Raw genomic sequence first — 71,831 nt, 5'->3', positions numbered from 1 at the left:
GCCCCATGCACTACTGGGGGCTTTCTCTGCTGCAGTGATTTTAAAGCTAGTTTAAAACGAGAATGGAGAGCACAGATACATCTCAGCTCTCAAGAATGTTTTACAGCTTTACAGTATCAGTGAGATAGTCTCCATGTTCTACTGAATACCTCCAAGCATCCTAACACTAAGCTATCCCTGACGCTCGACTACATTCTACAATAAACCTTTTTAAATATCCTATTCGTTATTATTATTACTTCCTTCACTATTCATTATTATTAACTTACTTCCTTCACTATTCATTATTATCTTGCTTTCAACATGTTGGTTCAATAGTACTATGGTGGTACAACAACACGGTTTCTATATTGAAGTAGGTATAATGAAGGGCGGTTCCTGTGTTTGTGCTCTAACTGGTCGGATGAGCAGATTGTCACGATGGGATTGGCTACAGCTGGAGGAAGCCCCAACCAGTCTTAGTCTCTCAATGCTCAGACGGTCAAGGCAATGCATTCTGGAAAGTGCCAGGCAGTTGTGGCTGATTGAAGCCCCTCCCCCTTATTCTCCCATGATCCTTACTTCTGTCCCACTGTCACAGTGGTGACAGTCTGCATGGGCGTGGCCACCCAACACACAGGTTTTCAACCTGCAGTCCTGCGTCAGCCATGTTGGCTCCCTGGAAATTTCCACGGCCGTTTCTTAGCAACCGATGCCTCTCTGATGCCTTCAGAATGGTGTTTGTGTTGCCATGGAGACGACAAGGAGAACGACGACCATGGTCCATATTTACAGAAACTTACGAGGGAGGACCGACACAAAACCCAGAGAATGTGTGTGCGTTGTGTGTGTTGTGTGTGTTTCTGTCTGTGTTTGCATAATATGTAAGGTGTGTGTGTGTGTGTGTGTGTGTGTTTCTGTGTGTGTGCTACGCCAGGCTGTTATCCCTCAGGTCCTCCAGGATGTGGACCAGACTCTCCAGTCCCAGCACGTAGCCGCGGTCCGGCCCGTCGTGCACCGCCGTGTCGTCACGGAAACCCTTGAAGGTGGAGTGAGCGAAGTCTATCATACGCAGGTCTACCAGGGGGGCAGCGGCGTCGGGGCGGGGGGCAGGGGAGGATTGGCTGGGGGGGGGGGCTTCGGGACACGTTGCGGGGCAGGGGTGGCTTGTGGGAACGGCTTCGGGGCGCGGTGTAGAGCAGGGCTGGCTGGGCGGAGGGGCTTCGGGGCGCGGTGCAGTGGAGGTGTGGCTGGGCGGAGGGGCTTCGGGGCGCGGTGCAGTGGAGGTGTGGCTGGGCGGAGGGGCTTCGGGGCGCGGTGCAGTGGAGGTGTGGCTGGGCGGAGGGGCGTTACAGTTTGAGGCTGTGAGGGGGACTATCTGAGTAGGGGGAGGCAGCGAGGTTATCCCCTCTGTCGGTAATCTCATCCCTGGCCCCGCCCCCGGTTTTGTCGTCATGGAGATGTCCCCCTGACCGGAAGAGATCTGCGGTTGGCCGTGCTCTGGAGGTTGAGCCCGGGTGCCAATGTGTGGCTCTGGAGGAGGTTGGGGCCAGGGAGCACTGTTTGGGTCTGACGGAGGTGGAACCTTGAGGCCAATGTGTGGTTCTGGAGGAGGTTGGGGCCAGGGGCCACTCTGTGAGTCTGGAGGAGGTTGGGGCCAGGGGCCACTCTGTGAGCCTGGAGGAGGTTGGGGCCAGGGGCCACTCTGTGAGTCTGGAGGTGGTTGGGGCCAGGGGCCACTCTGTGAGTCTGGAGGAGGTTTGGGCCAGGGGCCACTCTGTGAGTCTGGAGGAGGTTGGGGCCAGGGGCCACTCTGTGAGTCTGGAGGAGGTTGGGGCCAGGGGCCACTCTGTGAGTCTGGAGGAGGTTGAGGCCAGGGGCCACGATGTGAGTCTGGAGGAGGTTGGGGCCAGGGGCCACTCTGTGAGTCTGGAGGAGGTTGAGGCCAGGGGCCACTCTGTGAGTCTGGAGGAGGTTGGGGCCAGGGGCCACTCTGTGAGTCTGGAGGAGGTTGGGGCCAGGGACCACTCTGTGAGTCTGGAGGAGGTTGGGGCCAGGGGCCACTCTGTGAGTCTGGAGGAGGTTGAGGCCAGGGGCCACGATGTGCGTCCGGGGGAGGTTGTGGAACCTTATGCTGCTCAGTGAGGGGCACTGCCGTGCCTTCGGCTTCCTAACAAGCAAAATCAATGATTTGTGAATTAGGTAACGATGCGATAACAAGTAATGATGAGAAATTAAAGGATAACTTTATAAAGGATCATTTGCAACCTGGAGCCTACTTTTCCCAATCATATTGGGTCTCAGGGACTAATGTGGACAACAATGTTTTTATTTGTCCCTATTGAAATGACAATAGGGATTTGTCCTGTAACAACGCAACGAGATTTCGGAGGGAGACTTCACTCTGAGAGATTTGGTTGGACACAATAACAAACAAACCGGATCAAACGACTGGGAAAGAAAAGTTGTATTTCTCTGTAGGGATCCTTTCCATAATGTAAGAATATAATCTGAGCCTGTCAGGTTGACATTTGCTACTCTTATGATGAGATATTAGTTAACAATGATATTTGTTAATAATAAGATATTAAGTTATGAGGATTTATTCCGTTATAATGAGATATTAACTAAGTATGAAATATTAAGTCAAGATGAGATATCTGTTAATGATGACATATCAAAGCCAGAGCAATTTGTTGAAATTCTCTGTAAATCCTGAAAGCAATCAATAAATCCAATGCTCTGACTGAAGTGAACAATCCGGTACCTGTCTTTTGCTAAAGCAAGCAAGCTAGTCATTGGTTTTGGGGAAATGGCTTTGGAGGGAGGCCTGAAGGGAGGGGTGAGGTTGTTTTGGTTGGTTCCTTTTAGAATCTAGCTCACTCTGGCTGGTTTCTCCAAAGTTGCCTACCCTGGCTTTAAGTACACTAAGTTATGTTAAGTAATGCTCAAGAAATATTATGTATCGATGAAATGTGAGTTGAAGATAAGATAAAGTAATGATGGCATATTAATGTTGTCGTTTTGTGGCTGTGGAGCAGGACTCACCTTCCCCTCGTAGATGATGAGCAGCGATGAGGAGTAGAAGCGGTAGGACGTCTGCCCCTCTAGCACCGCCTTCAGGCTGCCAAGCTTGCTGAGGATTGGTTCAAATAGGTCGCGCCTGAGGCCCAGTCCGTTGTGCATGTACTGGTAGAGGGCATGGCGGAAGCCCTCCATGGTCAGGCTGCGGCCGTAGTACTTGTTCCTGCACAGGTAGTGGCCCGTATCCACCTGGTACACCTGGAGACGGAGATATAGTGCTTTAGGGCGGCGGCAGGTAGTACATCCGCATAGCCACCAGGGGACAGAGATATAGTACTATAGGACTGTGGCACTAGGTAGTACCTGCACATAACCACCTGGTACACCAGGAGATAGACGTATAGTACTATAGGTCTGTGGTACTGCACATAGCCGTAGTAGTATAGTATGAGTTAGTGTGTGTACGTATCCACCTGGAGACAGAGATATAGTACAATGATAGTAGTACTATAGTATTAGGTAGTATTTGCATGCAATACAGCTGGACCTCGAGGCTGGTCGAGGTTATCATAATTAGTAGAAGTAGTACTATAGCAGTATTATCATTAGTAGCAGTAGTAGTACTGCAGTACTAGCTCGTACCTGCATGCCACAGAGCCGGACCCCAAGGCTGGCGGAGGTGCTCTGCTGACACTTCCTCATCTGTCGGGCAGCCTTCTCCTCTGAGGCGTCATCCCCGTGCTGCCGAGTCCCCATCTTCAGGTCCAGGATGCAGGGGTACAGGAAGTGGTGCACCACGTTCTCTAGCAGCAGGAACTCTGGGGAGCGCTGAGGAACAACCAGGTGGTCGTCGTGGCAACAGCAGGTCTTTGATACCAACACAGTGAGCTCTCCCATTACTCTTTTCTTGTTCCTGCTTCCATTGCTAAGCCCTCTGTATGGATGCTTTGGGCGATAAATGCTCTAAGAAATGTAGGTGTCTGTTTATAGAGATATTGTGCTTTGCAATCACTTAAATATGAGAAGAGACCTGATCAATGAATAGCTAAAGATTTAAACAAACACTAACTTCAAGAGATCATTAAGTTAAGCTTAGGTAGTGGTTACAGGTAAGGGTTATGTAGTGGTTCTACTGGAAAGGGGTAAGGCTTAGGGCTAGGTTATGGTTAGAGCTAAGGGCTAGGCGGTTCTACAGCCAGGATACTGTATAGCCGTCGGTCCTTGGACTGGGAGCGCATGCGGCTGAGCTGCTGCTTGTGGCAGCGCAGGCTCCAGGGGTTGTGGCTGATCTTCTCTGAGCCCAGGCCGCTGTTCCCGTCCAGCATCTGGAAGGGAACTTCAGAGTGGATGTGGAGCTCCAGCCTCGGGCTCTTGAGGTCCGCCAGGCTGGGAAGACAGGGAGACCTGATCAGATTAACCACCCCCTGGAGCTGGGCCAGGGCCAGGCAGCACAGACCCCACGTTTCAATGTTATATCAAACATGTTCAAATAAGAAAGAAAGCACTTAAATTGTAAAATAAATGCTAGTTCATATTGTTATATCTTGAAGAGTTGGGATCCAACCAGTGAGGTACACATGGATACTAAAACTCTCATACTAACGTATTCCAGCTATCATCCTCAAGCGAACACCCCCAATTTAACAACCTCAGGCATACATTACGCTCTAAAGCTAACGCCGGCAAGCAAGCATCCGCAAGCCAACATCCTTATGCCAACACCGTCCACCTAGCATCCTCATGCTCCTCATGCTCACTCCCTCAAGATAGCATCCTCAAGCTTGCATCCTCGGGTCTGAAGGCCTTTATGTCGTCCGTCCCCTCTCCCTGGGAGAGCCTGCAGGAGGAGCTACGGGACCTAATCACTCTGTGGATCTAAAAGTAAGTTAGACAAGCTAGCTTACTTAAGTACAAACTGCTGGAAACCGCACTGCCCTTTAATCTTATAGGACTAACCTGGTCCAATGAAATGAACCATAAAGTCGCTCAATGCACATGGGCCCTCACCTCTCGGTGGAGTCGCTCTCCAGCACCTCCCTCCGGTCTGCCCGCTCGTCCTTGTATTCGGCGGAGGAGGAGGAGCGGTGGAGGCTGCGGCGGGAGTGTTTCCTCCGGGGCTGCTCCCTCTCAGGGAACTCCCTCTCCTCGTGCTCCCCCGCCCCCTCTGAACAGCTCTCCACGTAGGGGTAGGCCACCAGGTTGATGTAGCCATCAGAGTCCCCTTCAAAACACACCAGCACCACGCCTGCAGCACAGCGGCGGTGACGATAGGAGCCGAACACGTTACTAGGGGGACACGTTTTTAATGGAACATGTCAGACTCATTAGTAGAATGTAGTCGGTTATGATGTACACACACCTTTGTATTCGGGGGTGAACTCTTTCATCTCGGGTGGAAGGGACTCGTAGAAGCGCTGCTCTCTGCTGATCAGAGGTTTACACACCGTGTGGTCGTCGTAGCGCATCATGCTGGTGTGACCGCCTACCTACACACACACAGACACACGCGCACACACACGGTTATGTTTGCGTGCAAAGATTTAGTTCATATCATTTTGTTTTAGAACTTATACCCCACCGTAGTTAAACACTTCTGGTTAACAAAGGGTTAAACACAGGGCAAAAAATCATGGTCTGTCTTGGATAAATTATGACCTTTTAAAATGGATGAAAGAGCAGCACCTTGCTTTTTTAAACTGCCATCAAAAAAAAAAAAAAACCAACACGACACGACTCTTTATGCTGGGATAAGGAATAAGGAAGAGAAGGAGATTATAAGGTCGAAGGAAACTTTTTTACAACAGCAACTAAAATGATATGGGGCACCACCTAGTGATGGTCCACCACTAGACCACCACTAGACAAAATGCTTGAATAGAACCTAAATCGAAACCTTATGGATAGAAAGCAGAGGCCTTCAAATCCCTTGTTTGTAGACTATGCGGCTGATACTACCCAGGGTTTCTCAGTTAACCAGGACAGAGTGTACTAAGCAACTATACTAAAACATTTCACAAGGTCAGAATTCATGAAAATCATCAGGTCTCGCAAACCTTTAAGAGCATAAGATGGGTTTGGGATGGAAACATCAGTGCTCTTACGCCTTGGTACATGGCACAAGCTAACCCAATTACTTCCATCATTCAATTCTGTACATCCCTTGGGCAGTTCCCAAATGCCTGGGAATCTGCTATTGTCACTCCAATCTTTGAATCTGCTGACCCACTTTCCATATGTATTTTTAGGCCAATCAGCATTCGCCCGACAGCATCGAAGGCTGACGAGAAAAGGGTAGCTGAGCAGATCATCTCCCTTCTCAGTAACAGCTGTGCGTCCCTCCACCCTGTGCAATTTGGCTTTGTCGCCAAACCCTCAACAAAGACAGCTTATTGTCTCTTTTCAGAGATACTCGATTTGGGTGATGCTTTAGGTTGTTTCTTGGTCAGAGGCACTGAAACTGTCAACCAAAAAGATCTTTGTGAGCCTTTCTAAGCCATCCAAATTGAACTGCTCTCATTGCGCAGGGAAATGTGTGGAATCATACGATACTAACCGGGCTAAATCGGTTCCCATAAATTATTATCCATCTAAGTCCAAGTGGCGACTGTTGAACAGCAAGGACCTATTCTTGGTCCACTCCTATTCAGTCTATAAATCAACGACTCTTATTTCGCGGACAACACCGTTTTATTTGTACATGGCAGAAGCGAAGCAGATGTTTTGGATAAGCTCACCAGTTCAAAGGCTTAGGTCACACATTCTTTAGACCTTCTAGTGAACCTCACATACTTGTAGATGGTGAGCAATTAGTTTGTGAGTGAATTCAAATATCTTGGGGTGGTAATTTAATTTTACCTCTATTTTAAGCCCAACCTTCTGATGATTTTCAGTCATCTGAACTGCTGTTTAACAAGCTGCTTGGATAATACTATATGACCTAAATATCATATTTTAGATGATACTATATTACCTATTTTACGATATATCATTGCCTATATTACCCATTTTTGATAATCTTGTATTACCTGATGGACAAAGGGCTCCAGGGAAACACCTCCTCTTGGTGCCAGAGCAGCCCCGCCCCCCAGTGAAGCCACGCCCCCGTGCAGCTTGGTCTCCATGTTGTTGGCCTGAGGGAGGCACATGGCTCCTGCACGTACTGCACCTCCTGTTGAGAGACAGGTAGCGTGAGCAGTTACACACACACACCCACAGATGCTAAACCCGAGCAACCTTGGGTGTTAGCTCTAGCAGACGTTGTTCAGATGCTATTTGTGAGTTACCCTGGGCATTAGCATTAGCAGACTCTGTTCAGATGCTAAAGGGACAATTTCCACCAGAACCGGCACGGAAGCGCCACGGCAGTAAAAACGGTCGCCGAAAATAATAGAATCATTATAGTCAATGTAGGCTATTCCACTGGATACGGTCACGGTTGTTAACGATACTTGCCTTGTATTAAATGGGTTATACTATTGATATGTAGTTGAATATCCTGAACTCGTCAATAATATTGTATGAATCATTCTAATCATAATAATTTTTACAATTCATATAGTCCTATTATAATTATGCACGTCTTGAGCCATCAGCCGGAACTTGCTCGTACCGCTTTCAGTGGGGATTGCAGTACGGGACACAGGCGCTTCGCTGCCATGCCGCTTCTGTGACGGTTCGGGTGGAAATTGGCCTTAAGTGTTAGCTACCCTGGGCGTTAGTTGAAGCAGACTGTGTTGAAGATTTTAGGTGTTGGCTACCAAGGCCATTAGCTCTGGCATACTGTGCTGTAATGCTAAGTTTTAGCTACCCTGGGCGTTAGCTCTGGTCCGCGGTGGGGGGGAGGGGGGGGAACACGGCACCACAGCCTGCTGGGAACGCACGCTGGCCCCGGGCGGAGGCGGAGCCAGCCCGACGGCCACCTCTCCCAGCCTTCTATCAAAGCGCGCCAATCCACTGCACGACAGCACGGGCGACAAATCACGATGGAAAGGTGGAGGATGGGAGTCGTTTACCAGGCTGAGTCTGGACTACCTAGAGAGAATAGATACACCTTGTTAAAATACCTTATCAAGCTACATTGAACCAGCATAATAAACAACCACATTAAACCATATTAACGCTACCATTTTTCACCAAAAAATAATGATATCCTTAAGTATAGAAAAGATTTATACTATTCAGGGTAAAACATTCGATTTACTGTAGTACAGAAAAAATATATATACCAAAATAAAAAAACATTTATTTATGCTAAACTGTAGAAACATTTTATAGACTTAAGTATAGAACATTTGTATGGGTAGACAAAATTAATGAACTTAAGTATAACAAAAACATTATAATATATAAAAGTTTTGATTTTTTTTGCTGTACTAATGTATAGAAAACATTTAATATACTAAACAAAAAATAATGTAGGTGCTAATGAATTGAAAAATGGCATAAGTATATTAAATATTTGTACCACAACAAAGTAGCTATGCTCACATTACATGATCTCCCAGGTGAAGACGAAATGATTTTCTATTTTCTATTTCACAGCACTTAATCCCAAAAATATTTAACTACAATGTAAACTAAAGTTACTATGAAAAAAATATTCAAAAACGAACCTATAGCTAAAAAGTAAACACCTGACATTATGAATATAATCTATATACCTACAATAAGTATTTTTAACAAAGAGAGCCAGAGGGACTAACAGCTAGTAGTGACTGTTTTCAGTAGCTACCTGAGTAGAAGTACGGAAACTGACCAATGAGAAGCGCTGAATGGATGTCACACCTGAGAATATAAGTTCAAGTCTTTCCTACCCATGACCATTCTCAACAACAACAAGCTAATCGTTAATCATGTTCTGTCAGACAGTCCTTGACCTCCCCAGCCAATCAGCTTAGAGTAGTTCTGATAACCTCATCAGTAGCTGCTAGATGGGTAGCAGACGGCTAGCTGTCCTGCTAGCCAGTAACATGTACATTCATCTCCTATCCTAGATGCTGTGTGTCCAGTATAAACTGCAGAAATCATGATTTACTTGACAATTTGAAGTACGTAGTAGAAGCCACGACCCAAGGCTTGATAAAACCTGGAATTCCCTCTGTTCAAACTATTTAGTTTATATGATTGACTATGATATAAGGCTGTTATTAATAGTTAATATGATAGAGTAAGATATAAAGTTGTTACTTATAGTAATTATGAGATAAGTCTTTTATTACTAGTTAGTTAACTTGATAGACTATGATATAAGGCTGTTATTACTAGCGAGTTAATATGAGAGACTATGATATGAGGCTGTTATAAGCAATAACAGCAGTATATTATTATAATATAGAATTATTATGATTATAAATAGTATATGATATATATATATATATATATATATCATATATAATTTATAATAGTAATTCTATATAATAATAATAATAATATACGGCTGTTATTTAGCCTTAATTAATGTGATATATGATATTCAGCTGTTATAAATAATTATATATATATATATATATATATATGGCTATTCTTACTGATTATAATGATAGACTTTGTAAGGCAGTTATAACTGGTTACAATGTTAGACTATGATATAAGGCTGTCCTTACTAGTTAGTTAACATGATATAATATGATTAAAGGCTGTAAGTTAATATGATGGACCACAATCTAAGGCTGTAGTTACTAGTTGATATTATAGATTAGGATATAAATTAATCCAAAAGTTACGATGATTATAGTCTATTAGATGGTCTCGATATATATCCCACAATGCAAGAGTCAGGAAGAGATACAATCCTAAGAACCCCGAGGCAGTTTCAAGAAAAGTTACCTATGGAAGTTAGTGGAACCCAGGTGCCCCCCAGAGTGTATACGAACCCACGCCATTAGCCCAACTAGCTATACACTACCATCATCATCTATTCAGAGTAAGGCATAAAACTGGTAATCCCCTCGTCCGAGACCACCCGAGGACCCAGACTACCTACCTACTTAGACTGGCTCAGCCTGAACTGGACCACTCCCTGCACCTGTAGGCATCATAGAGCAAGACGCCCTTACCCTACCTGCTCTTTAATGACATGTATGTACTATCAATAATAGCATCTGCTAAATGACCCAAGTAGGAGTAGTTGTATCAGTAGTAGTAGTAGTAGTAGTATTTGTAGTAGTGTTAGTACTTCTACCTGTACAAGTAAAAGTAAGGGGATTGTGTCTGTTTGACCACAGTCTAAAGATAACATCAGCTTTCAGGTAGCCTGACTATTGCAAGACCAATTGGTAAGTGGGTATCAGTCAGGAACCTCCCAGTTCATTTTCGAGGGGTTATCGTGCTCAGACCAAAAGGCGTCTGGGCGCAATTGGATAGCCCTGCAACCAATCAGAGCAACAAAACATGTGACCATCACTGGCAGCCATCTTTGTTGTTTATGAAAATTCCTCAACGGTGGTTCCATAGGACGCTCCTCTGTGTAGTCATCTTATAAAACACTCCCCATATTAGATAACGGTTTGCATTGGCCCGAGCCAGGCCAGATCTGCCGCAAATATGTCTGAACACACGGGGGACCAGACACATATGCTAGAGCAAAATAAACATGAGCCCGGAGATTTGTGTAATTCCTATAATACATTTTAGGTCCAATCTGGCCAGAAGCGTTTCAAACTCTGACCTCTTTCAACACACAGCATTCCTCTAGCCCAGGCTACCTGACAGCGTCAGAGCTGACTGCACTTCACTCCTCTAGCCCAGGCTACCTGACAGCGTCAGAGCTGACTGCACTTCACTCCTCTAGCCCAGGCTACCTGACAGCGTCAGAGCTGACTGCACTTCACTCCTGTAGCCCAGGCTACCTGACAGCGTCAGAGCTGACTGCACTTCACTCCTCTAGCCCGGGCCACCTGCCAGCATCAGGGCTGACTGTAAACTCCTCTAGCCCGGGCCACCTGCCAGCATCAGGGCTGACTGTAAACTCCTCTAGCCCGGGCCACCTGACAGCATCGGGGCTGACGGCACTACATTCCTCTAGCCCGGGCCAACTGACAGCATCAGGGTTGACCGCACTACACTTCTCTAGCCCGGCTCACCTGACAGCGTCAGGGCTGACTGCACTACACTCCTCTAAGCCCGGGCTGCCCCCTGCAGCATCAAGGCTGACTGCGCTGTACTCCTCTAGACAGGGCGACCTGACAGCATCAGGGCTGACTGCACTACACTCCTCTAGCCCGGGCTCCCCCTTTCAGCAGCAAGGCTGACTGCACTGCACAGCTCCCGAAACCCCCAGGCTACCATGGAACTATATGGCTAGCTGCTTGACCTTAGCCTGACAGCTAGCCAGCTCACCCTGGCTTACCTAAAATTAACCAATTGGTCTCTGGACCAAACCGACTCAGTAACCATTAGTTTTCAACCCTCGCAGATACTTGGATGTCTGTACTGGATGTCCGTCTCTGTATTTAAACGTGCGTTAACTGACATATGATCCCTGTCTAGTTAGCGCTGCAAGCTAACACTAGCAGCTCTGCTAATGTGACGGTTTGTCGTTACGCAGTCACTAACCGTCCAAATGGCCACTTACCGTCTCCTCCGCCGGTCACTGTCTGGGATGAAGCGAGGAGGTCGGTCAGGGTGTGTGTGGTCAACCGGACAGCTGTCCTATCCCAGCCAAGCTAAGCTGCCTCATAACTGGCTGCAAAAACATCAGAGCCGATCCATCCAGTGAATGGAAGAGCTAACGGTCGGAGCTAACGGTGCTACAGGACAGCTCCAAGTACTACAGCTAGCTGTTAGCCTCAGAGCCTCAGCGCTACAGCTAGCTCTTAGCCTCTGCTGCCCCCTACCGGACAGCCGCATGGTTGACGCAATCAAGCCGATAAACTTCTTCGCATGATGTAAAACTCGTAATGATTGGACATTCGTATCCGTTACTAAGTGGCGTAGCCAATCAGATAAGCGGTTACTCGTCGTTGACGACAACCAATGTAAACAAACACCGGAGGAGAAACGCGATGACAGTTATTTGTTTTGTGTCCCGAGTGTTTTATATTGTTTAGTTTGATATATTAGGACTCCATAGTCTGCAACACAGATCTGCATCTGCTGCAAACATGAACCTCGGGTGAGTAAGTGTTAGTTAGATATAAGAGCGATAGAACCTTAAGCGTAACTGCCAATTGCGATGTCCAGGTTTAACGTAAAGATATTTAGACCATGGGCTGGAGGCCATAAAGGTTTAAACATCTTAATCCGATTCGTTGAGACGTGTCAAGCTGTACTGCACTGCGGACGTCTTCACCATGATGCCTAAGCTTGACTCAATCGGCAAATATCCCAGCAACGGTTTAATTACATATTAAGGTACATATATGTATTTATATTGTATGTAAATGTTATTTATCATGTATTTTCCCCCAAATGCCATGTGTTTAATTCATTCATACTGTATCTTACTGTTTCTTTTCATATTTGTAACTATTTTTTATTGTCTATTTTTGTTAGTAGTATTTTCTATTTCCTGGGGATAAATAAAGTGATTGTGAATGGTGCTGGCAGCTAGAGGAAGGAAGACAGTGAGTAGACTAGAGGAGGTAAGAGGAAGGAGACAGTGAGCAGACTAGATGAGAGTAGAGGAAGGAGACAGTGAGCAGACTAGATGAGAGTAGAGGAAGGAGACAGTGAGCAGACTAGATGAGATAAGAGGAAGGAGACAGTGAGCAGACTAGATGAGAGTAGAGGAAGGAGACAGTGAGCAGACTATATGAGAGTAGAGGAAGGAGACAGTGAGCAGACTAAATGAGAGTAGAGGAAGGAGACAGTGAGCAGACTAGATGAGAGTAGAGGAAGGATATAGTGAGCAGACTAGAGGAGAGTAGAGGAAGGAGACAGTGAGCAGACTAGAGGAGAGTAGAGGAAGGAGACAGTGAGCAGACTAGAGGAGAGTAGAGGAAGGAGACAGTGAGCAGACTAGATGAGAGTAGAGGAAGGAGACAGTGAGCAGACTAGATGAGAGTAGAGGAAGGAGACAGTGAGCAGACTAGATGAGAGTAGAGGAAGGAGACAGTGAGCAGACTAGAGGAGAGTAGAGGAAGGAGACAGTGAGCAGACTAGAGGAGAGTAGAGGAAGGAGACAGTGAGCAGACTAGAGGAGAGTAGAGGAAGGAGACAGTGAGCAGACCAGATGAGGATAGAGGTTAGAGGAAATAAACAGTAAGAGCAGTCTTGCGGTGAGTGGTGAGTGGTTGATTGTATTGCTCTCCTTGTGAACAGAGATGGGTTGCTGCTCCACCTCGAGAATGGAAAGCCACAGCTCGTATTACTGCATCGCGGTGAGACATCAACCAATCACAACAAGTAACCAGTGGTAAATAAGTTAGTAAAAAGTTACTTCCGGAGACCAGAACTCACTGTCAAATTGTTTTCCACAGGGGAGACATCTGGGATAAACAAGGTAAGACAATCTATAGACACATTATATAATAAACTGTCTAAACCATATAGAATGTAATCTAGAACGTTAATATTAACCCTTTACAACCCTATAGACATATCATTTATTTTAACAGTGTATATATACAGTTTAAATGTATTAGTATCTGAGAACCCTTACTCGGACGGGGCCATCATCAACCGCTGTATCAATATCTGGATCAATCGCTCCAAACATCCACACACACCACCCTAACAAGTCCCGAATTACACTGGGTAGATCGCACAAGGTTTAGCCGTATAAAGTGAACACTATAAACTACAGTATTTATGAAACAAGTAAGTGAGACAATTTTAAAACAAATTAAGTGTAGATGATTATCTCGGCGTGACATGAATTAGTCAAAAAAAGAAGCTGACTGCGTTGGATGTCAACAGTATGTGTCATTCATCGCCAGCGTCTCTCCTGGCTTTAATACAAATCTGTTGGGGCGAGGTTGTGGAGGGCTTTGTAGGTGAGCAGAAGGTTTTTTAAGTCAATCAGATTTTAGACAGGGAGCCAGTGTGGTTGGATGAGAATAGGGTTGATGTGGTCGGATGATCTGGTGCGGTTAATGATCTGGGCAGTCGAGTTCTGGATGATTTGAAGACTGTTGAGAAGTTTGGTGGGGAGGCCAGATACAATAGAGTTACAGTAGTTGAACCGGCAAGTGACAAATACATGGACCTATAATTGGGTGCTGGATTGAGACAGGGATAGGTGAAGTCTGGAAATGTTGGGAAGGTAGATGAATGCAGTCCGGTTGACTTTAGAGCCTTTAGTCTTCCTGATAACATTAAGTACACAACTCCATAATGAATAAAACACATTGATTCCAAAAGACTAAAGTGCTATAGCGCTGATATTCAAATTGGGGGCGAGAGCACATTCAAGCGTAATGCTCTTTGGCAGATGGAAGGAACTCTGAAAAATTATATTGGTAACAGATCTTTAAGGGAAGCCAGGGAGTCCACGTTGGTTTGATCACCCAGACGGCCCTTTATATTTTGCACTATAAGGGGAACCAGATTCATACACTAAATGAGTGCACTATTTAGTGAACCAATTGGAACACAGCATAAGAGTCTGGAGCCAAGATGGCCGTCACTGTACATTGCTGTTTCTGACTGTGTTGTCTGACCAACAGCTCTATAGGCCTGGATTACCCAGAAGGCCGAAGGTCCCGCCAACCTCCTCCTTTGCCCCTCTCGCCTCCTCCTCCACCCGACGGAGCACCGTGACATCACGCAACTCCTCAAAGACACCTGCCAATCACACGACAGTGGGCAAGAGCAGAGCTGTGTCAGTATGTACTGTGTTAGTACTTTAGTAGTACTGTAGTAGTACCATGTTAGTTCTACGTTAGGGCTTTAGTAGTAGTACCATGTTAGTACTATGTTGGTGCTGTAGTAATTCCATGTTACTGCTGTTAGTACTGTAGTAATACCATGTTACTGCTAATTTATTACTGTAATAGAAGTATGTTAGTACTGTAGTAATGCCATGTAAGAACTAAACTAGTACTGTACAGTTTTACTGTACTATTATACTAGTAAAAGTACTATGTTACTTAGTACTGTTTTACTAAAATTTTAGCATTGTAGTATTCTCACAAATCTGAATTGAGATTAATGATCCAAAATCTGATGGCAGAAAAGTTGAAATCTGGATGAATAGAGCTTTTTTTGTTCTTTCACTTAATATTTATTTTAAACAATCATGTCGCTAGAAGCCGGGATATATAAGCACCTAATTGGCTATTAACCGTGCATACAAACTCGGCCTGCAGACGTCAAAAAGTGTCTGTAAAGGTTTAAAATGAACAAGTGTAGACTGGCCACTGTAGAGAAATCCCCTTCTGAAAGCTCAGTCTACTTCATCTTCAAATTAGTTTCCTTTGGTAGCTCCAAGGTGTATCTTTGCCCGTTCAGGTTTATGGCACAGAACACGGCCCGGGTTCTGTGCCGTCTTACCCCTGACGCTCTGCTATAACATAGTCGGACTGATGGATCCAAGATCAGTACAGTGCCATGTTAGCACTGTGTTAGTATTGTGGTACTATGTTAGTCCTGCAGTAGTACTATTTCAGTACTGTAGGTAACTGTAGACTATGTTAGTCTGCGAATTGAATCAGAGAATTTGTGTGTGTGTGCTTGTGCGTTGTGTAAGGTGTTGTCTGTACCAGAACGCTACAGACCCCGCCCGCGTGTTCCATCCTCCAATAGGACAACTAAGACTCCTGCCAATGGCAGGACAAGACAGACAGACGCTTTGGCCATTGGGGATGCTGGTGTGAGGGAGGGCTTGGCTCGTCTGACCAACCAGGAGCCGACTGCCAGCAGCCCGTTCCTCAGCCCAGGTCAGTAAGCCCCTCCCATATGGCCGTGGAAGGGGCTGTCATCTTTAGACCACTACATCCAGATGATGGATGCCGGTAGAGTAGACTCTGATAGCTGAATAAGACAGTTTCCTGTATTACAGTATTATGGTAATATAGCAGTGGTGTAGCCAATGACCATCTAGCGATACAAATCGACAGTCCTTGAGACAATGAGCAGCCGTGTTGATGTCTTTCAGATGAGGAGGAGGTCCTGAAGCCGTCTGCAGACCAGACCCAGGTCAGCCTTTCTCCTTCTACCCCTGAGGTCAGCCTCTCTCCTTCTACCCCTAAGGTCAGCCTTACTCCTGAGGTTAGCCTCTTAATTTCTCCCCCTGAGGTCTGTTAATACACCAGAGGTAGCATCTAGGTAGGTAGTAGCAGACATAGTATCTAGGTGTTCCTAGATAGTAACTGTGTATCTAGGTAGTACCAGAGGTAGTGTCTGTAGTATCTAGCTAGTGCTAGAGACAGTATCTAGGTTTTAATAGCGTATGGAGGTAGAGTTGTGTTTAGTGTGTATAATAAAGATTTGTTTCTGTCTCTACAGCCAGAGCAGAACAACCCCTTGCTCCTCCCTCTTAGAGCTCCGCCTCCAGCTCTAGCCCCTCCCCAAGCAAGAGCTCCGCCCCCATCCCTGGCCGCACCCGTTTCCCCTCCCCGAGCTCAAGCCACGCCCAGTGGTCGAGGGAGAGAGGGGCAGTCCAGCAGGTGTGGAGGGAGAGCCAGGTCTCACATATAAACACAAACCCTGTAAAACTCTATAAACACAATATAAATGTACAAACATTCACTGACTATATTCAGTACATACAATACACTTCACTTTCACACAATATAAATTTATACAGATTTACTATTTACATACTCACATTCACTATAAACTAACTATAAACAAACAATATACAATTTTATTATAAACATACTATACACTATAATTATACAGATATTCCTAATACCTAATAAGGTGTGTGTGTGTGTGTGTGTGTGTGTGTGTGTGTGTGTGTGTGTGTGTGTGTGTGTGTCTGTAGTTTCCTGAGGTCCATGACAGCACTCCTGGACCCTGCAGAGCTGGAGGAGAGAGAGAGGAGGAGAAGCAAACAGCAGGACCAACTGGTGAGGAGGAGGAGAGAGAGGGATGGAGGAGGAGAGGAGGAGGAGAGAGAGGGATGGAGGAGGAGAGGAGGAGGAGAGAGAGGGGTGGAGGAGGAGAGGAGGAGGAGTCATCAGGAGGTGTTGATGTTGTGAGGTGTGTTTGATTTGTTGTACCAGCGGGCGATTGAGGCTCAGCTAGCAGAACAATGTGAGCAGAGAGAGGAGGAGAAGAGGAGGGAGGAGGAGGTGGAGGAGAAGAGGAGGGAGGAGGAGAAGAGGAGGGAGGAGGAGGCGGAGGAGCAGAGGAAGATGAAGGAGCAGGCGGAGCAGAAAATCTTGCTCCTCCCTCTGAGAGCTCCGCCCAAAGCTCTAACCCCTCCCCAATCTCTAGCTCCGCCCCCATCACCAGCCACACCAGTGGCCCCTCCCCGAGCTCCAGCCCCGCCCCCTGGTCCAGGGAGGGGGGAGCAGCCGAGCAGCTGTGGAGAGAGAGACAGGTCTCTAACTCTCTCTCACACACACACACACTATATTCATACAATACACACATTCATTATATACATACCACACACTTAGATACACATGATTAAGATACAAACATGCATTATATACAACTCACTATACACACTAAATATACAGTGGTCAGTATATACAAACAGACATAAAAACGTGTGTGTGTGTGTGTGTGTGTGTGTGTGTGTGTGTGTGTGTGTGTGTGTCTGTAGTTTCCTGAGGTCCATGACAGCACTCCTGGACCCTGCAGAGCTGGAGGAGAGAGAGAGGAGGAGAAGCAAACAGCAGGACCAACTGGTGAGGAGGAGGAGAGAGAGGGATGGAGGAGGAGAGGAGGAGGAGAGAGAGGGATGGAGGAGGAGAGGAGGAGGAGAGAGAGGGGTGGAGGAGGAGAGGAGGAGGAGTCATCAGGAGGTGTTGATGTTGTTAGGTGTGTTTGATTTGTTGTACCAGCGGGCGATCGAGGCTCAGCTAGCAGAACAATGTGAGCAGAGAGAGGAGGAGAAGAGGAGGGAGGAGGAGGCGGAGGAGAAGAGGAGGGAGCAGGTGGAGAAGATCCCACAGCAGGTCATTAAAGGGAGAGAAAGGTCTGACACGCACACATACACACGACCTACACAGCTTAAAGTACTGTGTGTGTGTGTGTGTGTGTGTGTGTGTGTGTGTGTGTGTGTGTGTGTGTGTGTGTGTGTGTGTGTGTGTGTGCATGCTCAGCAGGAGGTTCTACTGAGTAGTGAGAAGCCAATCAGAGAGCTCCCAAGATCGCATGGCCATGTAGTGCTGAAGCAACACAGTGGTGAGAATCCCACGTTACTATAAAAACACGTCACTACAACAACACGCCACTAAGGAGATACAGAAGAGGTCCTTGATGTGTGTTTGTATATTCAGTCAGCATCAGAGGACCTAAAGGAGGTCAGGGAGCTAAGGGAGAGGAACCAACACGGAATAAGAAGCGAGGAAAAGGAGATCTGTACCAGGAGTTTGCGAGGCCCGAGAGAACAGACACTCCAAGGTACAGACACTGTCCTAGACACACACACACACACACACACACACACACACAGTCCTAGACAAAAACACACACACACACAGACACACTGTCCTAGACAAAAACACACAGACACACTGTCCTAGACAAACACACACACACACACACAGTCCTAGACAAATCACACAGACACAGACACACTGTCCTAGACAAACACACACACACACAGTCCTAGACAAAAATACACACGCACACACAGACACACTGTCCTAGACACACACACACACACCGTCCTAGACAAAAACACACACACACACAGACACACTGTCCTAGACACACACACACACCGTCCTAGACAAAAACACACACACACACACACAGTCCTAGACAAAAACACACACACACACACACAGTCCTAGACACACACACACACACACAGACACACTGTCCTACACAAACACACACACACACACAGTCCTAGACAAAAACACACACACACACACACACTGTCCTAGACACACACACACACACCGTCCTAGACAAAAACACACACACACACACACACACACACAGACACACTGTCCTAGACACACACACACACACCGTCCTAGACACACACACACACACACACACACACCGTCCTAGACAAAAACACACACACACACACACACACACAGAGACCTCATCTTATGTAATGTATGCTTCAGGGGGCTCCCTGCTGTCAGACTACCGGGCCCCTCCTCCCCACATCCCGAGCAGGACTACTTTCCCTACGTCCGAACAGCTGACATCATCCATCTTGAACCACTGGATCGCAATGGCACAGGTCAAACACGCACGCATGCACGTGCACACACAAGGACTGGTTTTATTAGACGCCATAGAAGGACACCCATTTCCTCTCTAGCCAGGAACATGAAAGTTATTCTTTTTGTAACTACATTGTATCATTACCCCTAATACCAGTAATATAGAAAATTGAAATTGGAATATAGCCAATGAGCCAATTTTCTTTTTACCATTGGAGAACATTCACTGCAGATTTTCTCCCATGTGGTTTGAAACGGTACTGAACCCCTTAATAGTGTCGACTGGTAGTTAGTTTAAAAGTTGAGTTTCTTTCCTCATAAACTCTATACCTGCTATGTCTTCAGTTGAGGATGTTCCCTCATGGGACTCTATCCCTACTATTGCTAGCTAAAGTAGGGTGTGTTTATCTTGCAGCCACCCCACATCCTACCCACACACATGGTCAGAAAGAAATACTACTGAGTCTTGCTGCTCTACGGAAGGTGGGTTTTTTTTCCACACACACACACACACAAAGCCACACTTTCTCACCCTTAAGCCCAAAACACACTGCTTTGCTGGAACAGAAACAGAAGATTGTAATCTTTAAAGGTCCCATGGCATGAAAATTTCACTTTGAGGTTTTCTCACATTAACGTGAGCCTGCCTATGGTCCCCAATTAGCTAGAAATGGCGTAAGGTGTAAAATGAGCACTAGGTATCCTGCTCTGCCCTGAAAAAACAAAGCTCAGACGCGCCAATTTGGAAGTTTCCCCGTATGTCGTCAAACGGGGACATGTTACCTCCCCTTTCTCTGCTTTGCCAGCCCAGAGAATTTGGCCAGCCAATGAGACAATGAGCTATGACCGTGCAAAAGCCAAATGTGCGTGTGTGTGAATAGTGAATACACACTGCACGTCGAGTACCCTTCTTTGTTATTTGGATAACCGTTCTGCTGTTGGTGTTATGGCGCATTACATGTCGGGTGACAGCTCAACGTCTCTTTCCACAATAAGACTCGTAGTGGGGGTTATCTCAGCTATGGTTGAGAAGGAATTGGGGGAAAGGAACTTTGGCTTTGACTCCTTGAACATCCCTCCCCTACATGCGGCGGTGGTGCCTCGGCAGCGGGCAACGGGGCTCCGGCGGGAGACAATCCCAGTCAACAATCCCTTTCTCCTCCATGTCGCGGTTCAGTCTTCTTCCGATTGATGTGGAAGTGGAAGAACCAGAGACGTCGGAGAACCCGACGCATTCATTTGAGATTCATAATATCGTCTGGAGGTGCACACAGCTTTTGGCCGTGTTAATATATATTATATGATATAGATATCTATGTATAATATGATATTATTTAGATAAAGAGCTCCACGACTCCCGCCGGAGCACCCGGAGTGTTCTAGAATATTTACAGAACACGGCCAAAAGCTGTGTGCGCCTCACCATTGCGATGCATCCACTGTAAATATGAGTGCATGGTACCGCGGCCTCCAGCTGCTCAGGGCCACACCTCCACCCTCCACCTTGACCCGTCTCTGAAAAACGGCACGTTTGTGGAAAGCTCATTGTGGGACTGGCTCGTAGTGGCTGTAATTCTGCACCAAGGCTGAATTTCTTGATCGTCTTCAAGTACTGTATTAGGGGCCCACTAACACCTATATAAAAGCATCCATAAAGTAGTATGCCACGGGACCGTTCAATTTCCAAATTAGACAAGCCCTGCTTGAAGTGGGTGAAATATTTCAGCCCTCTACATTTGTGCTGAAGGTGCTTTTCTCTTAAAAAAATGTGACCTGCTGCGTTCTTTGCATCTTTCAAACAATGTGATTCTAGCAATTTTGTTAGTCACCTTTATTTTATGTACTTTGTGCTTCAATTGGAACATCAATAACCAATTCTACCACTACTTACCTACCTCTCTCCGTCTCCATCTACCTTTCTGTCTACATGTCTGTCTGAGAAGGGTTTGTTGCAGAAGCAGAAAGAGCTGGAATCAAGTGGGAGACTCCTCCCCCCAGTGACATCACAACGCAGCTGACGTCCATCCCCTGGGGGGGTCTGAGCACTTCCAGTCTTTTAACAGTCAGATAGCAATGCATGTTGACCATGGTTGCCAGGTCTACCAGTGACCATCCCTTGGTACTCTGATCTCTGAATGTATAATAAAAGTATTTGTATAATAAATCTTAAATGTATCCTGTATGTATATTGATGTATATTATAAATGAGTATTTGTTGAACTCACTATACGATTAGACAGAATCACAGAAACGCTGTAGCTTCGTTCAGCTGCACCATTTCCATAATGTAAGTTTAGAGTGATTGGTCACCTGCTTGGCTAAGAAGCCAGGAGGGAAAATAGATCCATTCAATTGTAAATTAAGAGATTTCCATAGATTTCATGCAACATTTTCAATCCTTTAAACCTTTTAATCATTATAACTCAATGAGAAGAAAATCGCAGATCCCCTTGGTCCATCGCGTGCTGTAGGTAAGATTTAAGAGCTATTAGAGTGTAATTCATTAAAAATGGTATAGCCAGCGGTCAGCTTTTAGTGAGTGAAATGTTTTGCGAGAATATCTGTTTCCAGATGACTCTTTATGGAGCATTTTCAATTTAAGACCACTCCCAGCTAATTTAACCACTAAGTGAAGCTTTAACGTGATTGGTTCTGGGAATCCATCATGCCTGTCAATCAAAGGTGCGTGAAAGGCAGCACTTCCTGAATTCTGAAACATTTCGTTTCAGAATCTTGCATTAAAAGTGTTCAGTATAGTTTTCCTTATGAGACAGGCCACAGAATGAGCTGTTTGATCAGAATGTTTTAATAAAAACATAACCTTTATGAGTAAAAAAATAAAAGGATTTCAGTTAAAAGAAGCTGCTGGTCTTTAACTGGTTACAGTGGGTTCGAGTTTGGAACAAACCAAGAAACTCATGAACTTTGAAATTACTTGGCAGATGGATAAATGAAGAGCAGCAAGGGGCTCTCCGGGGAACACCCAGCAAACATGGAACAAGAAAAAATGTTGGAAGACATTGAACCCAGACAGCCCTTTTCTGCCTCAGAAAATAGAAATGTTCCATTGAAGAGCAGGTGTGTCAAAGGCCTGCTGAACGCAGCCCGAGAACGGCAGGTTCATTGTAGAAAAAGTATTTAAATATAAACGCGCTAGAAGCGCTCTGCTAGTATGAGGCAAACATAAGGACTTTGTACAACAGGGTCTCTTAAGTCAACGGAGCTGGACGGAGTTAGTCAATTAAAAACTGTCTCTTGCCATGGTAAAATAAATATGGCTTCATCGCTTCTCAACGCCCAAATCCTCTTCTTCATCACACCGCAGCAGGGAATGAACCGGCCAGAAGGGAGTCTACCTCCCTCCTCCAGGTCCAGGTCTGAGTCTACCTCCCTCCTCCAGGTCCAGGTCTGAGTCTACCTCCCTCCTCCAGGTCCAGGTCTGAGTCTACCTCCCTCCTCCAGGTCTTCACTGAGTCTACCTCCCTCCTCCAGGTCCAGGTCTGAGTCTACCTCCCTCCTCCAGGTCTTCACTGAGTCTACCTCCCTCCTCCAGGTCCAGGTCTGAGTCTACCTCCCTCCTCCAGGTCTTCACTGAGTCTACCTCCCTCCTCCAGGTCCAGGTCTGAGTCTACCTCCCTCCTCCAGGTCTTCACTGAGTCTACCTCCCTCCTCCAGGTCCAGGTCTGAGTCTACCTCCCTCCTCCAGGTCCAGGTCTGAGTCTACCTCCCTCCTCCAGGTCCAGGTCTGAGTCTACCTCCCTCCTCTAGGTCCAGGTCTGTACTGGTTTGCTCCAGGGGCTCCAGGGTTAGGGAAGTTTCCCATCAGGCTAGGGAGGTTCATCTCCCTCCCTGCTTGCTGGAAGTTCCAGAGTAGGGCCCCCGGCCAGACTACCCCGGGCCCCAGTAGATGCCTTATTCCCCCCAGGGCAGAGAGGGGCCCGAGCATGGGGTTGTGGGGGTAGCGCATGGCGGCGGGGGGCTGGGGGAGGAGAGCCGAGTGGAACCGGGGTTGTGGAAATCGTGGTTGTTGGGGGAACTGGTAGAAGGGGTGGACAGGCGTGCGCGAGGTGCCGGGGGGGTCCTGGCCTGGGGTCGTGATGAACCCCTTCATCTTGGAGGCTTGGGGGGCCTCCTCCTGTCCCGACGCAGGTTCCGGGCCTCCCTGTTGCCTTGACAACACAAAACAGGGCAATGATGAGGAGGCTTGCAGATGCGATGCCTGGCCATGCTCCACAGTCTACTGCTGCTGTGCGGCGCTTGTGTTAGCTAGCATTGTTAGCTAGTGTGGTTAGCTAGCGTGGTTAGCATGTTAACATTAACCAGACGGAAGATGCAGACTTACCTGCTAGCATGGCTTATATCATGACTAGATTTAGACCTTGCATATGAAAAAAAAATCATATGTTCGTTTCAAAAGGAAAGATGAACAATGATGTAATCCAGTGTTTCCCAAGGTATGAGGCACTGAGGGGCACTGCAGGGGGGGCGCAGGGGGATGGGATGCAAGGGAGAATTTAACGAATTGTAGCGCGGCGACAAGCTAATCATGCGAAACAAACGAAAGAGTTGCACACAAAAGCTGCCAACAAACAAGGTAACTAGTGACACCATCTACAGTACATGACCAAAAAGGATGTACTCACTGGCTCGGCCATGGTTCAAACGGCCACATTTCTGGCCAGCGGGGCTGAAGTTCATTGGGCCCACATTCCAGTTAAGTACAGGTGGATTGAACAAGTTTCCACGAAATTGCACCGCAGCACTAGCGCTATTCAAACCCACACGCCCTATTCTGCATGACGGATCGCCAGAAAAGGAAAGAAATAACATGGTAACTGAATTGCAAGAAGTACCAAAAACTGTCAGAGCATGTGCGTGGGCTTATTTTCTTTACCAAAGAGGGAGGGGGGGTCTGACAAAAAAAAAGTTTGGGAATCACTGGTTTAATCATTGCTCATCACACATTCAGCACACACACACACACGGCAAAAGTGGTCCTACCTGGGAGTGCAGCTCTTTATAGGCAAAGGCATGGTACTGCAGATGGGTTCGGCGTCAACCAGACCTCTTGAGCACACGCCCTCTTCACCCTCATTGGCTGTTTTCAGTTTGGTGCCATCTGTTGCTATGGCCGACGGCTCCGCCTTCACGCTGATCTGACTCTGGACTACAACTTTTCCGCCCATGGCTCCGCCCACTGGCTGTGATGCCCCTCCACTGACTCCCCCAACAGTCGGATGTGCTCCACCCATGGCGCTACCCCCTGGCTCCGGTGCCCCTCCCCTGTCTGTCGCCAGCACAGAGTGAATGGAGTCCAGAGTGGCTGCTAAGGCCTTCCTCCCTGGGGTGAGCTGGATTTCCTCGGGTGGTCCGCTGGGAGGGGAGGGGCAGCCGTTGGCTCCACCTTCCCGCCCGTGCTGCTGAAGCTTCTGAGCCCTCGCCTGGCGCTCCGCCTTAAAGTGGGATATGGCGAATCGCAACGCTTCAAAGTCAGCATTGGTCTGGGGCGGCAGGCCCTCGTTGGTGGAGGAGCAGGAGGAGGAGGTGGAGGTCGAGTGGGATTTGCGAGAGTCGGGAACCAGCTGGTCGAGGAGAGTCGCGGGCAGGTTTGTGGGGGAGGAGAGGGGGAGGAAATGAGGGCAGAAAGTAGGTGCAACTGGGGGTTTGGAGAAGTAGGAAGGAGAGAGTTCAGATACCAGAACAGGGTCCTCCTGACTCAGCTGCCTGTTTAGCACCCCTGGACCCACACCTGGACAAACACAAGACTGTTAGTAACCATAGCATCAGGACCATCACAAGACCAATTGCAACCATGGTAACTACGACACCTCTGGAGATGACTAGGCTCAACCCACTACAGTGTCAGAAAGCAAACACAAATAATAAATCCAGGTTCACATTTACAAGGATATTTTATAAGCAATAATGAATTGAAAAAAGCCAAAGAATCAATTTTTTGCAAAAACTCATTCACTAATTTGATTAATAACACACATGCATAATTGACCACAATTTATCAGCTGAATAACTCAAACAAAAATTACATTTTTGGTTCCTCAAGGTTCACTTCTGGGGTTGCTGCTCTTCAATCGTTAATGCTGTCATTAGTCCAAATTATGAACAACAATAACTTGTGTGTGTGGATGAAAAATGTTTCTGCTCTATTGTCTGATTGTTCACTTAACAAGGGCATTAAGCAAATCAATGGCTGGACAATTGATTTAAAGTCCTCTCTACAGGAACCTCACCTTCTGGCAAGTCTTCTGTTATTGGCTTGTCCTTGTAGCCTTGGTCAACAACCAGGCTGTTGAAGTTGTGGATGACATCGTCCATGTTGGCAATGATGATGCCACTACTGGAATATTTTGGGAACATCTCGAAGCGACGCTCTGATAAACCAAAGAATTCAGAGTTCAAAGGATTAAGAAACCAAGCCAATTTGATAAATGTTGTAAAATCATACAAACCTGTGACCTGTGTGTATGCATGTGTGTGTACCTGTTAGGAAGATGAGATGTCTGTGCTGGGTGTATCTGGCTTGCAGTTCGATCAGACATTCCAGATCAGGTGATTGGCTTTTAGTCATGTCACAGTGATGGTAGGGAAGGAGCTCTACCATCAGTCGCTTCTGATAGGCTGAGAGCACGTCCAATAAGCTGGCAGCGTCCTTTTTAAACCTGACCAAACAAACCAGACTGTTAGACCTCGACTGAAGTAGTACGGTATTGTTCAACAGTCTTAAATGAGAAATCTGGTGTTAAATGGATCTGGGATATGTTTAATATAACGAGTTGGGATGTTCGTTTGGGAGCAAAAAAGCGCATGTAGACGCATTCTTAAGTTGGCCGTTTTTAGTCGATTCTACCAAAACGCTATAAACTTGGAACGATGGGGGCATGTGTTATGGTAAAAACTAAATCGCTATTTTAAACCACTTAAAAGGCTAGAAGTAGCCCGACACTTCTTTGGTAGTATAATAAGGGTCTTAAAATACAAAGCGAGGCATTGATTACTTTGAGTGTACAGATTGTTTATTAAAATGACATTTTATGCACACAATACCATCAGTAGTTCACCTGTCGACAGTGTTGTGCCTGAATGCGTTCATTGAACGATAGTTCCTGAACGCGTTCATATTTTGGGCGAAGGTGAACTGAGCGTACTGTATTACTGCCTGATGAACGTGAACTTGTTTATTCTGGTGTCTGTGAACGGCACGCTCACTCGGTTTAACTTCGTCCAGTAGGGGGGTTATTTGTTTATCAACACGGCGGATGGGCGCGCAGAATGATTGCAAAAAGAAAATTTGTTTAACGGGTTGCCATGGTTATCTCCGTGTGGTTAATTTGCAGTTGCGGTGGTGTCAGCTTACTGTTACATTAAACTGTAATCAAAAAACTTGGTTATGTGCTATAGATCCTACAGTATCTGTGGTATAAAGGCTGGGACGAACTTCAAATTATAAATATGTACACTTTATGTTGAAAGTATAAACCGTCGCGATTCCCATTGAAACGAATGGCGCGGTGATTATTCTTAAAAACGAGAGCTGGTAAATTGTGAAAAATGAATTCAACTGTAATCAGACAAAGAGTAGATTATCTGTGGTATAAAGGCTGGGACGAATTTCGAATTATAAATATGTAAAATCCATAACATTAGCTCTCTGGCTCGATCAGCGGACAAGAATACCTCCTAGAATCATTGCTTGTTGGCCGGAAACGGAAAATGGGGCTGTTTACGTTTGGTTGTAGTCTTTTCGCTTAGTTCTCCGTCTCAACAGTAGGTCTAGAACCAACGAAAACACTACAACCAAACGTGAACACCACCCCTTTCCGTTTCCGGCCAACGAGCAATGAGTCTTCCAACAGAAATCAATGGGATTTACAAAATACGCTAAATATGCAATAAAACACGATAGAAACTGTACTTCGCTACGATACTTGATTCAACCACTCTATTTCATCCTAGACAAACCAGAAAGGGGGCTCAATGTTCAAAATACCGGAAAAAAATAATAGCTCACAGCAACATATTGAAAAAAAGAACTATGAACTAGTTCATTTTTGGAACTGTGAACTTAGTTCAAAATTTTGAATTCTGAACGTTTAACTGAACTAGTTCCTTTTAAAATTTGTGAACTGAACTTTGAACTAGTTCACGTAGAAAGTGAACTTTCCCAACACTGCCCGTTGACGCCATCTTGTCTTTAAGACTCAATAAGTAGATTGGCGAACACAGAGCTTGCGTGTTGTTCACGGATGTCACAAGCTCTGTGTTCGTCAATCTACCTATCGAGTCTTAAAGACAAGATGGCGTCGACGGGTGAACTACTGATGGTATTGTGTATGAAATGTCCTTTTTAATAAACAATCTTTACACTTACAAAGTTATCAATGCCTCATTTTATATGTTAAGATCCTTATTATACTACCAAAGAAGTGTCAGGCTACTTCTAGCCTTGTAAGTGGTTTAAAATAGCGATTTAGTTTTTACCATAGCACATGCCCCCATCGTTCCAAGTTTATAGCATTTTGGTAGAATCTGCCAAAAAAAGCCAACTTAAGAATGCTTCTACATGCGCTTTTTTGCTACCAAAGGAACATTCCAACTCGTTATCAAACTAAACATATCCCAGATCCATTTTACACCAGATTTCCCTTTAAAAGCCTATCTATTTCTTGTTCATTTCTAAAGTTGATTAAATAAAACCCAGACATTTTTTCCTATTTTTTTCAGATTCTTCACTCCCCATATGGTATGAACTGAGACACGCCTCAAAAATCGAGAATTTAACCAAACCATTGATTTGGTCTGCACTTCGGAGTGGTTACAGAGGTGTACCGCGGTACGTAAATGTGGCGTACATAGTGTTAATATGGCGAATGTAAAGGCTTGTTTTGCGATGCGGAATTTAAAACTTGAAGTTGGAGTTCCTCCCGGGCCGTTTAGCCAAAGTATACTACTCCGACTCTGTAATCCGACTCCGTAACTACGGAGACCCCTCAGCAGCTCTCCGTTGGGATGTCGGATATGCAATGCAATTCGCCGCCCGATCTAACTTATATGTTGACTACAAACCATGAAAGCAGTGTTGCAAATAAACTTCCAAAGCTTTTCAAATCTTATTTGGTGTTTTATTGGTCCTTAAGGTGCAAAGTAAACAATGTACAAAGTAATTAGGGTGCAAAGCCAAACCGGAGAAGTGATTCCGGAAATGAATTTGTTAAGAGGACCAATCACAGCCCTTGCTGTCTCCGTTGCGTCAACCAATAGGTCAATGGCGTTGATGGAAAGTTAAAAAATATTGGATGCTCTCCGGCTATGGCGAAGGCTCTCCGTGTCTACGTACAGCACTTTAACATGCACACGCTAGGGATGGGCAACGATCGTCGAATAGTCGGAGTCACGTAGAATATCGAATGATGAATGTGACTACCGTTATTTATTACACGGCTCTTCTCAATGCTGTTGAACGCTCCGTTGACTTGCATTGGCCTTCACAACTTCCGGTGGTGAATAGCGTCCTTGGTTGCTAAGCGACGTCAACGTCTTTGGCGGACTATTTCTCTGCTGATCAACAATACGAATGCTGGTAACAAATAAATTGTAAAAAGAAACACCGTGTGAAGTTTTTTTTTTGAAGTGTCTAGTTCACCGTCATGCAGGCTGTGTTCAGCAAAATAAATAAATAAATAGCGATCCGTTTTCGGCGCATGTAGGTCTATCGGCCTAAGCCCACGTTGAAATAATTTAGATGTTGAATGTTGACGGCGCAGTTGTTGCAGGGGTGCAAACTCATCAGGGATGAAAAAGGTGACAAGGACCCAAACCCCCTCGCGAAAATATATATATATATATATACACACACACAATATATATATATACACACACACATAATATATATATATATTGCATATGCTTCAATGTTATTCCAGTAAAACACAAATAAGTTGCGGCTATTTAGCTTGGATGGTTATCAACTTTCACAACCCCTTTAACTCGTCCTTGATTCTTTTCCGAACAAGGGAATGAGAAATGAAGCCAGTTCTTTGTTTTTTACTTCCGTTTATTAGAATTTGACATGGGTAACTCACAGAATAAACATTTGAAATACTTCCCACTTAACTCCCTTCCCATTTGGCTCCCCCCACCCCAACCCAGCATCCCTTGACAGAAACACAACCAAATATTTAAATAAACCTTTGTATACAATATTGAACTACATACAAAACTAAATAAAATAAACATGTCAGGTACACAAAAATCTCAAATCTTTTTTGCCTTTTTTGCCTGTACCAGTACTTCCAGTGCCTTAGTCCGCTTTTGAGCGGTTATGTGCCTCAATTTGGCTTGCCTGTCCTCCTCCACTGCAGTCTTCCTGCTTTGCTCGCCACTGGTTGATGGCTGGCACTCAAACTCTTCCTGCCTCTCTTTTTTTTTCAACATGGCCTGTTGTCTGCGAGCCTTGTCCAATGTTCCTGCAGTGTGGATGTTCCTGCAAAGGACCTTATCGACCCTGGAGAGCTTCACATCATCTCTCTTAAACATCTGGATGGCCGTCTGACTCCTGGACCTGAGGGCATATTTGGTTGTCTGGATAGCATTGTAGGTTGCCATGCTCATTTTGGTGCTTTTGTTGGTTATTATGTCTCCCATGGCACTGAATGATGATTCTACCATGGGTCCGTGGAAAATGGAGAGAGCCCCTCGAACCACATGGTTTAGGCCTGGGTACCTGCCAGTGTCCATCACTTTTGCCCACCAGTTCACCATGTTGTCACCATCGCTGTACAGGGGAAGGGTAGAATCCACAGTGAATTTCACCACTTCCAGTGGCACGTCACACTAGGGTGGCACCAAGTGGCCCATCATCCCTGGCCCTGACAGCCGCTTCAGCAGTATTCCAGTCTCTGAGTGGCCTCTTACCAATGGGTCCAGAGCAGACAGTGCCTGTAGGGTCCTGCTGTTCAGTGGCAGCTTTTCTGCATGTAGGCTGCTGTTGACATGTATGCAGTCTTCACTGTGTCGAGAAACTGCAGCACAATCGGATGACTTGGATTTTCTGCCTTGAGTTTCTCAGCCACCGGTCCGACATAAAACTCCCTGAGAGGCAGCATTTTGTCCCTGAACTCCATCTCCATGAGCTTCTTCGGTGTGGTGTGAAGATGCTCAGCCTTGACAAAGCATGCCATGAAGTTGGTGACCACTCCAAGCTGCTTGTCATGCAGTTTGTGGACAAGGGTTTGGCTACCCTGGAACACCATCACATACACCTTGAGGATTGGAAGGACACCAAGGTAAGCGCTCAGCTGGAGGTTAGTGTTGAGACTCTCGAACCAGACTTTCTTCACCACCCTCTCTTTTCTGTCCTTACCAACCTGTGGCATTCCTTTTTTGGAGAGATCCTGGTGGAAATAGTTGATCCTGGCCTTTGCCCGCTCACCAACACTATGGTCCTTGTAGATCTCCTGTAGGACTTCTTCGTAGAGGGTCTGGTCTGCCTTGCTAAGGAATCCATAGTAGAGCACCTTGTATGCCGGCAACATTCGGCGAGTGCTGATCCACACATCATAAGCCGACAGCCACCGATGTGCCACAAACCGTTGTGGGTTCGTTCCTTGAATGCCCATAAACTCACAGATCTCAATCAGGTATTTCGACTGGTCTGAAGCCCACTGGTGGTCTGTGTGTAGGTCAGAAAAGAGCTGCTCTAGGTGGTGGCCGAAGGGGGCAGCAAACTGTTTGGCGGCATTATGGATGTGGTGGCAAGAATCTCCATCAACATCCAAGAGGTTTTGGCAGTGCGTCCCTCTGATTCTGGTCTCCAGCCCAGACTTGCTCCCACGCATGACATTACAGGAGTCCATCATCATACTGATGAGGTTGGCAAAGGGAATGTTATGGTCATTGAAAAAGGTCACCAAGGCCGTTTCCAAATATTGAGCCATTCCCTTTAGGACTTCAATGGAGCCAAGGTGTTCAACAACCACATGCTTAAGCTCCTGATTAAAGTAGCACACAAGAATGGACAACACCTTCTTATTTGAGTTTGATGTGCTCTCTTATAAATTAATTGAGAATGGTGTTGATCTGATGCGCTCATACGTCCTCTCGGAGAAGGTGTGCCCCAGGCCCTGGACCATCTTGTATGAGGCAGCAGTCCGGGACAGCTTCATGCCCGTCAAAGCTGGTTTATCCCGAGCCAGTGTCTGGGCAAGCTCAACAATGACAGGAGCTACAGATAGGGGGAGGGAATGTTCTGCAATGGTTCCAAGAACCAGTGCCTGAAAAAAAAAAAAAAAAAAAATGTTAGTATTTTATATGATACCACTTGCAAAGCACATTCTTTATTAAAAAAATGATTTCCTTGTCTGCTTATCTAGGCTTAATGTAATGATCTATGACAACAACTAGCACATACTGGCTAACCAACACTCACTTCTGCATTTGCTACCCTTTCAAAGAGTGGTACTGGCACCTTCACTCTTTCCCTCATCTGCTCAGGGCCTGGCATTGAGGAGCTCTGCTGTGATGGGCCGGGCATTGATGAGCTCTGTTGTGATGGGCCAGGCATTGATGGTCCCTGCTGTGACTGGCCCTGAGTTGTTGACACTAATATGCTACGTGTGGTCATAATACCCACCACCTTTTGGGTATGTTTTTCTGTTTTACAGTGTGCCAAAAGGGCATGGGAGCCCTTGGTAGAATAATTTATCTCTTTGCAGCAGAGGCTGCATCGGGCATGGCCTGGTTTGTCAATTTTTTTGAAAAATTGAGAAAGTGGAAACACATATTCTACTCCCTTCACATTGCTCTTAGAGTCTAGCTTCAGCCAGGACCAGGACCATTTGCACCTTACTCCTGCCTCTAGTTGAGCCACAGTAATGGCATCCTCCTCCTCAAAATCTCTCATTCTGAAAACAAACTGAAGTGGGAGAGTGGTGAATTTGCTAGCTAGGCTTTCATACTTAGAACAAATAAAACGTGCTTTACGTTGCAATAAATAGGCATATTATAAAACAGTTAAGGTATAAAAAGGCATTTTAAATATTGGCTAGCTAACTACGTTGGCAAGCCAAAAGAAAAAAAACTAACTTGACAAGGTAACCTGCATAATTACTTATTGTATTGCATATAATATACAGATTGCTTACCGTAAAACGAGAGCAGCTTCCTTAAGTGTTGTAACGTTGTCTCGCTGGACAGCCGGCATGAAGGACCGTTGTGAACAATTTTTTCTATAATTTTGCTAACGGGACGTAACGGTGCGTTTCAACGCGTAATTCCGCCTCGTCATCATTAAACAAAAGTCATTATGAAATGCAAAAAACAAATAATGATCAAATAAAATACATATTAATATGTATCTACTGATCTGTGCTTTAAATGTCATTTTTATATGATTACAATGATCCCAAACATTTTAATAATCAAAATCGCTGAATTTGACCATGTCCTGTTCATACAGAGGAGACTTGCGAGATGAGGCAGCGACAATCCCTCACACACTGGGTTGAGCGCATGCCTTTTGCTTTCTCATTGGTTTTTCATCCCTGAAATATTCGTATTTTATTTTACAATTTATATTTGTATTTTATTATGTCGTTTGTATCCATTGAATAGGTAGTGTATTTCACGTATGTGTAGAAGCTAGTTAGACATAAAACCACAGAGAAAAAGCATGGAAGGCATACCTAACCTCTGCCTCACTGAAGGGGGCTGGAGAGAGCCTGGAAAATGGACTTCCCTTCCAGTGAAGGTATAAATAATGGGAGACCAATGCCAGGGCTTAAAGGTTTGCTTCAAACGACGGAACATAAAATAACTTGATCGACTCCTCACATTGAAAGACAAACTGCTTTGAAAATATTTGGAACCTCAAGAATAGATTTGACTCTGGACGAACGGAATAAATATTAGCAAGGGGAGGTAGGGGGCTTCTCACCCCTCATTCGCTAACATTACATTGATATCAGAGTAAGCCTTTGCTCCGTTGATTTTCCATTATTTATTTTAGTTTTTTTTTTTTAATGTGAAGGTATGGTAGGTACATTTAACGTTGTTTTCTCGCTTAGATTTTTCAAAGGTTCCTGAGAAATAGACACTGTACTATCCGATAACACCGTTATTGTAACCAGCAAAAATGGTTGTGATTTGCGATGCGTATGTCAGCGAACTGTCTGACATTAGCACGTTAGCCTACGTTAGAAAGCCTGACTCCCTTGTTTTTGAAGCGTACCAACGTCACTCCTGTCTAGTACGGCATCAAGGCAGCTACAGACCCGAAGATGACATGATTACACGGGTTGGCCAAACGAACAAGCTTGGAATAAATATTTATGACAGCTTGCGTTCGCCGATTACTTGGACGCCCCCCCCCCCCCGAAATATTTTTATTGCAGATCTCCATGAATCACACAAATGACCTTTTTCGGAACAAAAACGGCGAATTTCGCCGAAAGGTGACAAGTTTGCATCCCTGTGTTGAAATAAAGTGATTGATTTCATACAAATCATAAAAGCCTCTTCCTGTTACATTGAGAGTGCGTGCATCCGAGGTGCGTGCGTGGGGGGTTCTTGATTGACCGATTTTCAAATATTATTCGAATACTTCTCAGCGAATATCGAATAGTATTTTTGCCAGAAATGCACATCCCTAGCACACGCATTTGAAAAGGCACCATCCAGGTGTTACTATCACTGTTGCTGTGGAAAAAAAAACGAGCTGTGCAAACCCAACTCATGACACTATTTCAAAAACCCCTGTGTGGGAATTCAGAAATGCAAATGCCATAACCAAGTTTATTGGTGTTTTCATTGCTGCTGATCTACGGCCATTCTCCGTTGTTGACAAACAAGCAGTTTTTTAAAATTTTCCCCTTAACTATGAACCGTACCGTACCGTGACTTAAAAACCGAGGTATGTACCGAACCGTGACTTTTGTGTACTGTTACACCCCTAATACCTATACATATAAAACTCTGCATTTCTACTGTTTTGTACTACCAAAACTAAAACATAACTGCAGTAGCATTCGGGTACCTGGCCTGCTGTTTGAGGTTCTTGTGAGTCTTGCAGTGGATCCTCCACCGCCACATGCCTTCAGCTGAGCTCTGTTCCTCCAGGAACATGAGGAGAGCATCCAAACGCTCTGCACACACACACTGTTAGAGGACTAGAGTAGACATGTTTGTGAAACGTGTGAGTAACGTGTGTGTGTGTACACGTGTGTTACCATGAGTGATGAAGTGGGGATTTAGGACGAACTCGTCTGAGACAATGCAGCCTCCAGATACAAAGAGCTCGTTGTAACTGCCGTTCCTCAGGTCATCCAGAGAGTCCACACCTACAAACTTGACACAGTTCCGCCTCTTCAGAGACACAAGCCCTGGGACCTGAGGTATGAGGTGTAGGACAGGTGTCACCAGTAGTCCTTTGATACATACATGAACTCCGAAAAGAACTTCAGAGAGCCAGGTCCGGAGATGATCAAGTGTTGCCCTTTCAAACATGCAAAACACAACCTGAAATAGGCTGCATCATACGTGTTCAAAAATAACAGAGATACTCTGTATACGTTAGGCGAAGGGTGGTGCCTGCGTGGAGCATGTAGGAGGCAGGACATGGTTTGCAGTGGAACACGTGGGTGAGGCTTCCAACTCTGTCAGGCTGACCCTCTTTGCGGTGTGATAACACTGCATGTAATCAGACGTATCCGCAATATCAACAGAAGAGTGGAAAAGTTTGAAACCAAAATACACGCAAGAAGAAAAAAGTATGAAACAGGTACACTTGCGTGAAACTCGCCCGTCGCATGATTGAAACGGCATCAAAACATCAGCAACTCGCCCGCTCGCTCGTACTGAATCCTCCAGACTTTACACTAGGGGCCTGGCAGGGTAAACTCCAAAACAGGCGGATTCTGACATTTGCTTTCACACACTGCCCCTCTGGATATTATCCAGAGCATTTCCGGCTTACACTGCATTTGTGAAAGACCTGCTTGTGTTCAACAGGTGTCCAGGTGTGAGCAGGTGTAGTCATGTGTGTGACAGGTGAATGGTGGTGTGTGACGGGTGTGTCCAGGTGTGTGTCACGGGGGTCCCGGTGTGGGAGTTACCTTGTGGATGTGGGCAGAGATGTCCTTGTTCTGGATCACCACCAGGAACCGCTCTCCTGGACTCTTTTGTTCCAGAAAGGTCACCGGACTTTGTTCTACATGTCCCTGGGAGAGCAGATACTCCTAGAACACACACACACACACACACTGTAAGCGATTGCTCTAGTTCAGTGTATTTGTAGCCTATTGAGTCTTGTGTGTACAACGTTATGCAGCACACAGGCCTTCAACTATTTACAGCCTGTGACGTGTCATTCTGCATCTGAGGACATTGAAGCAAAGTATACCTTATGCCCGTTTAAAATCTGTTTCCCATAACCAGAGGCCAGACACCGCACCCTAATCACCTTCTGTACGACCCTTGTCTAGACCGCTGTGATGCTGGCTCTATATCCCTATAGACTCCCTCCCCATAGTGGGTCTCTCACCACACATACAAGATAACAAAGAGGAAATAATAAATAAAAACTATACACAGGGTGTGGCTGTCCAAAATAAGAACATCCAGTTGTTTTATTACAAATAAAACCAGTTGAAGAGATAAAGACAAATAACCTTAAGTTACACAGAAATACAACTCTTGTCTGTAACTGCCTTGTCCAGGGGCCAGGAAAAGCTTCCCTGTTTGTCCCCCTTTATATTTAGACATCAAACCCATATATGGGAGTATTGTGTTTCCGTAACCGTAATCCAAGAAAACCCCCAAAGCAGAACCAAAACAGTACTTTTCCGAATACAAGTCTGGGTGCCAACGGCCCAAAGGCACGATCCCCTGTTTGAAGAGGATTTGGAGGAACAGTTGGAAGGTGTTGGCCAGTGGACCTCAGAGGTTGACGTAAAGTGTAGTGATACAGTGTGTTGCGGAGAGTTTAGGAGGGGCGAGTGCAGTGAAACCAGGATATAGGTTGGGACTTGACCATAAGGTGCTGCGGTGGTGAGGACCAGAGGTTGAAACTGAACAGGGATGCCAGGGTCAATTGAGTTAGTTGGCTCTTACGTTAGAAAAAGTTGAATCTCTCAGGCAGGGTAGGAGCCATATCAAACTCAAGACAGAAGGGGACACAAAGGGGTCTCTAAGTCAAATCGGATCGGGCTGTGTTGGTTCATAACCCAGGTCATTCTGGGTCAAGCCCACTGACACGTACTACTTCCTTCTTCTTCTTTTTTTCTTCCTATCAGTGTCTGTGGTTGCCTTGGCACTGGGGGAATGGGTATACCGTGTAGGGGTCTGCCGAGGTTTGGGCAGCTTCCTTTTACTCTCCATGGCCCCCCGTTCCGCTCTGTCATGACTGATATTCCTCTTGTTATGACCACGTCGTGGCTCATCCTTGTTGGCCCTTTTCGGCTCCCCAACCTTGCTCCTATTTTCCCGACGGGGTCTCGGAGAAGTTTTCCTTTTCAGCACCAAGGTAAAAGGATCACGAGAGAATGCTGAGGGTAACCTAGCTCCTCTCCAGTTCCTGCTCAGAACTACACTGAGCTGTCCACCAACCCTGACCCAGCCCTGTTCTATGCCGCCACCTCGCTCATCAGTAACATACCACCTGCATATCTCCCCCCTTTGAACGTCCTTGCTAATACCCTGCATCCTCCGCCACTGCATGGGGTTGGGCTCCTCAGACGCACCAATAAGAAAACCCTTGGTACAAGGTTCGGGAAAGTCCCTTGGCTCGTGGACTCCCTCGCCCCAAGTGATTGGCCCTGGGATGGCCCCTAAAAACATATCCCACTTCTTCCCTCCAACTGTCACAATACAAGTGGGGCAAACGCCTGTTTTGCCAATCAGGAGATCCCGCTGCAAAAACAACATGGTCTCCCCTTCAGGCTTATGGCACGTCTCACAGCAGACCCTGGTTCGCTTCCCCCCAGGCCGGGGAGATGGGGGCCCAGGCCAGGAACCAGGCGGGCAAGGGGCCCAGGCACCCCCTGGGTATGGTACGACAGGCCATGGTGCATTGCCCTGCCCATTGCCCTATACAACAGAAAACAAACATTGAACAAAAAGAATAGACATCATAAATGGAGCATGTTGGTTAGTAATTCAGGTGCTTTCTTCCCCATAGCCTTAACGCTGTGCGGTGTATCCTAAAAAATAACTTCAGAGGCTCCTGACTAAAGATGCACTGATGGAATCGGTCAGCTCTTTTGCAGGTCAGACATATTGATCCCCCTGTACTCTAGCAGAGTGTGTTCATGAAGAGGGGGAGGAAGGATCTGCTGACCTAGCTCAGCGTTCCCTATCCCAGCATTGTAGTTTGTAGTCTGATAACGCCGTAATCAATCCATGTTATCTAGTGGTAATAAGTTTTCAGATCTACCACAAGGCAATGTGTTGGGTCTTGCTAGTCTTTCTTGAGCTAGGCTGTCAGTAAACTACTTACCCACTCTGTGGTCTCCTGTTTCCATCCAGTGTCTAATTCCCTCCATTATCATACCATTCGTGGGGACCTGCCATGAAGGGCTTTCCTTTCAGCATCGACAGTGGATATCAAATATAGTCTTGACCTCTGGTGACCAGAAAACCAGCCTCTAGTCTCGTTTTTCTGCCCTTTTTTCTCCCATTTCCCCTCAGGTACTAGCTACTTTATCTTGAGTCCACACTTCAGATTCTAGTTACCATTGGTCCAGACATAGGATCCTAGTTCTCAAAACATGGTTTCTATTTAGCCATGGTCCAGATAAAGGATCCTAGTTACCCATGAACCAGACTTACCCAGGCATAGGATCCTCATTAACCATGGCCCAGATATAGGATCCTAGTTAACAATGGCCCATACATAGGATCCTAGTTAACCATGGCCCAGACATGCAATCCTAGTTAACCATGACCAAGACATAGGCTCCTAGTTAACTATGGCCCAGACGATGCTGATAACTTTCACCATCATGCTGGCCAAGAGTAGAAAACATTCTGTGGCACTTCTTGTTGATCAAGAACTGAAACTCCCTCTCCGTAGCACTGATTGGTCCCATAAAACAGTTACAATTATAAGAAAAGGCTTTCAACAGGCTAGAGGCCAGACTGATATGCATAGAGAAACAGAATGTGATCAGGAGGCTCTCATGAGGCTACAGGCTACAGCCAGGAAGGCTACATTCACCACCTTTCCCCTGGAGAGAACGATGGCACAGTGTACCGGTTTTTTGTAGGCCATCATCCCGCCAGCCCCTGCACCCACCTACCTACACCCACACCAACACAAGAATACTCCAAATAACTAAAAGCATAGATGTAAAAATGAGTACTAGTAGAGAGACACCTTTATGTGGTTGACACACCGAAGTAGTGCTGGAGATAGTTAATTGCTGTAGATTTATGGAGGTTCTGAGCTGTAGAAGTATAGTGATAGAAAGGTGTAGAAGCATTAGGTTTTGAGCAATAGAGGCAGGGTTTCCCGCAGAAAATGTGTTAGTTAAGGTGTTGGGGTTTGCCAACAGACCGGGGGGGGGGGGGGGGGGTTTCCTGTCTACCCAGAGGGGTAAAGCTGCTGTAAATTGCTGCGGGAATCCCTGAGCGGTATAATGATAGAAAGGTATGGCGATAGCAAGGTGTAGAGGAACAAAGCTGTAGAGGTATCCTGAGAGAGGTGTAGAGGTGTGAAGTAGTGTTTGGTGGAGAGGTTTACCCACCCTGATTTGGTCGTAGAGCAGGTCTTCTGGCTCAGAGTTGTGTATGTAGAACTGGACCGAGTTCCTCTTCACGTCCTTGATGATCTCCACAAGATTGCTGAACACCTCTGGCTGCAGTTGGCTGATCAGGGAGCTGATGGCTCCTGGCGGGGGAGCCTGGCCCAGGCCCGAGTCAGGGTCAGGGATAGGGTCAGGCTCTGGGACAGGGTCAGGGCAGGATCTGTCTCTTAGCACAGACAGACTCCCTTCACCGTCCGCATCCACCAGACTGCTGCCGATGGTACTGCTGCTGTTGCCAAGCAACCCAGGCGGTTGCTGGGGACACCAGGAGGGTTGTGTGGGTCCCACACAACCCTGGGCTGGGGAGGGCTGGGGAGGGGCTTCACAAGGTGGGGGGTGTTCTGAGAGGGGCTGGAGGAGAGGAGAGCTGAAGCCTGGCCCACTGCTGGGTCCAGACTCCCCCTCCCTCCCAGATGACATCACGTTGTGACCAAGGGGTTCTGAGCTACTGCAAATGCTACCACTACCGTCGCAAGCACTAGCTCGCATTCCGGCCAAGAAGTCAGAGATACTGCTAGCTAGTGTCACATTGGTTTCAGTCCTGCTAACTTCAGCCAGGCTAGCGTTAGCCAGGCTATCAGTACCTGTAGCCTGAGTGTCTTGCAGTAACCTGCTCATGTCGTTCCTCAGAGAGCAAACAAATTCTTGGATCGGCGTGCTGGTGCTGAAGAATGACACGTACTGAGAAAAGCCTGCTAGCCTCCTGCTGGGTTCTGTAGGGGGGATGTGTTCTGTTGAGGGCGTGTGTTCTACAGACCGTGCAAACGCTGTGGATGGGCTGTGTTCTATAGAGTGTGTGCGTGCTGTAGATTGTTTGTGCTCCGTAGAGACTGTGCGATGCCTGGGGTTTGTGCGCAGTGTGTGAGGCTGGGCGCTGCAGGTGATGTTGACCTCCTGCAGGAGGTGCTGTATGTCCAAGGAAAACACACCCAGGTTCTCCTTCACAATACCATCCACGTCCTCGAGAAGAAGGGGAGCAGGGGAGGCGACTACCCGGGCTCTGGCCTCCTCCCTCTTGTGTTTTGATGATTCCATCATCACCTCCTCCTCCTCCTCCTTCTTCTTCTTCTCCTCCTCCTCCTCCTCCACCTCCTCCTCCAACAGTGCCATTTCCTCTCTTTGCTCCACCACCTCCTTGTGCTGTGGAGAGGTGTACGGAGAAGGCGTGTGCGTGGTCTCCGCAAGAAAAGGGGTTATATCCATGTTCTGGCTGGCAACACCTGCCGGAGAAAGGGATGTATCATCTACCCGGACACTATAGCAAATATTCAAACATTAGGGAGAAGCCAGAGGATTATTGATCCCCAAACTTATATTTTACAATAGGTGCAACAGCTGTGCCCGCCGTGCTAGGTTCCTGAGCTAGTCACATATGATTAGTTGAAATTAGGGATGATTACAAAAAAGGGGTTTTGAGGCAGTCTTGTCTGAAGTGAGGAAACTCATTTCTAAATTGTAGCTGCAAGCGGCCTCAGTAGCTGTTCACAGCCCATGCTTCAACACTCACCCCAGTGACCCCCCTTTCCCAGGGAATCACCAGGGCGTGTCACGTCTAAGGCTGAACGATTAATACAATTCAAACCTCATCGCAATGTAATAGAACACGATTTGTCAATTGCAAAGGCTACGATTTTTTGTGATTTGTTACTCCTACTGACTGGAGGGTAAGATTCATATTTTTTTCTTCTACAATCCAATAGTTAAATAAAGATGTTATTACATCAATTCGTGCATCAATTCATCTCAGCACATAGGCCTGGCCAAAAGGAAAGAGCAGTTTATATGTTGACTGCTTCCAATGTTGTGTTGGTCATACTATAGAATAATTTATTGCTTGTTTAGTGAGTAAACAGAACATAAGGAGCTTTAAAAAGAAAAATCACATACTGAATCGCAATCGCAATATTGGTCAGAATAATCACAATTCGATTATTTCCCCAAATCGTTCAGCCCTAGTCAAGTGGAGTTAAGAGATAAGTCTCTGCAGGCGATTTGTAGTTTTCCAAGCAATGGTTTGACACTTGACACTGTATGTGTAATTTTGAGCCCCCTATGAGGGAAGTTGTGCACTAGTTTGGTTTAGCGTATCGCTTTCTATGTTGACAGTGACGTACTTCATTAAGTTATCAACACCAAACTTGGCCCACTTCAACATCATGTTTTTATTGAGTTGGAAGGAAGGTTTTCTCTGCTTTCATTTGATAGAAACCATGTTTATGTGAAATAGATTTGTAGATTATTTTAAGTGGTGCTTTAAATTGATCTGGGTGCTAGAATTTAGTCAAACATAGACATACTGTATTTGAGCCCAGGACCAAGATAGAAACCTGATACAATGTTCTATAGGCCAATTTCCTCCCTTATTTTGGGCTTTATCATCGTTAGTGTTCCCAAGCAGTTTATAGTGTCAAACATAAGAGTGTCGTTTGTGGGAACGTCATAATATGTAGTCTGATAGTTTCAAGCCTATCTTCATCAATTATTTTTAATTTATTTGATCAGGAATGTTTGTCCCTAGTTGCATAGGCGTCGATTCCGCTGGGGACATGTTCCCACCAGTTTTAGTCAAGATTCATTTTGCACCCACTTTTGAAAAAAAAAAAAAAAAAAAAAAAATTCGAGTTGAATTATTATGGATTATTACAAGGCTCTTCTCAATGCTGTAGACTGCCCCATTCACTTGCATGGGCCTTCCCAACTTTCAGCTGTCAATTATTTGTTTATTACATGGCTCTTCTCAATGCCATGGAATGCTCACGTCCAGCATATTTGACCGCTGTCAAGGAAAGTGGATTTTTTGCCTCTGATTCACGTCATCTGTATCACTCCACAGTCCAGTAACTTATCAACCCCAGCGTATTCGGTTGCTAAGTGACGTCAATGACATTGGTGAACTATTTCTCTGCTGATCAACGCTACGAATGACAACAAATACATTGTAAAAAGAGACACACTGTGTGAAGTTATTTTTTTGTTTTGGCAAGTAGCCAATACTAATAATACCAATACTCTTTGGCTGGGATGCAATGATGAGGCATCAGACAATCAAGTCATTTTAGCCTAAATACATAGGTAAAAAGCACCAGAGCAGGTTGCTAGTACCATGGACAGTATCAGAACAATAACCTGTTGAACTAATTGGATGTGGTAGGCTACACCACGGGATGCATCTGCAGACCACTGCCACATAAATAAAGGTAAGACGCAATATTAATTGCTTAAGATTTGCTGGTGCTGTGGCGAGGTCTTTTGTGTTTTTTGCACTCAAGTGGTCGGCTGTTTTAACTTGCAATTGATAGTCGGTGGAGTCAGTCTCTTGTTGACACAAAGTGACTTTTGGTCATTCTTGCTTTGCTTGAATTCTGGAATAATTGTGGGGGGGAATGCATGAGTTTTGGTCAGAATGCCTGATGTAGGCTAGATTGGATGGAATGCGTGTTGTGAATTGAGAACAGCCAGCTCATGTGATACAGCGTTCAGCTGTGCAACAAATATTTTTTTGACGACTTTTGTAGTGCTGTGTGTAGCCACACGTTTGCCCGTTCTGAACTTGAATACGCAGTTCATTTCCTTTCCTAGCATCTCTTGTTTATGATGGTAGCTTAGCCATGTCATGTCACGTTGTCAACATTGGATACATGGAGCAGAACATAGTGGGTCATATGTCCGATACTTTTTGGAAACGTTTTCTTCATAAAACGTGCCAGACAGATTTTGTATACATTTTATTCCTTAGTAATTAGCTGCATGGGTATGCCGTCTTTCAGAACCTTTCATTACCTACACTAAAGAGAGAAAAAAAGAGTGCATCCTCATTGTAACCACCACTTCTGAAAATACACTTCCAAATGCGTCTCTGTCCCCAGCACAAATCAAAACAGACGCCCATGCCTAGTTGAAATGTAAAAATCACACAACTAGTGGGTGGACACCATTGATCAGAATAATCAGCTGAAAATTGAACAGTGTGTTAATTAATACTGAATCAAATGATTCAGTATTTTCAAATACTATTTCATATTTACAAACACGAGACCTGACACACAGACACACAAACAGACAGACACACACTCTCTTACCTGCCGGGTGCCACGGGGCGGAGGGCGGTACCTCGACAGTGCCAGTCTGGAGCTCATTAGAGGGACAGGTGGTGAAAGGTCCTGGGGGGGTTGAAGGAGGGGGGGAGGTAGGGATGGAGAGCTCAGGGGAAGGGGGGGGACTAGTGCTAGGGGCCCCAGTGGAGTTGCTAGGGTCCCTGGCCGTTTGTGAGAGGCGGGGGTCCCGGGGGGCATCCACCTGTTGCTGACTGTACTTGTCACAACAGACACCTGAGGACACATTAACAGACACCCATTTAACTATCTCACCTGGTGGAGAACCAGACCTCAACACGTCTAACAGGCAGACAGACGTATATAGAGAGCCTGACGGATGTATAGAAGAAGGACGTATAGCGAGTCAGACCTGTTATGGGGATGAGAACCCAAGGGATAAGGTGTTCTTTGTCTCCCCCTCTCCTCTCTTCCTCTTCCTGGGCCACTGCTTGAGGAGTCAACTCCCCAGTGTGGGAGCCAGGGCTGAAGCCCTCCATGCTGCTCACACTTCCACCAGTCTGCACCTGGATAAAGGCACACACACAGACAAACAAATATTTTTGTCTGCCAGTCAAATCTATGCAAATGCATTCTCCAGCTGAAGGACAATGGGTAAATGACAGTGATCGAAAGCTCACCTCCAGTTCCTGGTGTTTCCGGAGGTCCAGGTCACCGCTGGCGGGCAGACCCAGCCTGCCAGCAAGCCTATCACACGCTTCCTCTTCTGCGCCACTCTGAATGGCTGCTTCACTGTGTTGGTTGAGTCCTGAAAGAAATGATAGAATCCGTTCAAGAAAGCTTCTACAGATGCATCATTAAAATGGTACCTGCCAACGAAATCCACATGAAATTTTTTCTAGCATCCAAGTACATTCTGAGGTGAAGTCCCATCAACAAAACCTTAGAAACATTTTGGTTTTAAGACTCCCTGGACTGTAAAAGTAAATTTGAATGTCCACATCAACCAATTAGGTTATTCTATTACAGTATGCACATATCCGTAATAACCAACAAGGTATTTCTACGTCAATAAACACATATCAATATCAACCAAAAACGTTCCTCCCGTGTCAGTATATACAATCTATATCAAACAATAATCTTCTTCTGTGTCAGTATATACAATCCACATCAACCAATAACGTTCTTCGCAGTGAGTATACATCCATATCAACCATTAAGGTTATTTTACGTCAGTATACACATGTCTATACAAACCAATAAGGTTATTCTGTTACAGTATGCACATATCCATATTAACCAATAACGTTCTTCAAGCCGTGGCCCACATAGCTTTTCATGCCTCCGTTTTGAAGATGAAAGAAAATTATGACATTATTACTCAAAGAAGGTTGATATTGGGCACTGATTATGAAGATGCCTTGAAAAGTATTTTAATAAATTAAGCATGAACTATAACCAGGGGCAAGGACAATTGAGGGGAAAGGCAGACAGACAGATATACAGACAGACCTGACACACAGGTAGACTGTTACGCCCCTCTACACCCCACTGGCCTTGCAGTGGCAGTGCAATGGTCTTTGGGTGGTGCAAGGGCACAATCAAGTTAAAAGTGCCGACTTTAGCCTCAGAAGGGGGCTTGCTTTCTGTGTTTGCTGCATCAGTGGAGCTGATTAGGACCACCTGAACCGCTCGTCAAGACTGGAGTTAGAAGCGACAGACTCCCCTTCCCATGGGGGATGCTTTTGGTCATGGGACTGCTGGCTGGTTGTGCCGCCTCTCTGGGATTGGTCTTGTCTTGTCTTTATATTTTGGACTTTGTTGTATTTTTTTATTTTTATATATATATATTTTTTTCTTTATTGTATCTTTGTTGGATATCTTAATGTCATGGCCTTTTTATATGTTTATGTAAATAAATCCCACTGGTTGGGTTTTTGTAAAAGGTGTCCTTTGATATTTGGGGTCAAGGGTGGTTTGTTGTTAGCCCCAGTAGGGCCAACTAGAGGTGGGGCGCAACAAATGGGGGCTCATCCGGGATTAGAATATCCATGAGGTGAGTGCATGATGTGTGTAAGATTGTTAACTGTGAGGAAGACTTTTGTGTGCAGTAACTGGTAGTGGACTCTTTTGTTGTGGTGCTTGTCCTCCACGTTTGTTGGGTCACGTTTGGTTGCAACTTTAGAGTAAGTTGGCAACATTTGTTTGTAGTGGCAACTACATTGTCTCCCTTTGTTTCGTGGTAGTTGCAGTCCATTTTTGTTGAGCCACTTGTGTATTACTGTTTGTCTAGTCACAGTTAATTGTCTTGTGACCCTTGTATGTGGGATGTAGTCACTCCATAGATCAGATGATATTTGTAAGTGGTGGTGGTCTCCCAAATTTGTCAGGTCACTTTGTATTCATGTTTGTTCACCTCATGGTGGTAGCCATTTTGTCAAGTGGGAGAGGCACCCACTTTCATGGCTACTTGTTTGGCTGCTCAGTCATTAGCAGCACTGTAATTGGCCCATTTCGTTTAAAGAATTTTATCACCTTGACCCTGATGAACCCCTTATTGCCAGCAGTCCTAGTTTTATGTTTGCATTTGCACATTTTTCTTATATTGAAGTCTGGTTTATATGCCTATTAAGAATAATGTTGTACTTGTGTATGTTCAGGGTAGTCCACTGCCCAAAGCTGTGTGGTTTTTTTATGTGGACCAACTTGGCTTCTTTGCACATTTAATTGCTGACTTGAGCCTCAAATTTTGAAAGTGTGAAGTTCCTTGATTGAACTCATTTTGTCTGTTTCTATATTAGTTGGGTCATCTAAAGAAGTTCCGTAACGGGTCAAGAAATACACAAATGATGTAGATTTATGGATTTGACCTACTTTTGACCTTCAAATTCAAGATGGCTGCCACTTTTGGCTCTTTAAATGTCAATTTTTCAAAATCGTCATAGAGCCTTAATATCAATATATTAGGAAATCAAATGAAAGGTCTGCTCATACTGAGTTCAGTTATAGACAGTAAAATTACAACATACCCATAGGTCATCAGATGCCTGGGGTGGAACCAATGAAAATAGGAAGACAGAGAAGATTCTTTAGCTTGGAGTTGTTTTTATTAATATAACATTAACATTTTTTTTATTATTTATTTATTGAATTAACTAAAAAGACTCCATCTGAATCTGTTGAATCTCCACACTGACTCCTTTCATCATCCCTGCTACTCTCATCTGAGCAGTTATGAGGTGTGAGCTGCTGGGACAAAGGGTGCAGGGTGTGACACACTGGTCGACACTTTCCGTTCACTAGTTCCCAGCCGTGACCAATGGGAGAAGGATGCTCTTCTAGTTTGTAATGGATCTGGCAATATGTAAGGTAAATTGACCTTTCCATATGAAGATTCAAACAGTCATCATCTGGTGGGAGACGGATTGTACTCTTATTCTTCAGTTTGTGCCATTTGGAAACTCTGGCCTGCCCGCAGCTCACATCTGCACACTTTCATAAATGATGGAGAGGACAAATGCCTTCATATCCGCGCTGACTTCATGTTTTAATTCAAGACTCTTTCCCACTCGTCCCAGGAGCTCTCTTGCTTCAGAATTGATCTTCACCTTCTCCAACGACTTCTTCCCATGCCCATAGAACCATGAGGTGTGGTCACTGCCAGTGATCACATGGAGAGGTATGATGATATCTGCAACCTCTTGCGAGAGCATAGCACGGCAGTTGATATACGCATGCTTGCGTTTAATCAGCAGATCACCTCCGACTTGCTGTGAGACGAAAGCTGCTTGGACATAAAGGAGCAGCGTGTCTGCATAGCTGATGCAGACAGCACTCTTGTGTAGAGTGTCTACCAGATCTTTACTCCGGGTCATGCCATAGACATTTACACCCAGGTTGATAGCAGTGGTAGTGCGCTGTCCAGTAATGTGGTAGGTGATCATGGAGGCCAGACTGAGTGTGGCTGGGCTGAGGCCGGCAGTTTTTCTCTGAGGCTGTTTTAGTCAAGTCAAAAGCTTCAACAGCAACTCACACAACTGTTCATCTTTCTCAAGATGATCAATGCAAGGTAGCCAGGGAACAGTACGTGTTACTTTGATAATCTTCGATAGCCGTGGAGCCAAGTTCTGGAGGGGCTGCTCATCGCTGATGCCAAGGGCTGAGACTGCAGCCTCAATGTAATCACTTCCTCCCCCATCATCATAGACCCACTCGCTTTTGTTAAGCTTGCTTCTATCTTTGAAGCCAATTTTGTCTTGATACCCATTAATGAGCAGGTCCTTGACATAAGATGATTTAACATCGCCAACTGCATAGCCATACTCACTGACTATGCGTTTGTAGTCTGCTAAAAGAGACTGTAGTGAACGAATCTCACGCTCAGTAAAGATGACAGATTCAACATGTCTAAAGAACAAATTCTTTGCCTCTGAGAGCGACACACTCTGGAGATGCATTGCACCATCTAGCTTGAAATGTGTATTGTGGATATGTTTCATCCAACAGTGGAACATGAAGTCATTTGCAAAAGGATCTGACAGTGCTGATGTTGACTAAATGAGCCTTGTGAAACGGTCCCTCAACTGTTCATCTTCTATAAAGACTGTGTTGATTCTGAACAGCTTGTTTCACACTCTATTTGGGTGCCTCTGGTCCTCACCTTGCATGCACCACACACACTTTGTCTTGTCTTGAAGAGACCCACTCACAGATACACGCAGGCACATTGGTGAAGGTCCCTCTGACTCTTTGTCACAAAGAGCCTTCTGAGCTGGCATTTCAGAACTTGAACACTGAGAAATGTCACTTTCTTTGTTTGTGTGCCGTCTGGCTTTTTCAAGCTTGTCTGAAGATGAGATGGAGATATAACATGACTAATGTATGTAATGATTCCCTGGCCCATCTTGCCATGAAGTGGTGGTGTAAAAATGACCAAATTTGTCAAGCCCTGACCAGTTTTTGGCTTTGGATGGTAAGCTGTCCCATTTTCCTAGGTTGATTTTATCAGATGACTCACAAGGCTTGCCACATTTCAGCACACATTCACAGGACATTGTGCCTTGTTTTCCTTGCTACATTTACGCAAACATAAAAAAGAGAAAAAAACTACTGTAAAGTACCAGAGAAGCTAGTCATCAACTATCTAGCTAGGGTAGGCCTATTGGAGCTGAAACTAGCATTGTTGCAAACCCGAATCATGTAAGTAGCTAGCTAGTTAGTTACTTATCAGAACTGCTGGTTATCATATTAATGCTAGATCAAACTAATTCGATAAGTTGCTATGTTATGCTTTTTTCCATGAAAGCAGCTGGATTATGTCAGTCAACATAAATTGAGAGACAGCTAAGCTAACATTAGATAGCTACCTAATTTAGCTAACTCTAATTATCAATGATAACATTATCTCTTTGCTGTTATACATTCATAATAATAAAATAATCTTTGGACTAGTGAATAATGTTGAGTATATAAGAGCTTACCACAAACAAAGTGTCTCAATGCAGCAAGTAATTTTCCAGTGACATTAAACCGTGGAAACGTAAACATTAGAAAGAGAGAGCGTGTTTGCACATCACTTGGATGTGGGGCTGCCTGATTGGGAGTGAGGTATAGTTTCTTGAATTACTACAGAAGACAACTTTAGAGATATTTTAGGCCATTGAGAAGTGTTAATTATTTTCCAGTTCAAAATGAAATGAAGGAACCAATTGATCAACACAGTTCTGGTAACTAATAACACCAGCAAAGTTTGTTTCTCATCAACCACAAACCTTGATCTTTTTTACCTTTGAGATGACTTCTGCATAGCCTACTTGTAATGTACCGTCCATAACTGAACTCAATATGAGAAGACCTTTCATTTGAGCCTAATATTAAGGCAATTTTGAAAAATGGACATTTAAAGAGCCAAAAGTGGCAGCCATCTTAAATTTGAAGGTCAAAAATAGGTCAAATCAATAAATCTACATCATTTGTGAATTTCTTGACCCAAATAGTCTCAGAAACCATGTATTATACAGCACTGTGGGCAAAACCATTAAAAAGTTAATTTCCTGCTTGGCTGACAGCAGCCATTTTGGATATACGGCTCTCCCAAATTTCCCCGTTTTTGTGAGGGGCACCCAGGCTAATTTTTTTGTTTAACCTTTTGTTACGTATTTTAAACACATAAGCTACCCACACATAGCCACTAGGAAGTATGATCGAACACATAAGCTGTAATTACGGTACATAGCCACCAGGAAGCAGGATCCGACATATAAGTTGCAATAACTATTCAAGCCACGGAGGGCAGCACCTTTAGACAGGTGAGGAGGGCGAAACTAATACGTCACATAGGCCACGCCTACTCTGTACTAAAGCAGGAACTGAAGCCAACGAGAGCAGAAACATCCGGCAGTCCATACTAGGGAGTTAGGTACAGAGGCCCGCTGTTTGTCGCTCACACGCGTGTCCATACAATTCCCCTCCTTTTGCTTCACAGTTACCATGCCGATATACTTTAACAAATAAAGTGAGTTCAAAGCGATCCGGATTAGACTACTTTCTTCAAGAACGCAACACTTTATAGATGACAAATTCTGTGAGAAACAAACCTCTGCTCTCCACGGTCACGGAACTTCTATAAATGACCCAACTATATGTCTGGCATTGGCGGTTGCAAACCTTGCTGCACTTCTAAATGTGCAGGGGAAGTATGGCTGGAAGACTCACTCTTGCTTTTCATGGAGGTCAGTTGCTGTACTGTTAGGAAGTAAGCATGGTTGTTTTGGCCTGTTTGTTAGAACTTGTTTTTGCACTCCCTGGACAGATTAGTCTGCGGAGAGGCTACCCTGGGGAGGGGGCATGCTAGCCTTGAGCCCGGTATGTCTCAGAAGATAGTAAGGTTAGTCTAGCTAGCTTGAATAGGTCTGGGGATTGCTTTTCTCATCAACATGTGTACAGATTTTTGCCAAACAGCCATACTCGCCACACTCTTGTCTGGAGCAATTTTGAGCCATGTATTTACCTGTTCATTAAGTAATCAGTAGCTATTGTACGTGTGGCTTTTGGTGAGCCCTATGTGTGTATGAGCATGAAGCTCATTAGAGTTAATGGCTGCTGATTGACTGATGGTCAGTGCAGGTTCATTGACAGAAGGCTTGTGGTGTTTGTATCATATGTGTGTGTGGACAAGCCCACTTTCTGTGAAGGTCAGCATTTTTGATGCCTATTAAATGATTGTGAGGTGTACGTTAAAAGGTGACCTTTAGTGAGATGGTCAGCCCACTTCTGTAGCTCACTTGTGTTGCTAGCCAGGTAAAGGCAGCAACTTTTGTTTGTGTGGTAGTGAGCCACACTAGTGATCAGTGGTGTGGGTGTGGCTTTCCATTTTGATTGGTCACAGGTGTGTGCTACACTGAACATGTAGATTGCAGTAACTCTTAAGTGACCATTTGTGTCGTGGTGATAACAGTTCACTTTTGGGGGGGGTTATTAGTGCTACTTTTGGTTGATTGGTAGTGACTTTGTTAGTTATCCTTTTAGTTTGACTGTTGTGCTCCACTTTGTGGGTCACGTGTTACTCTTTTGTGTGTTCAGGTGTAGCAGTTTGGTCTGTGTAATCCTCTTGTGCTCATGTGTAGTGGCATCCGTTTGCTGGGCAAGTCCACAGGAACTGCATGGTGAGAGCATGTAGTTGCTGCTTGTGACCGAGTGCTCTGAGCATGTTGCAGCTTTAAAGGTGCTAAAAACAAGCGCACCTTAGTGGTGACGTCATGTCACACACAGACAATCGTGAATTAATTGATTAGCGGGGGGTAAGGTTATATAGGGACGTTGTAAATTGTTTGATTGTTGATTGTTCATGATATGCGACCCAGTGTCCTGATGAAAAGAGAGAATAAACGAAAGCTAAAGAGAGATCCAGTTTCTGTCATTCCTGATCGAATTGTCCTGCAATATTTGGTGCCGAAACCAGGGACATTTAGATGAAGGAAGAAGAGGACGAAAACTCCATTGGTTTGCAAGACAAACAAGAAGACAGAAAAAAGGAACAATGGCTGAAATCGACCGTAGAAAGAAAAAAAGATCCTCAATCCGCACCGCTGTAACCAGACTGATTAACAAGATTGACGACGAACTTGTTAAAGAAAGACCAGATCATGATGCATTGGAAGAGTTGCTGGAGCAATTGATATTGAAAGAAGATTATTTGACTAAAATGGATTTGGATGTGGAAGAAAAAACAGCGACAGAAGATATAGAAGATGAGGTTTCAAGAGCCTTAGAATACAAAGATCACATATCACTGAGGAAGACGAGGACAAGGAGAGCGCTAAGAAGAGCGAAAGATGATGCAGAGTCTGCAATGTCTGTTGAATCTAACCCCATGCGTAATAACGTGAAGCTGCCTAAACTTGTGATAGAAAAATATTCTGGAGACATCAGCCAGTGGCAGTACTTTTGGGGACAGTTTGACACGGCAGTGAACAGTAATCATAACTTAACAAAAACTGATAAATTCAGTTATCTGAGATCATATCTCACTGGCGCAGCTGCCAATGTAGTCGCAGGGTTACCATTAACTGATTCAAATTATGAAAACGCTACTCAGCTGCTGCAGAAAAGATTTGGCCGAAAGGATTTAGTAATTAATGCTCATATGACCAAATTGTTGAATCTTAATCCTGTAAAAAATGTCAGTGACATAAAATCGCTCAGACATTTGTATGATAATTGTGAAATCCAAATTCGTAGTCTGGCTTCAATGGGAGTCGTCTCTGACACGTATGGTAGCTTACTGTGCCCCATTCTAATGAAGCTCATTCCCGAAGAGATAACATTAGACTTCAGCAAACAAGTTGAAGAGGATGATGTCTGGAAAGTGGAAGAACTGATGAGCTTCATTCAAAAAAGAAGTGGACAGCCGGGAGCGCACGGCCAACATGTCTAAAAGCGAAAAGAGCGCACAAGTAAGGAACGTGAAAAGGAAACACCAGGCGCATGGGAAATGCGAACAAGACGACATAACACAATGACAACGTCTACCCTTTATGCGGCGAACCAAATGGACAGACAATAGTTTTTTTTGTTAGAAAAATAATCACCAGTCTAAACACTGCCATGAAATGTCTGTGCCTGAGAAAAAAGAAAAATTAAAATATCATGGAAGATGCTTTGTGTGTTTTGGAACGAGACATGTTGCCAAGGATTGTCGCACTAAAGGTATCTCTTGTGAGAAATGTAATCAACGTCATCACCAAGCTGTGTGCTCCTATGATGGGCGTGAATTCAGAAAAGAAAATGAACCGGCAGATGCCGTGATGTCCATGTCTCCCAGTGAATCAAAGCGAGAATCAGTTCTCCTTCAGACCGCTACTGTCTGGAAAGAAACTCCAGTTACAAGGCAACTCACCCGCTGTCTACTGGACGGAGGGAGTCAGCGAAGCTTTGTGCGTAAAGATATCTCCAGTGCGCTCAACCTCCCCAAAGTAGGTGAAGAGACTCTAAAGTTATACACGTTTGGCTCTAGTGTCCCACAAAATATCACCTGTAATAAAGTAAAATTAACACTGAGCAACATCAGAAATGGCCAAAGTGTACAGTTAGAAGTGTTGGAAATCCCAAGAGTGTGCTCTTCCATTATGAGAGTAGCGGGAGAGGAAGTGCGCAGAGAACTGGAGCGAAAAGGCTTGCAGCTGGCTGACACTTCAGTGAGCGGAATGGAGACGCAGGAGCTTGGAGTCCTCATCGGTGGCGATCACTACTGGAAAATTGTGACAGGAAAATTGGAGCGCCTCTCAGAGTCGCTGGTGGCGCTGGACAGCAAGTTTGGATGGTTAATACAAGGAACCGTATCCATGCTAAATGTGACAACTGAAACAGAACCTACAGATGTCGGAACTCTGCACGTGAGTGTTGGACTGGATGAGAAAATAAATCACACACTGCGCTCCTTCTGGGAAATCGAATCCATCGGGATAATGAATGAAAAAGAACCACTGAAGAGTAATGAGGAGGCATTGCAGCTGTTTGAAAAAACTGTCCAGTTCAAAGAAGAAAGATACGAGGTGAGATTACCTTGGAAAAATGAAGACCATGACCTGACCTCCAACTATAATGTTGCCAAAAGACGTTTTGATCAGCTTGTAAAAGAGTTTCAAAATAATGTGCCACTTTATGAAAAGTACAGTGACGTCATCAAGGAGTACGTCAGTCAGGGAATAGTGGAGCGCGTGCAAAATGTGGTCACTGATAATCCCACGTACTATCTCCCCCACAGAGCAGTCATTAATGAAGAGCGTTTGACCACAAAGTTAAGAGTTGTATTTGATGCTTCGTCCCATGCTGAAGGTTGTCAATCACTAAATGACTGCTTAATGACAGGCCCAAATCTGAATCCTGAGTTACTAAGCATCCTGTTAAAATTCAGAAAACACGAAGTGGCATTTATGGCTGATATCACAAAGGCTTTTCTACAGATATATATTCGAGAGCAAGACAGGGATGCATTACGATTCTTGTGGTTAAATGACTTGCCAAAATCCAACGAAAAACCTATTACCTATGTAAGCATTCTGCGCATGACCAGAGTCCCGTTTGGTGCTTCCCCTAGTCCCTTTCTGTTGGCAGCAACCATTAGATACCATTTGAAAAAATATCAGCAAATGCATCCCACAGTGACATCTACCCTTGATAAGTGTTTGTATATAGATGATTTGATCTGTAGTGCCCCTAGTGTACAGTCAGCGGCCAACCTCGCCACGCAAGCTAAAAGCATCTTAAAAGAAGCAGGAATGAATTTGTGCAAATGGAGCACAAACTCTGGAGAGCTGAAAGACCTGTGGGATGAAGAAATGGAAAACACAATAAGTGGAAAAGTCGAAGTGAAAAATAATGTGTTAAAAGTTCTTGGACTAACATGGAGAACGGAACAAGATGACTTTGTTTTCGATTTGACCAGTTTGATTGAGTTCCTGAAAACCTCAACAAACACAAAAAGAGGCGTGTTGCAGGCTGCTGCTCGCATCTTTGATCCAATCGGATTTCTGTCCCCTTTCACAATCAGAGTAAAATGCCTTTTCCAAAAAATGTGGGAACCGGGCTTAACATGGGACATTGAGTTACCTGAGGATCTGTTGCAGCTTTGGCAGCAGTGGTGCACAGAATTACCTCGCATCAGACAAATTAATATTCCAAGGTGTTATCAAGAGGCGTTCACTGACCTGAATCCACCTGTTAAAAAAGAGGTTCACGTCTTCAGCGATGCGAGTGAAAGTGCATACTGCGCAGCTGCCTACATGAGAGTTATCCCCGAAAATGGTGAGTGCACAGTGACTCTTATAACAGCAAAAACAAGAGTAGCGCCACTTAAAAAAGTAACTTTACCGAGACTAGAACTCCTCGGTGCTCTCATCGGAGCTAGACTCAGTCACTATGTAATTACGCATCTTGAAATGGAAAAGAATCAAGTGAAACTGTGGAGTGATTCTATGATAACTTTGCACTGGATAAAAAGTTCAGCAAAACAGTGGAAACCCTTTGTGGAAAACAGAGTCCGAGAGATCCAGAGTCTCACAGAACCTGAGCAGTGGAGCTTTTGTAAAGGGAAAGAAAATCCTGCCGATAGCGCCACAAGGGGCATAAGTGTGAACCAGTTGCTAAACAACACTCTGTGGTGGACGGGCCGAGAGTGGCTTAAGCAAAGAGATGTAAATTACCGTGACAATGATATTGAACCAAACGAAAATGATGACGCTGTAAAAGAAAATATGGCAGTTGTGGAAATTACCAGTTTGTTAAATTCCAAAGGTTCAAAGGAAATGGAAATACTCGAAATAAAGAACCACAGTGACCTCAGCCGAATGCTGCGGATTACTGCCTGGGTCCGACGATTCATAAACAACGCCAGAGAAAAGGCAAAAAGCACCGGAACATTAACAGCTGGAGAAATCGCTGAAGCAGAGCTTTACTGGATCCGATTAACGCAGAATCAAAGTTTCTACGAAGAAATCAATCAACTGAAAAGAGGTAAAGAAGTTAACTTTCAGTCCAAAATTAAGTCTCTAAGTCCCTTTCTGGATGACAGTGGAGTACTAAGAGTGGGAGGCAGGTTACAGATGACAGGATTGAAGTTTGAACAAAAGCATCCCTGCATCCTCCCGGCAAATTACATGTTTTCTGAGCTGATTGTAAGAAAATGCCACCAGCAAGTATTGCATTCTGGTCTCCAAGACACGCTAAACCAAGCGAGAGAAAGATTCTGGATAATGAAAGGAAGACAACTAACGAAAAGAGTTGTACACGCTTGTCTTATCTGTCGTAAATATAAAGCCAAACCAGCCCAGCAGATTTCAGCGCCTTTACCTGCGCAGCGCATTGAAGAAGCGCCTCCGTTTGAGATCACGGGAGTGGATTTTGCTGGGCCTATGTACAGTAAGAATCAAGGAAAATGTTATATTGCTCTTTTCACCTGTGCAGTCACCAGAGCCATTCATTTAGAGTTGGTAACTGATTTGACTACGGAAAAGTTCCTGCTGGCGTTCAGACGTTTTGTGTCACGCAGAGGACTATGTACCACAATATATTCAGACAATGCTAAAACGTTTAAACGAGCCAACAAGGAGTTGACAGCATTGTGGGATTCCCTGTCATCTAAAGAACTACAGGAATTCTTTGCAGAAAAACGAATAATCTGGAAGTTTATAGCTGAAAGAGCTGCTTGGTGGGGTGGAATGTGGGAGAGAATGGTGAGGTCGGTGAAGACGTGCCTACGTAAAGTTCTGGGAAAATCCTGTCTGAAATATGAAGAAATCGAAACCATTCTATTAGAAGTGGAAGCAGTTGTTAATTCCCGTCCTATCACTTTCACCCACACCAGCAGCGAAGAGCCTGTCCCTCTAACGCCATCCCATTTTCTGATTGGTCAGCGTCTAACAGCGCTCCCATCCGCTGGCAACGTAACCGCAGCGGCCCCCAACACAGACCAACGTCAGTTAAACAAAAGGTGGAAATACAGACAGCGCCTAATCAATACATATTGGACCCGCTGGAAGAAGGAATATCTCCTGGAGCTACGATCTGCACATTGCTCATCTCATGTAAAAAGAAGCACAGAGTTAAAGCTCGGAGACGTTATCCTAGTGAATGAAGACAAACTGCCCAAACACCTTTGGAAAATGGGAAGAATCAAAGTTTATATCGGAAGAGATGGAAAGGTACGCTCTTGCCTTGTTATGCTACCTTCAAGGAACCTAATCAGAAGACCAGTACAATTACTGTATCCCCTTGAACTTGATGTGTAATGACAACCAGAAGAGTCTCATTGGCCGGGAGTCTGTTGCAGCTTTAAAGGTGCTAAAGACAAGCGCACCTTAGTGGTGACGTCATGTCACACACAGACAATCGTGAATTAATTGATTAGCGGGGGGTAAGGTTATATAGGGACGTTGTAAATTGTTGATTGTTCATGATATGCGACCCAGTGTCCTGATGAAAAGAGAGAATAAACGAAAGCTAAAGAGAGATCCAGTTTCTGTCATTCCTGATCGAATTGTCCTGCAATAGAGCATATGAGCTTTGTGGAGTGGTGCTGGCTCAAGCCATAAGTAAGGTCACCTGTTTGCTCTTCGTTTACCAATTTGAGAATGAGCAACTTTGTGCAGGTGACTGTTTTGTCTGTGGCTTTGGCAGCCCACTTTTGTTTCCTCCTCTCTCTCTCTCTCTCTCCTCCATCTATCTCACCTTTTAGGTGGCAGACCGAAGGCTGGAGATGACTGCAGTGGGGCTTCGTTTTTGTATTGGCTTCCTAGAGGAACCCTTTTAAGGGGGGAGGTGTTACGCCCCTCTACACCCCACTGGCCTTGCAGTGGCAGTGCAATGGTCTTTGGGTGGTGCAGGGAGACAATCAAGTTAAAAGTGCCCACTTCAGCCTCAGAAAGGGGCTTGCTTTCTGTGTTTGCTGCATCAGTGGAGCTGATTAGGAGCACCTGAACCGCTCGTCAAGACTGGAGTTAGAAGCGACAGACTCCCCTTCCCATGGGGGATGCTTTTGGTCATGGGACTGCTGGCTGGTCGTACCTCTCTGGGATTTGTCTTGTCTAGTCTTTATGTTTTGGACTTTGTTGTATAGGTCCTTTTCATATTTTTATGTAAATAAATCCCACTGGTTGGGTTTTTGTAAAAGGTGTCCTTTGATATTTGGGGTCAAGGGTGGTTTGTTGTTAGCCCCAGTAGGGCCAACTAGAGGTGGGGCGCAACATACATACATACGGAGCCATACAGGTAGAAGCTGTAGGATTTAAGTGTTCCCTACGCGTTAATTAGTGAGAGGGAATTGACCACTTGAGAGTTATTGTGATTTATTGGAGAAGAGCATTCCCAAAGCATGCACAATTATTCTCTCTTGAGAAACTCTCGGGGCTTCATTATGTAGAGGTTGTATTCTTGTGAGAAAGATGTTTGCCAGTGCGTTGCGAGTTGAAGCAATACATCACGACAAGGGCAAAAGGTGAGGTAACCTCCACCTTCTCTGGGGCAGCTGAGAAAGGGAGCTCCGTCAGAGACTGAGTGCCAAGCTATCAGGCAATCTGGAGACTAAGAACAACAGAGTACGAATCATGGTTCATTACAACAGACAGGCGGAGGAGACAGGCAGGTAGACAGACAGACAGATAAACAGGCAGACCTGAAAGATTGTTGAGAAGCTTGTTGCCAGCCTCAGGTCCGTCTCTTCGGAGATCCACGTCCTTCAAAACCCCTGAACCAATCGCAGAGGAGAGAGAGCAGCCGGAGGCGGGCTTAGGGCTGCTGTCAGCTAGAAAGAGAGCACGGGAGAATGATTGGTTGTATTGTGGTTTTTTTTTACATTAAAGGGGACATTATACCACCAGGTGGGAGTGTGATTAGAAGTTACAAGCCATTTGAAAATCTGCGTCTTCTGACATCACTGGTGGGCGTGTCCACCTAGATGTGTGCTGGGTAGATGAGCAACGTTTGCTTCCGTCCTCTGGGTAGGCTGGTAGACTGATCTATCCAGCATACATCTAGGTGGACACACCAACTAGTCAGAAGAGGCAGATTGTCAAAGTTTAACTGGTCGTAATTCATATTTCTGCTGACCCCACGTTCGCAAAGATCCAAGTTGGGACACAAAGCAGAGCTGCCTGCATTGACAGTTCCACGTCACGTTAACCTGCACACAAGGGGGCTCCACGCCACTTCCCACCAAAAATAGTAAAAACTATGAAAATGAACTGCTGAAAAGCGGTTGGTGTATCGCAACCAACGGGCTTTAATGAAACAAAAGCAGCCTATGCATGCTCCTTGCTCAACCAATCAGCGATCACTTGCCACAAACTCTTGCAACAATGTTGTCGTCTGGTGATGGTTGTCAGATGTGGTACTCGTCTGGTAGACGAGTACCACATCTGAAAAATACGTACATTCCTTACACAGAAGGAAACCTAGGTTGTGGTCCAGGCTCTTGTCCTCTCGCGTCCTTGACTACTGTACTGCATCTCCCTTCTGGCTGGCCTGCCTGCATGTGCCACTCGTCCTCTTTGGCTCATCTAGATTAAGAAAGCCTGACTATTTCCTAAGTTCTCCTACACGACACGTCTCCTTGACACCCTGCACTGGCTACCTGTGCCAGCCCCAATCCGATTCAGGACACTGGTTCTTGCCAACTGTGCCGCTAACAGATCAGGCCCATCCTCCATCCAGGCCACGGTCAAACCAGCACGTCCCACACGCTCCATGACTGAGAAACCACTTGCTTCTCCCTGACTACGTCAGAAGCCCAGCAGCCGCTCGACATGATCTTGATTGTTCTGCGTCCTGGCTCAACAATTGTGGCACAAGCTCCCCGATGGCCTCTAGCAATTATAGGCAGTGGCTGAGATTATTTTTGAAGTTGCACCCACGTCAATGTTTGCTGCACTTTTTTGGTGGTTTATTTTCATTGTTGAATAAAAAGCCAAGTGCTAGAAGCTAGACTCAAGAGTCAAGCAAGAGAAACTTAACTCCAGAAGCGAGATGCTACAACCTAAACTCCAGACGCTAAATTCTAGAAAATAAGCATTAGAAGTTAAGTGCATGTTGCCAAGTGTAGGAAGCTGAGCACTAGAAGGTCGCACCCTCACCTGTTGGACAAGCTCCTGGCTCTTCCCCTTGGTATATCCTTTTGGGCGATGGGTCAGTGACCTCCTCCAGACTCCTCTTCCTCCCCTGTGGTGCCTCTTCTTCCCGGGCTCCTGCTGTCCTGGGGTCCCGCACACTGCTCTTCTTGAACACCTGCTCCATCAACACACAGACCAACCTCTGCTCCATCAACTTTATTGAAACACGTCCGCTGTTCTGTTTAATATGTCAATAACACAATAATAATCGTAATATGTTAGTACATTGTCAACTTCAGAGACCTGGTATGTGTTATAACGTATAGTAAGAACGTGTCAAAGTGTTGGAACATGTACAAAAAGTAGCTTACATGTACTTAGTGTACTGATACTTGGTAAATGGTAGTCGCGCATAGTAAAGTAAAGTCACGTGACGTCCCCCATTGGCTTAAACATGACAGTATTGAGGGCGTTAATGAGCCTTCTATTGCCCGTGCTATTTTTCGAGATCGATGTGACCAGCAGTGGGAAAGACAACGCATGGTTACACAGAGTAAAGTATGTCAAAGCGTATGGTGTAAAACGTGTAGGAACCTTCAAAGGGATGGTCTGCTCAGGGACTGGCTCCGCCCCCGGCTCTGGCTCCGCCCCCTCCGGCTCCTCCTCATTGGGAGGTGGGTGGAGCTCCAGCAGGCGGTTCGCGTGGCCTAAGGGGAGCTGGTAGAAGACTGGGCTGTAGAGGTAGGAGCGCAGGTAGCCCTCCATGTTGAGACGGTGGTGTTTGGGAGCCGGAAACAGCTTTCCTCTGTCATCCAGCTTAGAGTCATACACTGGCATGGGGTAGGCCCGCACCTGCACGGTAACATCACATAACAGTCATATCACAACGCAATCATATCACAATACATTCAATCACAACGGTCGTGTACATCTTTCCATCAGATTATCATTCAGGCTATCCTATATAGTACCGTGCGGTCCCTCCTGCCGGCCAGGTAGAGACCAGCCTGTCTCTCCACACCAGCCGCCAGCTCAGTGGGGGGGTTGGCCCGGGCCTTGACCAGCGCATGATGGAGCGCTGGGACGAATTGCCCCAGCTCCACCCCCCGAGGAACAAGCCCCGTGGCATTATAGGAGGACGGACAGCCCATTGACACTAAGGAGGACACATCTCATTAGCATTCTGGTGTGTGTGTGTGTGTGTGTGTGTGTGTGTGTGTGTGTGTGTGTGTGTGTGTTTACTGGGTCTAGCCATGTCTCTGGACTCTGGGAAGACGAACAGGGCCTGAAGACATCTCTTCCACAAGGCTGGTCTCTCTGCAACACATAATGGAGGTTACACACACATATATTCACACTTACAAATATACACTATGCATACGTGTTCTGATGTCATACCAGGAGGCGCGGCCATTTGGACACTGGAAAGCAGGATTAGGAAGCCACTATCAGGAAGTGGACATAATAGAACCTGCAACACACACACACACATTACAAATAACGGGTCTGGAGAGGGATGTCAACCAGTCCTACCAGGAGGTACCACCAGTCCTAACGGGAATACGTACCAGTTTCCTCTCCTCCAGCTGCAGCAGTAGTTTGCTGGTGTCGGGTCCGGAGCCTCTCCGCTCCGACACCTCCAGCAGACTACAGAACCAGCCGCTCTTCACCACTAAACACACACACACACACACAAAGCTGGATTTTCCACTAGGGCTTCAGAGGTCAGTGTTTGGCCTCACCTTCATTGCTGACATTGTTTTGACCTCACTTTCATGGCTGCAAGTCTTTTGACCTCACCTTCATGGCTGCCAGTGTAGAGGTTCCAACAGAACAGAGAGGCGGGGAGGTGCTCGGTCAAATGGTTCAGACTCATCAGCCAATCAATCTCCAGCTTTTCTGGTCTGCCGGGAACAGAGGAAAAAGGGCAGTAGTTACTTGATTGAGCTGAGGAGGAGGATAGACATGAATGGCTGAGGGGAGGAGGAGGAGACTCGTAGTTGTCCAGTGTTACTTACAGGCTGCAGGGCAGGAGAGGAGGGGAGAAGGAGAGCAGGGAGAGATAGAGCAGGTGCTGTTCCCCTTTCACCAGGGCCCCACTCCACACCACAAACTGAGCACGCTCTGACACACAAACACACAAACTTGCATTATTCTTCCGCTTCAAATGAAAAGTCAACAACATAACAATGGGCTGGGCTTACCTTTACTACCGTCTGCTGATTGGCTGTTCAATCTGTTTGTCAAACAAATTAAGAAAGGGGATTAGTTAGTGCTAAAGAATCACTTACTTTGACAAAAACATACTGTTTTTGTCATGGAGGTCGAAGTTATGTTTATCTTATATCTATGATATAATATCTAATAAAATACATTAAATTTAAAAAGGGAAGTGGTGCCCCAATCGAGGAGATAAATAAACAATGTTACTTATTGCTCAGTTCGAGCCAGTTAATCATGCTATAGTTTTGCATATTATCATTGTAACTATTGTTTGGTACTACCTGAGAGGTGGGAGGGGCTTGCTGGGGAGCGGGGCATCTTTTCCTTTGAACGAGTAAAAGACCACAGCGTAGGGACACACCTGTCGGGGCTGCGGCCTCACCTCGTCGAACCAATACTCGTAGAAGTATTGCTGAAGGGACAGCAGGCGGGAGAACATTTAGAAAAACGTATAGAAAGAAGAAGGCAATAGCAACGAGAGCTGTCTTGTTCCTACAGGATGTCATGTAAACTACCGGATGTGATGGATCTAGAGGATGTGATGCGAACAACAGGGTGTGATCTTAACTACAGGAGGTGAGCTACGCTACAGATGTGATATACACTTCAGTATGTGAGCTATAGGACTTGATGTGAACTACAGAATGGGATGTAAACTATAGAATTTGATCTATAGTTTACATCCACCACAAGACGTCACCTACTATACAGGATGTGATGTGAGCAACAGGACATGATGAGAGATACAGAATGTGATGTGGGTTGCAGGATGTGATATGAGCAACAGGATGTGATGCGAGTAACAGGACATGATGCGAGCTACAGGGTGTGATGCAAACTACAGAATCTGATCCGAGCAACAGGATGTGATGGGAGCATTATTATGGGATATAAACTACAGGATTTGAAATACAGGAATTGCTTTCCAGCTAGTGTGCTACAGGAAGTGAGCTAGAGGGACCGCGGAGACGTACCTGTGTGAGCTCGAAGGCACGGTACGAGGTCAGTGAGGTGACCTTGCTAGCATTTTTGGAAACGTGGCTGTCGAAGCGCGGTGTGGGGTCCAGGAGATTCTTAGACATACTTTCATAGATGCTCTTCACCTTCCCCTGTACACGCACGCACACGCACACACACACACACTAGGGTGAGTCAGAGAATCGCTGACACAATGACAGATATTTCAGATTAGTGGTGTAACCTTTGACCCTTACCTTCATGACCTTGAAAATGAGGATCTCCCCAGAGGAGCCAGGGCTGAAGGAGTTGTTCTGGAGCAGGTCAGAGAACTTTGACAGATACACTCCTGGACACAAAACACATACACAGAATATGAAAGTGGGTCTTCCTATTCTAGCAGGGGGTTAGCAGGTTATTGGAAGAGGGGGTCATACCTTTACTGGGGTTCCCCAGAGCCGTGACCCAGCTGTGTCCCGTCAACAAGCCCTTCTCACACATCCACGGCAGCTAAACACAAGTCACATTCTGTTACCCCACAGTAAATAAAATACATTCGCTTACCACACACAAAGTTAATAAATAACACTGTTCACATAGTCAATACATTTCACACCGTTACTATAGTCAATAGATTAAATATGAATTTAATCTAAATACTGTTACCAAACAATCAATAGAATACATGTGTGTTCATGTTACCTTGACAGCATCAGCCAATAAGAAGCAGTAGCTCTCCTCCAGCTCCTTCTCCGTCCTCCCCTCACTCTTCATCTCCTTTCTTTTCTCCACAAACTAACACACACACACACACACACACGCACACACTTAATTTTTGTCAGTGTTCATCTTATTCTGTTTTGTCTCACCCTTCCTCCATCATCGTCATCCACTCCTCACCACACCATTTGAGGTCTGCTGTAAACTCCTCCTCCTCACCTTTCCCTCCAGCACAGCACTGTGCACAAGTCTAGGCTTGCTGTAGGTGAAGCAGAGTGAGGAGCTGCTGTCCTTGTAGCTGGACGTTAGGATGGTCAGCATGTCCTCAAACTCCCTGGACTCGCTTGACACATACTGGAACAGAGCTGCACACAGACAGACATGTAGTTAGGCAGACAGACTTGTAGTTATTTATTTTATTTCACCTTTCTTTACCCAGGTTAGTCCCTGGAGGTTAAACATATTTTAAGAAAGACCTGACCAAGGAGGGAGTTAGTACATGAAGTTTATGCATTAAGTTAATACATTAGACACAACATACAACACAGCCAAACAATAGCATAGATATTAGTAAATAAAGACTATAATTCCAAAGAGTTTGTGCTTCCCTCTGTTAAACCACAGCTTGACATGCGCTGAAATAGAATTTTCTCCTGCAGTCTATAAGTATTGCTTTAAGTAAATATAGCAATGGAATTCTCCAGATGCATTTAATGTTTTAGATTTAAACAGATATATACTGGGAATTGACCAACTTTCTTTGTTGGTGTGGACAACTGTTCCTTCACTCCTAAATATTTCATGTTTAAGAAGGAATTCTCAGCTTCAGATAGGTCAACGACCCCAGGCCTTTGCGCTGATCCTAAATTGTTGCTAAAATCTGAGACATATCAGTTCCCTTGTAGTCGCATTAGAAACAACATTAAATAACCCAGTAACCCCCTATAGTTTCTTGGGTAGAATGGTGTTGCCTTGTCCTAGCATAGCAGTACTGTAACAACATTAGCAGTGTCTGGAACTACAAGAAACGTATGGTGGACGCAGACTACAAGGTTTTACATTGTTTTGGTCAACACACTTCCCGAAGCCATTCATGGACTGCCCCGATTCGACTCTTATAACCGAAACTCTCGCTAAACTCTCGCGATATAACGTAAAGTGCGCCTAAATCACGGATGTAAACAAACATGGCGGACAATGTTCGGCGTTTACAATGAATAGTAATATTAAAATATATATATCCATGGCTATTGTTTGGTGTCATTTAACCTACTTGTTGAATCAGTTATATATAAATAAAAGCTACTGCTTTACTGCAAAGCTTCATAACCATAGAGCGCATTCATATTTCACTTAATGCGCTCTAGCTGTACCCTTTAAAACCATGTAGTCCTACAGGTTCGTATACATTCTTTAAATAATGTTATAAACGAACTAACCAACATAATAACAAAGACCATGACCACTAACCAATCTAATTTCCAGACATGACATCTAGGGTTGCCAACCCTATTAACATACATTAAAAAAGATTTGGACATTAATGTTTTGGTTCATATTCTCCCATATCGCTCTTGAAAATAAATGTCTATTTGCGCTCAGCGTTCTCGGATCATATATTGGAGCACCTCAGACTACATGATTTGGTGGGCGCCGTGTGGTTTGTGCGTTACGCAGCATCACACATCTGTCCCACTGTACATGTCAAAATTAACACAGCTGGCTTTCAGCGAGAAAATGAAATAATTTAAATGAAATATTCAGTCTCTAAAGTAAAGTACTTTGAAATCATACCACTTCCAACAAACCCTTTCTCATTTGAACTTCACGTCTCCCCATCTGTCACCTTCCCCAGAGCCCACTACACGTCCCACCAGCACAGAGGAGGAACTCATACCCCGCAGCTGCACTACCAGTCCCCATCTACAGGTAGCCCTCAAGTTGAGGTACACATCTAGTTGATATTGTAAAATACTCAACGGCTCTGCTAAATGAGTCCACAATGCAGGTAACCAACCATACTCTGGAGGCTCTGGTCTAATCATCTCGTGTGATCTGGTAAAAAAAAATCTGTGTGGATGGTCCTTTTCTTTTTCAGGGATTATATGAATTAAGAATCCTAACAGAAGTCTTCCCTTTCGGCAAATAATCGTAACATTTAATAAATCGCAGGTAACAGGAAGACGTTTAATAAACGCCGATGAGAATGTTAGAGGGGATACAGTGTTGTTATTAAAACATAAGCAGCATGCTCTTTTGCTAGGCACACCTCTCGTCTCCTTGTTCTTCCTCGGGATGTGGAACTTGAGCGGCTCCATGGGCATGTGTCTGCGGTGCACCGGGTTCGAGGCCGAGGACCTTCTCTCCGACAGCTTGGTTTCCGGGCTACTTAGAAGGTCTATAACCTCGGACCCACAACCCACAGCCGTTGGAGACCCACAACTGGGACTCAGTCCGCCATCTTGGCCGTCGGCGGCAGATCTGTTCCCGCTACGTTCTTCCTCCATCTTCGAAGCACCAAGTGGTAAATAGTTCTCTCTCATTGACCGTTACTTTGTCTCTGGTCTCCAACCGGTGTCGCAAGTTGGCAGGGCTGTTATCCAAGGAACCATGCTCCGTTCCCCGAAATGAAAACACACTGAACTCGGAGGCACTCACAGCTTCATGCAGCCAGGCAGCTGATTGGCTGAGGGTTACGGAGCACAGAACACGTGGTTAACCTTGAGTACCATTGTCAAACAGCGACACCTGGAGGCCCAGAGTGGGGGACGCATTAAAGGGGACATGAAAACAACACTTTTCCTGGGTTTTGGGGTGTTGTTTTGTGTTACTGGTGCTCACACACGCATACAAACTTTGAAAAAAGTCTGTACATGATGATTTTGAGTGAGATGAGGGCTGTTTCCCAAAGTGAAGGAAGCATGCTCAACGGCCGCCCATTTAAAGGGATACTTCACCGGTGGAGATATGAAGGTTATAGGAGGTAAATAATTCCATGTATTATAAATGTGCAAAAAAAATTGAAAGTCATCTGTCAGGTCATCTGTTAAAAGATTTAGGGAAGTCAAGTAAAGGGAAATGTTTTGGTAAGGACCAAAACATTTGGTAAGAACAGTCTCCTGGCCATTTATATCCATTGCCGCGTATATTTTACTGAAATAACTAGGGCGTTATCATCCCTTGGACGATCTGTAGGTATGCTTTGTTGAGCTGAATAAACGTTGTGTCTCAGAGTGATACTGCCTTGCGTCACATTGTTTCTCGAGCTCGCTGCTTTGCTTAGAGACATCCAGAGCAAGAGACTACACCATCAGGCGACCGAAATTATAGCGAAAAAGCGCATAACAGTGTTTTTGGCTGGGTTGTAGGCTGTGGAGGGAAACACAACATTAGGTTTTAAATAACTGGTGTAATGGCCTCTTCTTTTTGGAAACGAGACAAATACCATGGTCTATAATAACATGGACAGTGATGGCCAAAATAACCTAACAAACACACCACGTATACAGTACAGATATAGGCACACGTTAAGGCCCATGGTGAAGACCACATGTCCCAACGATAGGGGCCATCAGATGCTCACACAATGCACACACTAGGCCTGCACGATTCAGGGAAACATTTGAATCAACAATGTTTTTAGCTTAGAATTGATATCACGATTCTTTGCCTCGATTTTTTTTCTCACAAAATGTCATTCTTATTGCAAACATGAACCATGACAAAAAAGTGGGTCATTCCTAGTATTCGGTGCCATTTGAGTCCCCATAGCCTAATATGGTATATTTTTTGTAAAAATTGGCCAATACTTATTTTTAAAAGCTCATCTTATATAGTTAACCCCCCTCTACCGTAGAACACAACAGTATGTCCCCAGGATTAATTGCATTTAAAATAATTCCTCCAACTTTAGCACAAACAACTAAACTGCCATGTCCCCAATCGTGTTTGCTCAACTTCAGTTACAAATATAAGTAATAAAAATCAAAGAAATTCTACATTTGTCATTATTGTTGTATAGCTTTGTTTATAATATTCCTTACCAAATGTTATTTTTTGTGATTAAAACATTTTCAAGACTTTAAGTATTTAAAATATGTTGTGTCCCTGAATCGACTGTCCCCCCTGTTACTCTGATGCAAGTCCCCCTGAACAACCCCCTCCGACTATCCCTCTAGTCACATGACTCAACAAGTAACATTACTTTTTGGAGGGAAATCATCTACAAGAAGCAGAGTAAGTATCACTCTTTAATCAACCTTTTTTTCAATGTTTTAGAAAGCTTGACTGATGCGGTAAAGCATAACATGTCCACCCTGTTATGCTTATAAATAGTGGAAACTGATACTTTTTTGTAATTTTGAAAATATGGTTAAAAAACATGTTAAAAATCCTCCTCAGTGGTCAACATTAGCTAGCTTCTTCTGCATCACATGAGTAGTAATAGCTAAATTTAGCATAAAATGTTCCCCCTGTTACTGTCCCCCCTGTTACTGTTTTACACAGTAACAGGGGGGACACATAGTAACAGGGTGGATGTAAGAGGGCTAGATGAATAAGTGTTTCCAGTTTGTATTGGATTTTTTATACATTATTATGCCTTTTTTGTTCCATACTTCCATAAGATTCCATACGATTTTTTAAAAATGTAATTATCAGGGAATGGCGCTGTTGTCTGCCACAGAAAAGCAACGGCGCTACAGGGCTCGTCGGGATGTAGACCATGAAAGACGGCAGCAATACCTCAATAAAGAGAAGGAGAGGTGGGGAAAGGACATTGATGAAGGGAGAAAAAAGTGTCAGACCTAAGCGAAAGAGAGAAGAGAGCAGTAAGAAAGAAATGGCGAGAAAGAAAGAGAAAGCTGAGGAAAAATGACAGAGCCAGGATGACCTTTCAGTCAATGAACACTCCTACAAGTCCAGACACTCCTCCAGAGCCAGAAAATTCCCCACAACCAGGGCCCTCAAGGTCAGAAAAAAGTTGATAGTTGAAAGCTTTGTTGATTAGGTAGAATGATTTGAATTATCTTATATGTTTTTGCCCTTACTGTGTGTGTATATCTGTGTGTGTGTGTTTGTTGCTGGTAAGCTAGAAACACAACTAATATTAAATATAATAACAGTGTGTAGCCTGAGTCACAGATGATTTTACAATAATAAGTAGCACAACTCACTAATGTGAATAATGGCCTTCTATTCTAGTATCTTGTATTTTAAATGTGCCAATATGCTTTGTGTTTTAGGCAAAATGTTGTTGAAAGGAGGAATGCGAGGCAAGGCAGAAGGAGGCTCCAGAACAATATTGAAGAACTAAAGGCCTTGTTGGAGAGGGAAAAGAGAAAAAAAGAAAAATACAAGAAGAGGTGCCAGCGCTTGGCAGGGGGAAAAAAATCGCCACGTTCTACAGTGGATGCATTGCTGCGCAATCAAAGAGTTAACAACACCATTAGGAAAAGATTGTTGTTGCAGGAATCAATAATTGAGGACATCAGAAATAAATACAGAAACACTAAGAAGGAGCGGGAGAAGCAAATTATTGCAAAAGCAACAACTGGGAAAATTATAAAGAAATACAGGCTGCAGAGGGCTGCACAGGCGACTCTGGGCTTTTCAAAGAAGCGATGTCACAGACGAGATGCAAGGCTCATGACCTATGAAAGAAAAAAGAGCAACAGATTACCGGCTGAATGCAAACAGAAAGTAAAGGCTTTCTATTTAAGAGATGACGTCAGCCGGATGACAACAGGACGAAAGCAAACTGTCACTCAAAAGAAGAAGAAAAACAGAAACGTTTGCTTACTGACACAATGAAGAATCTGCATCAGAAGTTCCTTTCAGAAAATGAACATCAGGTCTCTTACTCTTGTTTCTGCACCTTAAGACCATTTTGGGTTGTGGTGCCAACAGAGGCTGATCGTGAAACCTGTCAGTGTAAAACGTACGAGAACTTACAGTTCATGGCCAACACCCTGTACAGCCAAGGTCTGTCAGCAACAAAGAACCTTGAGGAGATGGTAGATGCAACAATGTGCGATCCCAAATCCAAACTCTGCGCATATGGTGAGTGTAAAGACTGTGTCTACTCAACCCATACAATGCTTAGAGCTCCAGAAAACACAGAGATAGCCCTAACCCAATGGTCTCTGGAAGACAACACCAAAGTGAACGATGGAGAGGAGTCTGGGAGAAGGTCAACAATCACTGTGAAGAAAAATGTGATGACAACAGAGGATGAACTTGTAAGTGAATTTCATGACAGGCTGTTTAGATTTAGGCGACACATCTTTAATATCAGGTGGCAGTACGGGGCCTACAGACAGCTCAGAGAAAACTTGAGGAACAACGAATGTCTACTACATGTAGATTTCAGTGAGAACTACTCCTGTAAGTATTCTCAAGAAATTCAATCGGTCCATTTTGGAGGGTCACATCAGCAAGCAACCCTACATACAGGAGTGCTGTACACTGCAGCTGAGCAGTCCCCAGTGACGTTCTGCTCCATCTCGCCTTCTAGGCGGCACGATCCCCCAGCTATCTGGGCCCACCTCGACCCTGTGTTAGACATGGTGAGGGAGAGATACCCTCTGATTAATCGCCTTCATGTCTTCAGTGATGGCCCAGCTACACAATACAAACAGAAGGGAAACTTTTACCTAATCTCAAAAGAGCCTTTCAAGAAAGGCTTTAAAGATATCAGCTGGAACTTTTTTGAGGCCAGCCATGGAAAGGGAGCTCCAGATGGTGTCGGGGGTACCCTTAAAAGATCAGCTGACCAAATCGTCCGCCATGGAGGAGATATCCCCAACGCAGAGGCTATGCTCCACCAGTTGAGGAGCGTGGGTACTTCGGTGGAACTTTTTTTTGTGGGAGAAGGAGATGTTGAGAGGAAAGTGCAGGAAATGATGGAAGCGCCCCCACTTGTTCCTGTCAAAGGAACAATGAAAATCCACCAAGTCATCAGTTTCTCTCCAGGGACAATTAAATACCGGGACATAACTTGACTTTGTCAGGCAGACAAAGGTGTACTGGATTGTGCCTGCTATGGGATAAAGGAGGTGAGCCTCGGAGAAGAGGCAAGCCTGCAGTGCACTGAAGAGCCTTCACGGCCTGAGGCCATCATGAAAGAAAACATTGGGCAGTGTTGCATTGTCAAATACGATGGTGAACCCTACCCAGGAATCATCCTGGAAGTTGAAGAAGACGTAAGAGTAAAATGCATGCTTAAGAATGGGATCAACAAGTTCTACTGGCCAGGTCCACGAGAGGACATTAGCTGAGAGAGACAGAGATGACCAGATTGTGTGCCTGATGAAAGAGCCACAACCTTTGAATAAGAGGTCTGTCCAGCTAGAGAAGGAAGTGTGGAAGTTCCTAGAAAACCTGGGTTGCTGGTCTGATAAATAGTTTGCTGTTGCCAAGACAACTGTGAGGTCAAAGACTGAAAAATGTTCCTGATGTTTCTTTTGGGTGTGCAGTACATTTGATGGTTGAAGTGTGTGTGTGTGTGTGTGTGTGTGTGTGGGGGGGGGGGGCGTGTTATTTTGCTGTTGCTGGTTTGCTATATAGGTTTGGGGCAGTTATCCTCATTAATGGGTTGTTAGTGAAGATCATTTTTACATTATCAATGTTTATGTGAATGTTCTAAGGTAAATTAACTGCCTTTCTTTCATGAAATATATATTGTGATGTCCACCCTGTTACGTCCTGTACACCCTGTTACTCTTCTGTCCACCCTGTTACCTGTGTGTTTATTGATAATAATTAAATGAAATCATCAAAAAATATGTATATCTTTGTGGTTGCTTAAAGGGAGTAAATTGACTAAATTAAATTACTAAAAAAATGGGCCAAATTCCATTAAAATTCCTTTTTATACTAAAAGAAATGTGTTGAAATTACATTGTGTCCTAAAATAACACATGTCTTTTCTCAAGATAATGCTTGTTTATGAGTTTTTGTTAAATTACATTTGCAGGGTTAAATAAGGGACATTATATCTCTAAGAAAATGTAAATTTTATAACAGCTGCGAATTCAAATCATTTTTTAATAGAAATGAGAATGTCCCGTAACAGGGTGGACATTTGGCCTATGTTAGGTGTGAAGAATTTGGTCAAAATTATTAAAATATAATATCCTGAGCTGGACCAATATATTTTTATTATAATTGAACATGCCCTCCTTCAGATGATAAGATAAAATCATGGAACATTTTAAAGTTTTTGATAGAAAGTTACCAGACTCAAATGGCACCGAATAGTAGGAATGACCCCAGTACCAAACATAGTTTTCGGCACCTCGTTGCATTTTATATGGCCCTTTATAACTGATTAAAGTGCAGTATCAAAAACAGATTTATTTATTTTGTACATATAGCAGCACATTGTCTTTAATTGCTGGCCTTTTATAACTATTGAACCAAATCCACACACCTGTAAATGAAGGCTTTAAAAAAAATAAAAATAATAATAATAATAATAATAATAATAATAATAATAATAATAATAATAAATAAAAATCGAAGTAATTTAAAACTTAGATCCACAAAGGGGCGAATCGAGGTCGCGATTTTATAACGATTTATCGTGCAGGCCTAGCACACACTCATTCGAATCTATCTGCTGATAACACTCGGCCACAGCCCGGGGTGCTCAAGGCCAGGCAGGTGCTCTCGAGAAACCCCCACACCACCCTTGACACAGACAACTCGCAACAC

At 44.9% G+C, this 71,831-nt stretch overlaps 2 protein-coding genes and 1 long non-coding RNA gene across 7 annotated transcripts in view; 1 reads left to right on the top strand and 2 right to left on the bottom strand.

Moving 5' to 3' along the window:
* The window catches only part of ip6k1 (inositol hexakisphosphate kinase 1), a 13,638-nt gene extending 1,942 nt beyond the window's left edge, over positions 1–11,696 (bottom strand). The window contains exons 1-9 of the mRNA XM_079747245.1: positions 11,576–11,696; positions 7,811–8,034; positions 7,029–7,171; positions 5,363–5,489; positions 5,011–5,248; positions 4,208–4,389; positions 3,646–3,821; positions 3,028–3,261; positions 1–2,149 (exon numbers count right to left, since the gene is read on the bottom strand). The exon at positions 1–2,149 is cut by the window's left edge and continues 1,942 nt beyond it. Coding sequence (XP_079603371.1) covers positions 908–2,149; positions 3,028–3,261; positions 3,646–3,821; positions 4,208–4,389; positions 5,011–5,248; positions 5,363–5,489; positions 7,029–7,148 — 2,319 coding nt within the window. The 5' untranslated portion in view covers positions 7,149–7,171; positions 7,811–8,034; positions 11,576–11,696 and the 3' untranslated portion in view covers positions 1–907. The remainder of the gene's footprint in view (positions 2,150–3,027; positions 3,262–3,645; positions 3,822–4,207; positions 4,390–5,010; positions 5,249–5,362; positions 5,490–7,028; positions 7,172–7,810; positions 8,035–11,575) is intronic.
* On the top strand, positions 3,808–14,706 carry LOC307083381. Its single transcript, XR_013812277.1, has 4 exons — positions 3,808–3,886; positions 13,264–13,322; positions 13,422–13,444; positions 14,610–14,706. It is a non-coding gene; the product is annotated as an uncharacterized lncRNA (long non-coding RNA).
* A 7,332-nt stretch (positions 14,707–22,038) lies between these two features.
* On the bottom strand, positions 22,039–65,760 carry tasora (transcription activation suppressor a). Of its 5 annotated transcripts, none has more exons than XM_079748029.1 (29): positions 65,386–65,760; positions 63,336–63,481; positions 63,099–63,191; positions 62,834–62,906; positions 62,654–62,745; positions 62,414–62,548; positions 61,721–61,851; positions 61,421–61,452; positions 61,235–61,340; positions 61,017–61,120; positions 60,785–60,888; positions 60,615–60,687; positions 60,459–60,533; positions 60,188–60,372; positions 59,811–60,068; positions 59,241–59,391; positions 57,785–57,913; positions 43,794–43,921; positions 43,526–43,679; positions 43,141–43,389; positions 39,002–40,281; positions 35,372–35,494; positions 34,487–34,646; positions 34,294–34,402; positions 25,746–25,924; positions 25,496–25,636; positions 24,944–24,996; positions 24,249–24,829; positions 22,039–23,416 (listed from the first exon to the last, which is right to left on the bottom strand). In XM_079748029.1, the coding sequence occupies exons 1-29, from the start codon at positions 65,657–65,659 to the stop codon at positions 22,999–23,001; spliced, it is 5,736 nt and encodes a 1,911-aa protein (XP_079604155.1). In that variant the 5' UTR covers positions 65,660–65,760; the 3' UTR covers positions 22,039–22,998. The 5 variants fall into 5 exon arrangements, 3 of the variants coding, with proteins under 3 accessions (XP_079604155.1, XP_079604154.1, XP_079604156.1); XM_079748030.1 differs by adding an exon at positions 23,891–24,039 and having other exon boundaries at positions 23,222–23,416; positions 24,249–24,996; XM_079748028.1 differs by having other exon boundaries at positions 24,249–24,996.
* Positions 65,761–71,831: the final 6,071 nt, after the last annotated feature.

Source organism: Pollachius pollachius, assembly GCF_949987615.1.
Source record: "Pollachius pollachius genome assembly, chromosome: 12".
NCBI classification, from domain to species: Eukaryota; Metazoa; Chordata; class Actinopteri; order Gadiformes; family Gadidae; genus Pollachius; species Pollachius pollachius.
The sequence above is the reverse complement of the archived record's forward strand: the minus strand, read 5'-3'. Positions and strand labels throughout refer to the sequence as shown.

Bases quoted from the DNA above. Each gene is read 5' to 3' on its own strand.
- tasora (XM_079748028.1), bottom strand. From the start codon at position 65,659: ATGAGAGAGAACTATTTACCACTTGGTGCTTCGAAGATGGAGGAAGAA. The intron at 63,482-65,385 runs GTGTGCCTAGCA...GTCTGTGTGCAG, and splicing joins GAAGAACAAGGAGACGAGAG to CTCTGTTCCAGTATGTGTCA. The intron at 43,922-57,784 runs GTCTGCCTGTTT...CATTTCTTTCAG, and splicing joins GCTTCTCAACAATCTTTCAG to GACTCAACCAACACAGTGAA.